Source organism: Carassius carassius, chromosome 17 (assembly GCF_963082965.1).
Source record: "Carassius carassius chromosome 17, fCarCar2.1, whole genome shotgun sequence".
NCBI lineage: Eukaryota > Metazoa > Chordata > Actinopteri > Cypriniformes > Cyprinidae > Carassius > Carassius carassius.
The window spans coordinates 2,051,839-2,112,860 of NC_081771.1; the positions used below are offsets into that span (position 1 = coordinate 2,051,839).

The 61,022-nt window shown below is 36.3% G+C and overlaps 3 protein-coding genes across 6 annotated transcripts; 1 reads left to right on the forward strand and 2 right to left on the reverse strand.

Moving 5' to 3' along the window:
* Nucleotides 1-11,618: 11,618 nt before the first annotated feature.
* On the reverse strand, nt 11,619-23,595 carry tfap2c (transcription factor AP-2 gamma (activating enhancer binding protein 2 gamma)). Of its 4 annotated transcripts, none has more exons than XM_059570377.1 (7): nt 23,458-23,595; nt 18,621-19,079; nt 18,486-18,537; nt 15,811-16,033; nt 14,373-14,491; nt 13,140-13,281; nt 11,619-12,939 (listed from the first exon to the last, which is right to left on the reverse strand). In XM_059570377.1, the coding sequence occupies exons 1-7, from the start codon at nt 23,485-23,487 to the stop codon at nt 12,645-12,647; spliced, it is 1,320 nt and encodes a 439-aa protein (XP_059426360.1). In that variant the 5' UTR covers nt 23,488-23,595; the 3' UTR covers nt 11,619-12,644. The 4 variants fall into 4 exon arrangements, with proteins under 4 accessions (XP_059426360.1, XP_059426361.1, XP_059426359.1 ...); XM_059570378.1 differs by having other exon boundaries at nt 18,621-19,076; nt 23,458-23,592; XM_059570376.1 differs by lacking the exon at nt 23,458-23,595 and adding an exon at nt 20,251-20,541 and having other exon boundaries at nt 18,621-19,076.
* A 291-nt stretch (nt 23,596-23,886) lies between these two features.
* LOC132160719 (replication termination factor 2-like) lies at nt 23,887-52,662 on the reverse strand. Its single transcript, XM_059570380.1, has 9 exons — nt 52,513-52,662; nt 51,650-51,744; nt 50,973-51,066; nt 50,039-50,178; nt 47,998-48,076; nt 30,549-30,662; nt 30,218-30,269; nt 26,855-26,929; nt 23,887-24,719 (listed from the first exon to the last, which is right to left on the reverse strand). Exons 1-9 carry the CDS (start codon nt 52,579-52,581, stop codon nt 24,520-24,522), a joined length of 918 nt encoding a protein of 305 aa, XP_059426363.1. The 5' UTR covers nt 52,582-52,662; the 3' UTR covers nt 23,887-24,519.
* Nucleotides 38,197-45,844, forward strand: LOC132160717 (beta-1,3-galactosyl-O-glycosyl-glycoprotein beta-1,6-N-acetylglucosaminyltransferase 7-like). The gene is made up of 4 exons (XM_059570379.1): nt 38,197-38,403; nt 43,182-44,168; nt 44,331-44,426; nt 45,245-45,844. The coding sequence occupies exons 2-4, from the start codon at nt 43,217-43,219 to the stop codon at nt 45,490-45,492; spliced, it is 1,296 nt and encodes a 431-aa protein (XP_059426362.1). The 5' UTR covers nt 38,197-38,403; nt 43,182-43,216; the 3' UTR covers nt 45,493-45,844.
* Nucleotides 52,663-61,022: the final 8,360 nt, after the last annotated feature.

Sequence of the window (61,022 nt, forward strand, 5' to 3'; positions counted from 1 at the left end):
GATATATAATTTCTGATGATTTCTAAAATGTGATAGAGAAAATGCAATGAAGATGTCTTTTTTTTAAACAAAGGTCAAAACTCTTGTTATAATGTATAACGTGCACTCTTTTCATACATTAATCTTTTACTTTTCCTACATAATTTTTAACAAATAAAATTGGTAAAATATATATTTGGGAGTCTTAGACCTTTCCAACGATGTATAGTTTGTCAAGATTAGATTAGATTTAATTGTAATATAGTGAAGTAAATGAAGGCGTCCCGTATACGGGAAGGGGGGACAGTTAAAGGGTTAACAGATTGTAAAACTTTTGTGGTGCAAATATGACTCAAATGTCACCACTGATTTATTAAATCACTTTTAATCAACTGTATTGAACAGTAATAATGTGGATCACAGCTCATACCATTTAATCTTGAGAGAATTTGATTTGAAATGTTTGAGTTTTGTATATTGTCTAATCTGAAACATTTGGAGACTTTCCAAGATAACAATTTTACTTGGTTTACAGTTTCTTTACAATCTGCTCATCTGTTTGTCACTTGTCTGTGGATCTGTTTTTTTCATGTGTTTGTTTTGTTCGTCAGATACAGCCGTATCTATCTGCAGAAGTGTTTGTGTCAGCAGACTGACTCTGTGTGCAACAGTCACGCTTGTTCAGCTGTGTGAATTGAGATCGGACAGGTGCATGCTGGTTGAAGCACAAATAAGTGAGAACAAACCTGCGTCCGGCGTGCCAGTTTACAATACTGTAACATTTACTGTACAGCTGCTCGATTTCGCTTTCTCTTCTTCCCATTACATTCCAGCATATTTTATAGGGAGTTGAATTTCAAAACACTGAAAATGTCAGTGAACCACAAATATTGGCTTCCCAGATGTTTAGTCTATTCACTCAAGTCTATTTTTTCTAAAGGACTAGTTCACCCAAGAAAGAAAATTCAGTCATTATATACTCACCCTCAAGTCATCGCTTTGTATTTTTCTTTCTAATGAGGAAAGAATAAAGGTGAAATATTATATGATGCTAATGATTTGAAATATAATGCACATACATATATATACAATTGATTTATTTTGCTGTATAGAAAATGGCTTTTAGAGATTCTTCGAAATATGTTACATTTTGTTTTTTTTACTAAAAACCATGCATTTTATTTATTCGTTCATTCTTTCTAGAAAACTTGAATTTAGAGAGTGTTTAAAATATCTTAATTTATGCTTCATGCCAGTCATGCAGGTTTGTAATGACGTGATGATGACAGATTTTTCATTCTGGGTGAAATATTCATGAAACCGCAGTCTCGCCCTCATCCACACACACACAGGACGGAGTATCATTCTGATAGATCTGATAAAGGATGTGCTCTTTCTCTTCATTCTCATTGTTATTTAAAGACGGGAGCTTTCTGACAAGGTGGCACAGACAGATTTCAACAGCATGGAGCACTTTCTGCCAGAAATCTTTACCCTGGAATGTGGCCTGATACAATGTCAAACAGCTCTTGAACAAAGACAAACAAAGCCAGAGTAAACACAGTACATCTATGGTATAGTTCCCCTCCAGCAAACACATTTCTTGTCATGCAGAATGTATTTATGGGTTATTTTCCACCTCCTATAAATATACTTTGCATTTACTTGTTTTACATTGTGGTTTGAAAAAGATGGGCTTGGTACTCCACAAGACTGGTGCTGTCTATCTTCACTACCATTGACCTGCGGGGACTGTTCATGTATGTAATCAAGTTCTGAATTAGACCGAAAATGTCAATTACATTTCTTAAAATCATTCTAGCATGGCGGTGGTTCACATTTTTATTACAGTTAGCTCTACAAATAAAACTGTCACTTTGTAATCAGATGAGATACTTTGGTGATACATTTGATGGTTTTTGGAACTTTACAGCCCATAAAACATTCCGCTAAACACTAAACACATGATGTAACTGATCACGGAATTTCCATTGTTGTGTTGGTTCCGATTTGAATTTTCAATATCGAACATTCTCTTTAAAACAAATAAATAAATACTGTGATACTGCAGCTATAGTCATCCTCCCTCTTTCTATCCAGTTTTGCGCTAAAAACAAGCCTGGACAGCTAACACACCCCCCACATAAACACATACAGGAAATGAGTGTGGTTTAGCCATGATTCACCCTAGACTGGAAACACTTAATGTCTGTGAGATTCATTCCAGGTTTTAGACAAAGTGTGGCATGTTTACTGCACCAGATGACATTTTGTAGTGGTTATTTGTTGTTTTTGTTTATTGTGAGAGCTTGAAGGAAAGAGAGCTACTTTTAAGTCGCTGCTAATTTTGGTATTCACATGAGTGCATTTAAAATGTGCGGTTATCGGAGGAAACGTCAGCGCTCCCCATTAGAAAGTGGAGAAATGAATGGATTTTACTTGATAGAAGTTCTGCTCTGAAGTCAGTGAATGAGAATTGAGGAAAAATTGGAGACACAACACAGAATGACAAAATAACAATCTTAGTTGCATCTAGATGTAACACGGTTAAAAAGAACATTTGCGTTACATACAGTAGACACTGACAATATTACATGAAAAACAAATTAAGACTTGATAATGCAGTTTCAGATAATATTGCAACTAAAATTTTAATTTATATATATATATATATATATATATATATATATATATATATATATATTGATTGATTGACCGATTTATATCTACACTGAAAAAAAATAATAAATAAATGAAAAAAATAAATAGAATATCTATCTTAGATTTTTTTTTTTTTTTCTTTTTAGTTTGAAAGAAAAATGGTGTAGACAATTTTTACAAATTCATTGCTAGTTAAAAAAGAATTAATAAAATAAAACAAAAATAAATAAATAAATTAACACATAGAATAAAATGTGAAATTTTGAAGTAGAAAAATGGACAGTATTTTCGTATTTTAAAAAATTACAGTGGAAAATATCTTGTTTATACAGAACAAAACCTAAGTTTAAAAGAACAGTGAGCTATGAAATAAAAACTAAATCTGGAAACTTTTATCAGTAAACCTGAATTTGTTCTTTGAATTTGTTTACATCTATCTGTACGCAATTCCTGGCATGCTAATTTAAGTCTATTCTGCTTTGTATCACTGTCTTTTTTCACCTAACTGGTTTTAAATTTGCATGTTATCAGTATGAAGGGGGAAGGCCTTGAGACCTTTTTTTAGCCAAGTTAGATGGTTGAAGATGGCAGAACGAGTAATGAGTTTTACCTTTCGCTGAACCATAAAGACTGGTCTACGCCTTTAGGCGCTGTGCCTCTCTCTCTTTGTCTTTCTTAAGCTCTCTCTTTCTCTCTCTCATAGTTTCCAATACAGCCTTCCACACGGTGCTTACCACAGGATCTCGTTCCTTGTACCTGGCTTTAGTGAGTTAGCTCAATAATCTCCAGGTCAGCTTGACATACAGCTGGATTTTTCTAATGTTTCATGAAAGCTGAATGTCTGGCTTATACATCTATAACTCACAACTCCAGACCTGCTCATCATCAGACATTTCAAAAGCTGCTTCTTAATGTTTAAACATAAATCTTAAAATTACAGATACAATCAGCTAAAGGAATAGTTCAGTCGAAAATGAAAATGTCCTTGCCCTCAGGCCATAAAAGATTTAGATGGGTTTGTTTCTTCATCAGATTTGGAGAAATGTAACATTCCTTCACTTGCTCAGAAATAACTCCTCTGCAGTGAATGGGTGCCGTCAGAATGAAAGTCCAAACAGCTGATAAAAACATCACAATAATCCACACCACTCCAGTCCATCAGTTAACATCTTATGTAACCAAAAGAAACACTGTAAGAAACAAATGCAACAAGAAACATGTTGCTTTCAGCTAAAATATGAGTCCATAACCCATAACACTTCCTCCAATGAAAAAGTCATCTGGTCTGAATCAGGAGAGAAATCTGTACAGATCAAGCATTGTTTACAAGCCAAATCAGTTCAAAACAATTCTAAACAAATATGTGGGTGGATTCTGATGTGAGAGGACAACAGGATATGGACTTTTTCACTGGAGGAAGCGTTATACGTTTTATAGACTCTTTAGCCAAAAGCAATGGTTTGACGTTAGAACATCTTGATGAATTAGTTTCTTACAAACTTGCAGCTTTTGTCTTCTCAAGACATTAATGGCTGGACTAGATTACTTGTGATGTTTTTAATCAGCTCTTATTCTGACGGCAGCCATTCACTGCAGAGCATCCATTGCTGAGCAAGTGATCTAATGCTAAATTTCTCCAAATCTATTTTTTAAAGAAACAAACTCATATTTGAATGGCCTGAGGGTGGGTTAACCATTCCTTTAATGGTTATAATCAATCTGAAGATCTGATGCATATTGCACACTGAAAATAATTTCCTCAAATTTAGAGTTTGTTCAGCATAAAAATGCATGGCACACAAAAATACTGAGCAAACTCAAAGCTTTTTTCTTTTTCTTTTTTTAATTTATGTCAATATTTCTTCACCATTTTGCACCATTTGGATTTTAGAAGACAGCAAGATGTTGCTGCCAACATTTTGAACTATCTTTCATCTTGGATACGTGCCAGTAAGTGTTATTGTGTTTTAGTTAATAATCTTCAAAGTATAAATAAAAGCCAAATACTGCAGATGTCACCGTTTTGCATGACAACAGAGCTTTGCCAGTTATAATCCAAGCCAAGTAACTCCCTTAAATATGGGAATTTCCACTTTAGGGCACATTTAGCCAGGATTATTCATTAGCGTTTCATTATTCATAACGATCAAAATGAAGACACCTTTAGCAGTTACTGTTATTGTAAATGAACCACAAAATGTTTTTCCAGCTTACACCTGTAACTCGACTGGGAGCTTTGCCATGTGTTTGCTCAAAAGACGGAGAGTTCTAGTGAAATACAAGAGCTAAATGTTCATGTATCTTATTAACAGTTTGACTTTGGTTTCTGCTTTTAGAAAGTGTGCGACTGAAATGACCCACAGAAAGGGTTTTCATTTCTCAATCAGTTGTAATATTGACTCTTTACAATCTCAATAACATCTAAACTGAGCCTTATAATGTTTTCTGAGCTTTAAAAAAGCAACCTGAGAAATCAATTCTGAATCTGAATCAGTCTACCATGAACACATGGCACAAAAATACTCATCTAACACCGCCAAAGTTTCCTAGCATGTGCAGCTCTGATTGATGATGCTGGAAAATAATGTTGATAGTGGTGTAATTACGGTCTTTAACAACCCGTTTGGTTTGGTTCCTCGAAGCTTCTTCAAACTCGTGTGGAAAACGAGATTGGTTTTAGAGATGGTGAGATAATGAGAGGTGTCATGTTATCCGAGTCACAGAGGGTCAAGTCAAGAAGGAGAAATACTGCGTCCCATGCTGGGATGAGCAGGGTGTGTTTGGGAGGGTTTGGGAGGCTCTGGACATCCTATTTAAAACCTGATTCCACCCACAGGAAGTCAAAACAAAAGCTTGGAGGGAGGGGCTTAAAACTCATATGTGACACTGGAGTTCAAAAGCAATCTTAAGTCGCTGGGGTATATTTGTAGCAATAGCCAAAAATACATTGTATGGGTCAAAATTATTGATTTTTCTTTTATACCAAAAATTATTAGAATATTAAGTAAAGATCGAGTTCCATGAAGATGCTTTGTAAATTTCATGCCATAAATGTATAATTACTAGTAATTAGTAATTAGTAATATGCATTGCTAAGAACTTAATTTGGACAAATTTAAAGGTGATTTTCTCAATATATATATATTTGCATCCTCAGATTCCAGATTTTCAAATAGTTGCATCTCAGCCAAATATTGTCCTATTATAACAGACCAAACATTAATTCAGCTTAAACTGACCCTAATGACTGGTTTTGTGCTCCAGGGTCACATATATAATGAACAGTTGTAATTGCAATGGAACTTTGTTATAGTAATTTCATACAACATTCCAGTAACCAAAGCAGTTGGAGAACAAATCAGAGAACTCTTTGTTACTTGTCACAACATAGACAATCCTGATGTGTTTGCTGGCAGAGGAAACCAAATTATCAGCTAGAGACACTTCCTTTTGGGTCACTTATGTAAAAAAAAAAAGTGTATGTGTGTTATTTTTTTCAGTATTTTTTAAAATAAATTTCAATGTAATATGGTTAAAAATATATATTTATATATATATATATTTATATATATATATATATATAATTAATTCAATTATGCAACATTCATTGATTTGCTGGAAGGCATATGCAAATAGGTGCTAACTATAGACTGGTTTTGCATAAAGCTTCAACCCAAAAAAAATAAAAAATAAAAATAATTTCACAACTTGGATTGCGAAGGACTCTCTAGACACACCTTAAACTTGAAAAGCTACTACTTAAATATGCACTACTGTTAATATAATATAATATATGATAAAACTTTGTGTAAACTACTGTAATATATGTTTGGGGTTAGCAGGAGTAGTATTCTCGTGCTCACAAAGGATACATTTACCTGACTGAAAAAAACAATAAAAACAGCATTATTGTGAAATATTTTTTCAATTTAAAATAACTGATTTCTATTTGAATATATGTTCAAATAAAATTTATTCCAGTGATGCAATGCTGAATTTTCAGCATCATTGCTGAAGTTATCAGTGTCACATGATCTTCAGAAATCAGTATAATATGCGGATTTGCTGCTCAAGAAATATTGCTGATTATTATCAATGTTGAAAACAGTTGTGCTGCTTCAGATTTTAGTGGAAACCGTGATACATTTTAATTTTGGGGATTATTTGATAAATAGAAAGTTCAAAATAACAGGTCTTATTTGAAACAGAAATAAATATCTTTACTGCCTTGGTAAAATAAATAAGTAAATAGAAAAATCTTTTGAACTGTAAAATAACTGAACACAGTGAATCATTATTCAAAAAGCACATGTACATTTTCCAAAAGGGAGTCAAAGTGATGATCAACATGCGTCATCAATGACAGGTGGTTTACTAACAGTCATTCACATCATCCTGTCCATCACATCATAAGCATCCCGGCTTAAATAAGCGTCCTGGGACCATGAGAATCAACCATATGGTGGATCTAACAATGCTGGATTAACATCAACCGTCCAATCAATACAATCTGACTGCTTTGCAACAAGTCTTGATGTCAATAGTTCAACTGATAAAACAGAGAAAATACATCCAAAATTTGGAGTGGACAAAACATAGCTGGTAAAAAGGAGACTGTGTAAACTTGAACAGGCTTAATGTGCATGCACCCTCATGGCCTTGTTTTTGTGCATCAAATTTAAGACAATTAGAGACAATTCCTTACAAAAAGAGAGGGTTTTTGTAGGAAAGAATGAACAAAGTACTCTTAGAAAACAGAAATCCCTTGCATCTGATAATGGCTTCAAGGCTGGCCAGGGAATTCAGACAGGTTGTTTTGATTAGTGCTGTTTAGTGCATTATAGGAGAATAAACAGGACTAGCTGAGTATTGTTAGGCAGGGCAGATGCTTTTAATTAAGCTGGATATGTCTTGTGAGCCGTGGAATAATTTCTTGCACAGGAAAGTAGGTAATGGCCGTTTCTGAGAAAGCAAGAGCCATCTTGTTGTCTCCGTTGGTGTGACGGAGCGGACGCTTCCCGCAGAAACACGGACATCTGCTGTCTGCCGTGGAGGGGTGAGGAGGCCGCGGCTTCGTTAGCGATAGTGCAGGCTAATTGGCGGTACGTGTTGTGATGGAGGAAGGGGGGGGGTGTTTGGGTGACGCAGACAGACCATTGCATTCCCACAGAACGGATGAAGAAAGAAGAAGAAGGAGGGTCAGTTCATGATAGCTTACACGATCCATAATTCCCCATAAAACCCAACATGGGTCATTGTGCAGTATTTTTTTTCACCTTTATTACTTACTACCAATATAATCAACATGAAAAAATTCATTTATGAGGGAAAAAGTAAAAAAAAAGATGTATGTGTCTATTAGATTAATAAAAATAAACTGAATTGAATTTATTAAATTTAAAATGCTTCATTTTCTATTTTTGTTCGGTCTTAGAATAAACGCACACTGCCAGAATTTACTCCATTACCAGGAAGCGGTAACAGAAACCATTGTGTGCTACAGTATTTTGGTCTCCAAAGTTTTATTACTAATAAAATTAATAACAAACAACAAAAAAATATTTGTACTCGCCCCTGGATTATATCTTTAAAACAATGAATGAATGAATAACCTTTTTTTATTTAAAAAATGTAAAATTAAATTATAAAAAGAAATATTAATATTTTCAAAATATATATATATATATATATATATATATATATATATATATATATATATATATTCAACGCTTCATGAATTTCCACACACATTAAAAGAATTGATAAATTTTTTTGAAAACAAGAAAACGTGTATACAGCTATGATTTATTACAAGTTTCAAATATTTTTTTTTTATTTATATAAAAAATAATAATTAAAAAATTAGCCAATTTGTATGTCCCCACTTGGTTATTTAAAAAATATATATACTTAAAAATGTTATTTTAAAAGTCATTATTTTAATGAACAACTCTAACTCATTTTCTGTTAAATCATTATGTTTGTTGTTTTTTTGTTATCTGTTCAAGTTTTGCTTTAGGGCTCGACCTAGGGTTAGTAATGATAAAGAGTTAATCGTAGTTCCTGTTAATCTTCCATTGGTCACCAAACTTTAAAGAAATCTGGAGCGACTGGGACTCTTCTTTGAGAGCGACAGCCATCAGTCTGTATTTCCTCCCTGAAAGCTCCTGATTCACCCAAACATGCAGAAGAATTCCTCCTCGTCTGTAATTTAAATTCACTCCTAGCATTTTCTGCAGGAATTCTTTGTTGTTCCTGCCCCCCATTAAACGCACACACATTCCTCCCTCCTACGACTTTTATGTTCCCATTATTTGGCTTCCTCATACCAGTAAGAAACCACTTGGCTTGACTCTCGCAAACCATCTGTACGACGACATCCAAGTCAAGCATGTGCTGCTAATGTTCTAAACACAAGGGCTTATTTGGAAACATATTTCTGAATGAGTGCGCGAAAAAATCCAGGCGCTGGAATTACAAACCCCATTTAAAGTGAGCATCTTAAAGAGCGGTTGCAACGGTTTGGCATTTCTTTTTCCATCAGTGTCACTGCTAATGACTGCTAACGCAAACCAGACTGAGACACGTCTTGAGATCCATGTCTTATTGCAGACATGCAAAAATGGAAACGTGTTACAAAACTAAGTAGGTTACTTTTAGAAGAGATTCTCCAAAATTATAAATAGCCTCAGGATTCAAGAAATAAAAGCATGACAGTAAACAGCAGTGCCAATTTAAACACAAAAATACAATACTATGAGTTTGTTCAAGCACAGACAACAAATGTAGCATCAGCAAGTCAACATTTATGTCTTTGAGCTTTAGTTTGAGAATAGATTTGTTTTCTTTATGTGCAAAAAAAAAAAAAAAAAAAAAAAAAAAGTCATCCGGAAGCGTATATTCCGCTATTGACTTTGACCTACGTTAGCATAGGTCATCTAATCAAGGGTTGCAAGAAACCTAGATTTGGCCTTAAACAAATATGCTTTGCACATCTTAATAAGGATATTTGCTTATATTAAGAGTAATTTATGCAAAACCAGAGCACAAGAGATGCTGCTAATGTTAGCTTAGCATAGCAACTTCTTAGAGAGTTCCAATGCCTTTGGCTATTTGGCTAATTAAATTCCATGCATATATACTTTGTTATCCAGGTATCGATTTGATAAACAATATGAAATATTAGGGTTAAGAGATTATTATTATTATTATCTAAATCCATTAAAGGAAATTCAGAAAATTGTCATCTTTTTCTCACCCTCATGTTGTTCCAAACATGAGTTTCTTTCTTCTGCTAAACACAAAAGAAGATATTCTGAAGAATGTTGGTAACCAAACATTTGACGGCAGAAACTGACTTCCATGGTATTTTTATTGTTTTATACTATGGAAGTCAGTGAACTGTTAGGTTCTCGACATTCTACAAAATATCTTCTTTTGAGATCAACAGCTGAAAGAAATCAATACAGGTTAGGAAAATCTTGAGGTGAACTAATCCTTTAAGAGTAAGGACTGGTTTAATTGTTTCTGTGTTTATGTACATTTAACATTAAGAACAAAACCCTGAAATTTTGAAGAATATTTAACTATTTAACTTTGTTCATGCACTGAAAGTCATTGAAACAAAACAACATTGGACCCCCATTGACGTTCTATGTAGTGGATGGGGGGGGGGGGGTACAAAAGGTAACAATCTGTTAAGGATTTAATATAAAGCCAAATAATGCAATTATTAAACAGAGCTTTATCAATCTGCCTCATGTTTGTCTCCGTATGTTTTTAATTAAATCAGTTGTCATTTTAAGAGTTGGCTTGCAGCCAGTGTAAACAAGCATGATCCATCCTCAGGACAAAGCGTCTTAAAGAGATGCAATATTTTTCCAGCACTTCCGTGTAGGCATTTCATCACAGGATTTTCAAAGTTTGTGTTGATGTGGGTGTGTGTCTTTCTGCGTCCGCATTTCACAACAATCAACACCTTTCAGGTACAAGAGGAAGTTCTGCCACCAACACCTACAGCCGATCATCAAAGCAGGTCCATCAAAGTTGCCGTGTCTCAACTTACAGCCTTGTGCAGGAAAAGAATCTTAGTAAATGGAGGCGGTTACAGCCAACTGTGGGTGCGTGGCAAAGCCACACATCTGGTCCAACGGGTTCTGAGGGAGAAGCTCACACTTGCTCTACTGTCAGTTCAGTTGCATGAGTCAGTCACTCAACGGAGGCAAACACGCACACTTGCTCACACACACCTGCGATTTCATTGCATATGAGAAATTGGGAGTGTTTGCTGTGAGAACGAGACAAGATAGGGGATAGTTTTGATAAGGAGAAGCGATAGTTGCATCAGTATAGTGGCGTATCAACCATTTGAGGTTTAAACAAAGTGAGATATACATGCTAACTTTACAAACAAAAGGCTATGAATAAACCGTTTCGCAACCGACCACATGGTGCATTAATAATAAAGCAGCACGGTAAATAAAACAGAGAAGCATCAAGTCAATATTCTCTCATGGCTTTGTTTATCTCTTCACAACAGTCCCATCACTTCATTTGAAACCGCACTGCGAGTTTCACAGTAGAAAATTTAAATATGAAAAGAGTGATGCGGAAACTTCACACACACATTACTGTTGTCCTGTCACGCCAATTTGTGAGATAAGCATTGTAATGAAAAGAGGGGAACTATCTGTTTCGAACAAAAGAGTTACACAAACATTCAAAGAGTAATCCAGGTATAAGACAGGTGTTCAGTAGGGTGAAAACCAGCTCTTCTTTTCTGAGGAAAGCCTTTGTTTGACCTGTTTTGTGCAATGATGACCACTACTCTTCTTTCTGTGAGCATTGCTGACATTTATTTTAAAAAGGAATCTTTATACACATGAATTGGCCATGTTCAACATGCCTCACTTGCAGGGCACGCGTGTAGTGAAGTGTACAACTCAATGTCATAAATGGGGAGTCTTGGCAGACGCAAATCAAGAGTGTTGAGTTTTTATTCCTACAGCTTTAAACCAATATAACACATTTCTATAAAGAATATCGATCCCGTAGCCTAACCACTATACGGTAAAATAACAAACCCCTTTATAAAAGCTTAACACGTCTTTTTTAAAAAGTGGAACCAAACACCATAATTGTACCAATATTTACAAATCCCATTAAATTACAACATAAATTAGAAAATATTTACACTTGGGGAAAGACAAATGGATCATTAACTTCTATTCTGACGTAAAGGCATCAAAAAAGATGATCAACAAGGTTGTACACTCATACGAAACCAAACATGCACACATACCCAACCTTATGATATTTGATTTGATCATGGTAACTTAATCAAAGATCTTTTTAATTGTTCTCAGTGAAAAAAATTAAGCCAAATACATCTTGAGCATTTCTCATATAGAAGAACCCACTGATCAGTGGATAAAGGGTTGTTTGGAAATCATGTACACCCATGCACACAAAACACACTCATGCCGACAACACTCCCAATAACAATAACACTGCGTCCAATGAAGTCAAGCATAGAACAAGTTATAATGTCTGAAACATAATCACATCCTTGGTCCATTGGGAGGTCAGCACCAAGGAGGAGGACACGGAGAAACTTCCTCCTCCCAGTTTGGTAGCGAAAGAAAACAGTTAAAATCCACGTCAACTCTTGAAATGGTATCTTTGGGAAACTCAACAACTTCCTCTTTGCAGTTCCCCTCTGAGAGACAACTTCCTGATGACCGTCTGAATCGTCGCTCGATAAAGAACTGTCTCGACTAAGGCTAAGCTTTGAAATGTGTTTGTGGAGGAGAAAGTGCTGGAAGACCAAGACATGAACCAAGAGGGCTTCGAGTCTAAGCTTACTCTTGATATGAGAAAACAAAGCAAAACGGAAACAGAATCGACAACTACGACGACGACGAAGAGTCAGGTCTGGAAAAACGTCATTCCGCTACAAAAATGGTTGTTGCGTTCAAATGATCCAAACGAGTTTGACCTCAGCCTCACTTTCTGTGTTTGTCCATCTTGTCTACTTTGTTGGAGCCGTCGGAAGAGGTCTGCGAGGAGTCTCCGGTCGAACTCACATACATTTTGTCCACCTGCTTGAGTGCCTCGTTGAGGTAGTTTTGCAGCGAGGTCATGGCCGCACAGATGGCCGGAGAGCCGAAGCCGTGGGTGATGAGGCTGAAGTGAGTCAGGCAGCTTTGAATCCCTGGCTCGAGAATGGGAGCTGGCCTAGAGTTTCCCAGAGGAGATCGGTCCTGAGTCAGCAAGTCGGTGAACTCCTTACAGATTTGCCTGAAAGATTAGATGACCAGTTAAAGTATTAAACCATAAAGCAGAGATTTCAGAAGCCTGTTCTGTTAAGGTGGAGACACCCTCAGAAGCAGGGGGACTCATTTCCAGCCTGATGATTGCTTAATGGCTCCATCAAAATGGGCTTGGCCTCCCTAACCTTAATGGGATTGGGATTTATGTGAAATGGGATGGTTACTCACTTGGCTGCCAAGAGCATGGTTTTGCGAGAGTTGATCTCATTGCGTTCCACGTGCGGTCGGCCAAGGTACTCCGCGATGGCCTTCGCGGGAAACTCTGTCTCACAGACATACCCAAAATCTCTGGCCAGGTGTACAGCCTCACCTGCAGACAGGATCAGGTGAGAATCAGGTGACTCACGCAGCATATGACAGCACTGCAAAGATGAGTCACCGTCGGATCCATCGGCTTGGAAATGACTCAAAATGGCATCACGAAAAGAATCATTTCCTCTCTAAGCTGAGATGATTTCAGATGAATAGACTCTTTCTTTTGCGGATGGCGGTGGTCACACTGCATGTCTTTAATGAGCCTTTGTAGCTGAAGGCATCTAATGGTCCCCTAGACCCAACAGGCTCTTATTGATAGACTAGCACATTATTCACAGTAGTCATCTTTAAGGTCAGTCTCTCCTCTTGGCTAGCGAACATGTGATAACAAGCCCTAATTCAGCTTTGAAGGTCTGTAAATAACTACGCCTTCTAGTCATGTTCCTGCTTCAGACCCATGTTCCCATTAGTGGAGAGAATGGTGACATTAAAAGAGAAAGCTAAAAGTATTCTGCATCGCTCCTGGTGCTAGTTAACTCGTGATCTTTGCGCTAATGTCTCTGTGACTCATTGGTTAGCTATACTCATGCAAAAAGGTGGACATGAAATGTCAAGAAATTACAGATTGCGAGTAGAGCTAACATAGATGACCTTTGCGTGTGATCACGCAAGTCTTTGCCTTTGTATTAAACTATCACTAGTTCTCTAGATGTTCCTTTGCAATTTAGACGCTAGACTTTGGAGTTGGCCTGAGTTCAAACCTCAAAAATAAAAGAATTAAATTAAGTAAATCAAGCCAAAACATTTGTTTTAGCATTTAGCACATTCAGTGTTGTTACGGTTCATTTAAACCAATTTAGACAGATTTAATGCAACAAGACTTTTATAATCAAAACAGATTTTGTCATACACTTAGTGATTTTCTGTCAATTCCGACTACTTTTCAGCATCTACCACTGACTTGTTCAGACTGTAAATCAGGGCAAAAGTTGTGTTTTTTATTCCAATCATCCACTCTAGAACTTCACGTCATCCTCCACAGATTTTGTTGTTGCAATGACTGAAATATACTAATGTCCTTAGCATTTATGATAAAACTACTTTTACAGTAACAACAGTGGAAACTGACTGACATAAGGTGCTTACCTTCTACCAGAGCGGTTAGTAAGGTGACGTTGGCAGCCTTTCTGCGACCCGCCGGCAAGTTCAGTCCAATTTTATCCAGTTTTTCCCTCAAGGATCGGCCGCCGTTCTTTGACTTTGCCCTTTATAATAAAATGACAGTGAGTGTCATTAGTGACCTTTTGCTAAACCTGCCAATGCTAGGTTAGTAACGGTTGTTATCATTCATATTATCAGACAAGTTTTTTTTTTTTTTTTTTCAATTCTTTAAACCTTTAGCATGAGCACATTTTCAGAAAATTGCGCTTTTTACTGAAATCTCCAGTTAATTCCAACAACATTATCTGATCAAGCAGCAGTAACCAGGAGAGCAGAGATTAGCGATGGCTTAACTATTGCAGGTGAAACACGTGGATTTTATTTGCTTTGTTTGCGTTATTTGACTTAGAGGCCAATATGGAAAGATGTTTTGGGCCCAGATTCACATGGATAAAAAGGCTCATGAAAAAAAAAAATGATGTCACAGCTTAAGTGTTTAAAATGCATTGCAACAAAAACGCATACAAGCGCAGACAAAATCCCCACTTGCTGTTTGGGCCTCTATGATATGCATGACTAGAGTTGTGGCCTGGCATCACCCTTCACATGTGGGGTAAGGGATTGTTAGGAGGAGGCATGAGTAAGTGCCCTCTTTTCCCGTCCGACACCTCCCCCTCCCCCTCCCAGCGCTTGTGCTATATGACCTACTTAACGAATATCAGTGTGTTTGCGTCAGACACATGAGAACAGAAAAATATTCCCAGTAATAAGGGGCAGTAAGATTAGACTGTGTGTTTGATGACATCACCCCCCCCCCCCCCCCAACACTGCACATCTTGGCCTATGGATCAAATTAATATCAGCATCATCTCATCAATATGCACACAAATGGAACTTTATGGAACCAAACGTGAAACTTAAACACACACATTTAACTATTTGTTTCCATTGATTGGTAATTGCATGAGGAGGAATCTCACAAAAACATTGAAGTTTCATTTCAAAATTCTAAATGACATTTTGCTGAGATAAAAATAAGCTTTTTTAAGATTTGTTTGAATATATATATATATATATATATATATATATATATATATATATATATATATAATGATTTTCATTATATATATACATTTTTGTCATTTTGTACATTATGTTAATGAAAATTTGTGGTGAAATGTGTGTAACTTCTGAAAATTATGCCACATTAGTATTTTTTCAATGATGCACTGATTAAATTTGGGGTGAAATATGACCTGGGCTTGTTGTTGAGTATCATGGGATTCATCGACCAACCTTTTTATTTGCTCAAGTCTTAAATATAAATATAGTATACTGTAAAAAAAAACAGTGCATTTTTTTCAGTGCATTTATATTGCCATTTTAACATATTTTCAAGTATGAATGTGCAATAGCTGCTCACCTGCGTAATACTCCTCCGAGCAGGGAAGCGTTTAGACACTCCGGTGGGGACAAGCGTCTCTGAACTTCTGCAACAGTTACTTTGTACTTGGAAGTGGAGCTGAGTAGAGAGAGTCGACCAGGTACTGAACAGAAGACCTCAGTGGGATTTGACACCATTCCCAGCAGAGACTCTTTCTGAAAGGGAATCCCAAATGGGCTTCCCTTCTGCAGGGACATCGGACCTGGAGATGAGATATATATCGGTCAATCTTTAGGATCTTTAGGATATATAAAAATAGAGACAAAATGATATTCATTACCACTACAGAGCTATAAAAATATAACAGCTCAGATCAATTGATCTTGGGAGAATTTGTTGAGAAATGTTTGAGCTAAGAAAGCTCCGATTTGATTGCACACTATTTTTTTTTTTTTTAACAAGGAAGTTGAACTGACTGTAATTAGAAATCATAAGGTTTACTTTCACCATTTTGTTTAGAAAAAGAGTGAATATTTTCAGATGCACTTGCAAAGTAGAAGCTGAAGCTGGAATAGATGAAGATGGAATAAATTCAAGCCAAACATGTGACATAAATTTTGATATGGGCCAGAACTGGACAGAGCAGTCATCCATGCTATAATCATGTCGACTAAAATATTGGCATAGACATTAATTCAACATGTCACTTTGGTGCCTCAAAAGAAAATCTAAATTACTGACTGGCTAAAATAAATGCCAGAATCTGTCAGTCAACTCCTGACCACAACTTAATACAGATGCTGCAGGATTATACAGGAAAATGGTAAAGACCACCAAACGATCTCAAAAATATGGACTCTGAAATTGATTTTTTTGCTTTGAAAACTTTAGTGATCTTTAACGCATCTTCAACTCTGTTTTTCAACTCTGTTTTTATTTGAAAGCTTTAAATCTCAAAAAAGAGCAAAACTACAGGTAATTGATAAGTCGTTCTCAATATGATATATGCTTATTATAAAATGCATCTAAATATGTGATCATGCATAGTTATCACAGCAAAAAAATAAAAATAAATAAAATAATAGGAATATCAACATTTAAAAGATTGGAGAAATACTTTTTTTTATGGAAAGGTCATGGGTCCAACTCAGTTAAACTCATGTATTTGTAACCTGTCAGCGGCTATCAAATTAAACAGATATCAAAATGCAAGCATTCAACCTCAAACCCATAAACAAAACTAAACAAAATATAAGATGGCTACTAAATTGATTTAAACAAACACTGTAATGCTTCTCCACTGCAAATGTAAAGACCTTCTTGTTTACTTTTGCATGCTACACAGTTTTAGTGTTGAACTGGGTTGATGTAACTAAAGTGTCCTAAAGCAAAACCTGTTGAGAACCACTGATACAAACCCCTCATTCAGCAGCTAGTGATCACACAAAACAAACAGATGTTCAAAACTGTCTTTCTGTTTTGCTTATTTAAGACGTTTTCGTGTCACAGCATAGGACTGAACAAAATACCCATGCATGTTTAAAAGCAGCCACACCCCAACTACAGTTGATTCTTGTCTCCTCGAGCGTGTTTGTGTGTGTAGCGGGGCAGAATTGCGTTCTGACAGTCCTGTTTCAAAAGACTAAAAAACAGGCCTAGGCCTCCACTCTCTGAGCAAACACACCATTTTAAGGATTGCCAAACATCTACAACTTTGGCTAGTCTGCCATTTTGAGAGGGATCCTTTCTTTGGCTTTCCATTCATGCTGAAAGAGTGGCAGAATGCTCCGCGGATCAATGCCAGATTAGTTAAATGGACCACATGACCAAAAGGATTAGCAATATATGCATGAACCAGCACCACCTCAACTCCACCCACCTAAACCGTTGACTTGGACAAGCCGAAATCTGGAGCCTGACTTTGTTTTTTCCACATAAACAGCAAAGGTGCAAGATTTTAGTCTTTAACATGGATTGAGCAGATCAGTTCCTTCTAAAGATCTGCGTATCAGTATAAAATTATTAACACGAGTTGCATACGTTCAATGCAAAATTATTCAGCTTGAAAGAATCATGATACATTACAATTCTAGAACACACTCTTATTCAAAACACGCTTCACAAAATTATTTAGAAGGTTAATTAAATTTGAAAAGTCCTGGAATGCTAAATTTCATATAAAATTGTTTTAAATAGGTCTAGTATTTTGTGATCCTTACACTTCATAATTATTATGCATAATGAACTCATATTATTTGAGGGAGTACATGGCATTTTTCTACCTTGTTTAGTCATGCCACAGGAATATTTTATGTAAAAGGTGATTAACAAAAAAGTATCTAAATAAGGCAGTTGAATATATTTATTTTTACAAAAAAACAGCTCAAATCGTAGATTGAACAGTTTTACCAAAAAAAAAAAATGCTCCTTCTTCTCAAGTTATTACAGTAAATGTTCCCAACTGTTTTTGACCAATTCAATATTACTAAAAATATTATTATGTTTTCATTGTGGTTATTATTAAATATATTACACAAAATAAATATATATTTAATAATGATGTTGTACTGTAAAATTAAAACAGCAATACAATATATATTTATTTTATTTTAATGCAAAATTACAAGACTCATATTCACATCTTTCCCATTCAAATTAGAACCTAAAGACTAACTGAAAGTAAATTTATCTTAGAAAATTGAAATACAACCAACCTTTTTTGATGACTGTGTGATCAGGAATTACAATACTGTGATCACCTTCTTGCTGCAAGAAAGAACCAGCAAATGCATCACTATCCACATAATCCCAAATAAATAATTATGAAATCATTAATCACATCAACTCACCTGAACATCATCCAATCCGTGGCCTATATCATGCAAACCCATGTTATCACCTATGGAATCGATTCCATGAATGTGTGGAGGCAGTAGCTCTGGTCTCCTAAAACCATCCCGCCGCATCCCGGACGAGCCCCCTTCCAGGCCCAGAAGGGGACTGCCGAGTCCACTGCGGCCGTGGGACCCTATGGCCTCTTGACCTTGCCGTCCGGGCCATGACTGTTGCTGATTAGATGCTGCAGACTGGTGTATTGAGTTGATACTAAACGGGTCACCCAGGTGAGAGTACGGGTCGTTAGGTTGGGTGTACGGCAGAGGCTGGTAAGGGGGAGGGAAGTATGGAGGCTGGAAGTCCGAGCTGGCGGTGTGCGAGAGGGACGGTGGTGGGCTGTAGAGGTGCTGGCTCACCGTGGGAATGTGAGGTAAACGGGGATTTCCATTGCTGCTAACATCATGTCTTTCCTGCTGAAACAGAAAGTGCATCACATTGAAACCATGCACACGAGTTCATTCTGATCACATGAATACCTCTGGCGAAAATACATCTGACAAATGCACAAGTATAATGCTTAAATTTGGAAAACAAGTTAAGTTAAATACAAATAAAAATAAAACATTTTTCAAATCTAAGTGGAAAAATCCAGCTTTTTGCACAATTCACACTTAGAATTAAATAAAAAAAATAAAGATACGTTTTAAGCCTACAAACGCACTTTTGTTTATTTAACTATTCAGTCACATCGAACGCATTCGGTCTGTTAATTTAGATTTGATCACATACAACGCATATGTAAGGTTACCAAACCAAACATTTTTACGCAAGTCACTTGTTCTCTTTCTAATTCAGCATCAGCTGCTCGTCTTTTGAGTCTGTGTTCAGCTCTTGAGTGGTTCTGTAGTGTGTGCATTCATGACTTCTATTGTCTGGCAAAGTTGCTTGGATAATTACTGTCACCAGAGACACATGAATGACAATGAGCGACGGGCCATTTCTAGACAGCTTAATTGAGACCACATGAGAGTTTGAGAGTTTTCTCTCAAATTCATAATGAAACCCGATATTTGAAACAATCGTGCTTGCGCTAGTGGAGAACACTGCGCCTAAAACAATTCACTTTTTTATTCCATCACATAGGCTAGTAAAGATTCAGTCTCCGTTCAAATGAAAACTATGCAATTATTGCGTCTCGAATTAGATTGCATTAGTACTTTATTATTATTTTATTATAGCTCTATAGCTACTTATTATACCGGCTGAACTAATTTGTAACTTATATGAAAACATTTTACAATATAAATATTCAATATACATTTTTTAAATGAAAATATATTATGCAGTTTAGTCGGCACGTAGGCTACAGTTCTGTTTATTTGCGCGAGATCAAATTTGAAATAATTCATTAAAAAAAATGGCTTAGGCTATAGGTAGGTTAGCCTATATTTTTTAGGCTACAATAAGAATGAAACATTCCAGTACCTAGTTAACTTCGCAGAACTCACTTTGCATATTATTCGGGAAAAGAACAATGCCGAATTTCCATATTTTAAATTATAAACAGACAATGCATGTTTTTAATTCTCCAATAAAATCTGCCCCTCAACCAGATGTCTCGGGTTCGCTTCTTCTTCGTCTTACCTCGCAGTCATCTTCATACTTCACGTTATCTGCTAATTTCCACAACATTTTGTCTTTGCCTCGCGTGATCTCAGACGTGTGTATCTGTGCTGATGTTTGTTTGCGGTCTCGAATATAATCCAGAGAGTCCGGCGCGCGCCGCGCAGAAGTGAAGCATCAACTCAGTGTTGAAGGAAGAAGATGAAGGAACATAAACTCGTGTAGTTCGCGACTCAAACTTCTCCAAACAGAAGCACTCGACTCCCTCTGATGGACAACGGAGCGGTTCAGGCTCGACTCAGTGACTCTCTTTGGACTCTCACTGCTATATTTGCAAGAGTCAGTGGTGGGCGGTGACCTACTGCGCTCTGGCTACGTCACAGCGGAGAACCTGCTGCTGATTGGCTACTGTCAGAACGACGGACCAATCGAGGAACTGTCCGTCTGTTCAGAGTGCAAACAGCGACGATCTGCCATTTACTGAAGCAAACTCTACAAATAAAGAATGGTAATATGTTTTAATTAAAATTAAATGTCTTTTACGCAATTATAAATGACCAGAATGTTGGCTAGATGGAACGTTAGAACGATTAATAGAACGATAGATAGATAGATAGAACGATTAATAGAACGATAGATAGATAGAACGATAGATAGATAGATAGATAGATAGATAGATAGATAGATAGATAGATAGATAGATAGATAGATAGATAGATAGATAGAACGATAGATAGATAGATAGATAGATAGATAGATAGATAGATAGATAGATAGATAGATAGATAGATAGATAGATAGATAGATAGATAGATAGATAGATAGATGTTAATTGGAGTGCAGAAATTGGACAAGCGAAAATATATTTGCATTTTTCCCCCTCAATTTTTATGCTTATTAGATACTTTGCAATGAAAACAAACGCAGTAGAGTAAAAAAAAAACAAAGTAATAATAATACTACTAATAATAAAAATAAATAAAAACGTTTTCACTAATGATTTTAGGCTTTACAGATCAACCGTTGTTTTATATAGCCTAATTATTTTTGCTTAAATACCTTAAAATTAAATTGATTAAAATTAAATATAGCCCATTAAAATACTACTACTACTAGGCTACTACTAATGCAAAGTATTTTAAAGTGGAAAATGTCTGCATTGGAAAAATCGTAAACAAAAAGATAGCAAAAGAGGGGAAAAAAGACGAAAGAAAGACTTAATCCGGTTTAGACTCGCCTCGCCTGTCTGCTAATGCAGGTGAATTAAATGTGTTTTTGGTCAAAACGCCTGCGGCTCGAGCTGGACTGAGATAAATGAAGCGCACGAGCGAGTTTGATTCCTTTGTAATCTGAATGAAGTTTCTGTCAGATGCTTTCACACACGCAGACTCTACTGTAACCCCGAGGGAGAAGCATCTGCTTATGTAACCTGCTGAAATCGCAAGAAAAAATTTCCACTCAGGCAATAATAAAATGCATGAATGCCAAATGTTGTAAGACATTAATTATTATTTACCTATAGGCCTAACCTGAAGACTCGGTATTCTCGTTCTGCTTCGTTTGTGCAAAACGGAATCAGAATGATTTAATAACTGACTGATGAATCATCAGTGTGAGATAGCTATTAATTGTAAGTCATTCACCGTAAGCGTTTTATTTCGGCTCAAAACACATCGTCTGAAAGTGAATGGAACCCGCAAATAAGCATGTAGACGGATTTAATCATTTAGGCCTATTGGATTTGTTTCAAAAATAATAAATGCATTTGTAAAAATCGTAATAATTAGACGGATCAGGCTATTTGATTTCGTTAAAAATAAATAAATTACTGAGGAGCAATTATGTTTAACAATCCATAATCACTCAGGCCCATGATGCGCTAACAACAAGGCCTACAAAGTTTTGAAAAATACCATTTAAAATATGATATGCATGCTGTTTTTTATTATTTATGTAATAACACGTAGGGCAACTGTGTGTGGGTTTTAATTAGTGTTACTGAAAACCGGAGATTGTTCTAACTCTCTCTGTAGCGCAGGTTTTTTTTCTTCCGTAATGCCTTTATATATTTTTCCCATTTATCTGATATAAATGCAAGTAATTTTGAAATATACAACTTATTCTAAAACTGTGTAAATGAAGGCGTGGTTGTTACAACCTTACAGTAACAGAATGCAGGTTGTAACATTAAAAGAAAAAAAAGAATCCAAATCAGTTTAAATTTTGTAGCATATATGAATTATTGTATTGAATTGATATCAGAATTTTTGTATGCCCACCTTAAACCCGACCGCATTTAATTTTAAGCATTGCAATTAATAAAAACGCACGGAAATATATCATTATAAAGGATCAAACAGTTGCATAATACAGTAATAGGCTAACAATTAAAAAAGTGTTTGCGTGTATGTATCTAAACTAATGTGTAGCCAGCAAGAAACACTGAAACCATCATCGTCAAACATGACATTTTTTTTTTGCATTTTTTCTTTTAGGTGGAAGTTGGACAAATCAAATTTAGGAAGATAATCTGCTGAATCGGATGCATTGATGCACAAATCAAATAACCAATTAGTTAAATGTTGTTGTAGCTTTTTAATAAACTGTTTATTTAGCCAGTAAATGATATGATTTTTACAGAGACGTGTGATCTCACTTGGTGCTCACGTATGATTTTAGTAGCTCTTTTTAATTGGTTAAACTGCTGGGTGTTAAAATGCTCCCAACAAACCTCTTCACGTGCTGAAAATTTGACAGTGATAAAGCGCATTTATTCCTTCAAAAAGGCGTCTGCTAAATTCATAAAATCGAATAAAACTGTTAAGTCCTGCTGTTAAATGTTCAGACAGGTGTTAAGTTTCACACCCGAAGAAATAAAGGCACTGCAATTTGGCAATTATTTGTTATTGTTTTATTATTACTATTATTGTAAATAGCCGTTGTTATTATTACCCTGCTTTCTTTAGGCTGTACATTCTGCAAGCTCAAGCATTGATGCATGCACCAGTTTACACGAATTTAAACCCTTTACTAGGCCTATACAGATTTAACAAAGTATTTCAAACACCATTAATTGACAATTTTTCCCCCCACTATCTATCTATCTATATATATATATATATATCTATATATCTATATATATACACATACATACATATGTGTGTGTGTGTATATACTATATAATTTCCTCCTAGCATTAATAGCAATAAGACTGTAATGAAACCGTACCCGCCAGTCCAGCCTCTCCAGCAGCGACATCTGCTTCAGCTGTTCGGTCCCGCTGTGAAGCAGCGAATGCTCTCATCAGCCGCGCTCGCGACGCTCATACACCTGGATGCGCAGGGCACGCAGCGCGCATGCGCAAACTCTCGGAACACCTGAAAGGGAGCCGCAGCATTCCTATCGGTGAGGATGATTAGTCATCGCTCCAGCTCTGTGGAGCAGCACACTATTGCACAACGGCGCTTTAATTTTAATTACGTTTTTTTAAGTAAATAATTACGATTAACAAGGAACAGCTTCCTTAGCTGGTATTCCATGTTCCACAGAACATCTTGCATAAAATTCTGCAACCTTGAGTAATACAATTCATTAAGTTTGAGCATGCTATTTTTTCAAGCTTTCTCACGCACCCAGGAATTAAGACACATACCTGAAAATGTTGAATCTGGATTTTATTTATGCACCTGTGGGGAACTGCAAAAAGCCAAGAAACAGACAACTACATCAGATCTCACGCTGTTTGACTGCGGCGGCGCTTATTCTTAGACATCTACTGCCACCCTGTGGTCAAAAACAGTATTGAGGGTCATCACTGACAAATTGACAGCAACAACGCACGATTTCTCCCAGATCTGACCTTTATTGTTCACAAAAAAAAGTTTAAAAGTACAATACATAACTACTGTAACTAGTAGGTTATTTGTGTTATACCGTAACAAGAAACACTCAACACGTGTTTATGCTATTGAGGAGGAAAACAAAGTTATCTGTCTTTAAGATTGTTTTTACTGCAATACATTTCATGTTTAATCCTGAATTAAAGTAGTTTAAAACAAGATGCTGCATCAAAGCACAATCCAGTCAAAAAATGTTAATAGAAAAGACATTTGACACTCAAGCCAACATGGGTTTACTGAAAATAAACACTTAAGCATGCAACTAAATTAAGATAATCTTATAAAGGTAAATAAAATGCAATGTGAAAAAAAGAAATCTGTTTAAAACGATGCATCAATCCATCAGTCAAAATGTTGCTCCTACAAAAACTGACCACTAAGAAGAGCACACTCAGAAATGGTAAGGCGTGTGTGTGACCCAGTTGGACGTCTGGTCTTTGGTACGTTTGGCTGAGCTGTGGGAGGTGAAGAGTGACTTGTAGGTCTCAGATTTGTCCTTCATTTCCTGGATGGATCTCTTACTGCCAGCGATGGGTCCCGCGGGGGCCTTTAACACCTTAGAGCACTCGCCGGATGTGGACGGTCCCGGAGCTGAGTGGGAAAAAGACAAGAATAGCTTGAGTTATTGAACTAACAAATGCATGACTTTTTCTGTGGCTTGGTGAACTTTAACATCCATTCTTAAAGGAAAAGTTCAACCAAAAATTTTAATTTACTGAAAATGGTTTGTTTCTAGATTGGAACAAATTTGGAGAAATGTAGCATTCCTTTACTTGCTCACCAATGGATGCTCTTCAGTGAATGGGTGCCGTCAGAATGGTAGTCCAAACTGGTGATAAAAACATCACAATAATCCACAAGTGATCCACAGCACTCCAGTCCAGCAATTAATGTCTTGAGAAGACAAAACTGCATGTTTAGAAGAAACAAATCCATCAAGACATTTTAAACTTGGTACCATTGCTTCCAGCCATAATACTCCATCCATAATGTTGCTTTTTATTCAAAAAATATTTTGCTGAAAAAGCTGTCTGGTCTAAATCAGGAGAGAAATCAGCACAGATCAAGCACCGTTTACAAGAGAAAACAGTCCGAAGTCAACATGTTGATGGATTTTGAATTGAAAGGATAACAGGAGATGGACTTTGTCAGCATCTTTATGGATTATGGACTCATATTTTCTCCAGAAGCAAACACAAACACACAGCTTTTGTCTTCTCCAGATGGACAACTAACTGATGGACTGGAGTGGTGTGGATTACTTGTGGATTATTGTGATGTTTTTATCAGCTGTTTGAACTCTCATTCTGACGGCACCCATTCACTGCAGAGGATCCATTGGTGAGCAAGTGATCTAATGCTACATTTCTCCAAATCTGTTCCCATGAACAAACAAACTTTTGGATGGCCTGAGATGAGCACATTTTCAGTAAACTTATGTACCGTGTGACCTTTATTCATAATTCTGATACACTGTCCTCAATGCACGATCATAATCTTATTCTAAAAGTCTTTCTAGATTATAATCTCTAAACCGTCTGTGCGCATACTGTCTGACAGATATAACAGCGGTCTCTTTTTGAGGACAAGACAACAGAGAAGCCTGACATACATGTCCCTAAATGACATGACCACTTCATTTGTATAGTAGGGATAATTCATTTGTTTGTTAATATCCCGTGAGGCTTGCACGGATTCAGTCAGGACACCACACTTTGAGAAAATGACGACTAGTAAGATTTTGTATTATAATTATATAGACTATTTTTTTAATGCTGATATTAGTATTGAAATCAATAGGGTCATTGAGGACTTATGCTTTCATATTTGTATGATGTGTACTTAAATGCCTATTATTAAATATAAATGTAGTACCAAAAGTTTAGGGTGATTTTTTTTCCAGCAAGAATGCATTCAATTGAACAAAAGAGACAGTAAAGACATTTAAAATACATTAAAATACATTTAAAACAAATTCTGTTCTTCAAAGAATCCTGGAAAAAAAATATCACAGTTTCCACAAAAACATGAAGCAGCACAAATGTTTTCAACACTGATAATAAGCAGAAATATTTCTTGAGCAGCAAATCAGCAAATTAGAAAGATTTCTGAAGATCATGTGACACTTTCAGTGTCAAATTCAGCTTTGATCACACCAATCAATATATATACCTAAATTGTAATGATGTTTCACAATATTTACTGTTTTACTGTGTTTCTGACCTTGGTAATCATTAGAGAAAACATGTTTAAAAAAGTCTTACTGAGCACAGTTTTTTGAACAATAGTATACATAATTATTTTAATATATCATATACTCCAACAAAATCCCTTCATTCACTGCTAACACTGAAGCCTGTGCCGGAGTTGCACAATATAACGAGTTCATTTATTCTGCTGCCATCTACTGTCAAGATAAATAAAATGAATGCATACTAACATAAACTGCTTTCAGCATACTGCATTGTATGTATACTGCCTACTGTGGTAACCAGTGATTACTGTTTCACATGACCTCACCATGTTGCATAATATCAGAAATTAATGGCAACATATTTATTTTGAAGTTGAAAATGCATCAGATTTCTAAGAGAAGGAGTGATGAAATACATCATATCTACAGACTCCACATTTGTGAAACCAACACTGATCTGCATGTGCTTTTTACACATATTTCCATTAAACATGTAAATCTAGCCCTTCTGTACTCTGGCATGCTGGGATACCTGAATCACCGCAGCTTCCACTGCTGCCTTCTCCATTCAGTGATGTAGATTGAGTCTCTGAGGTGTCACAGCTTCCTGTCATCACAAGAGAAAAGAAAAACAATATTTAGTATTTGTACTAGTTTAATAAATTTCTACAATTAGTTGTTCAACCGCTATTAGGAAGTTCAAACCAGTGCTTTTTTAATACAGTTTTTATTAATGTTAAATTACTTTTTATTTGTATTTTATTTTGTTTACAATATTTGTAATGTTTTAGTAGTTTGTATAAATAAATAAATAAATATAAACACATATAAAATTATGTTTTCTGAGAATATGTGGGATTAGAGGTTAAGCTGATGCTTTTGGATGACTGACATTAAATACACCAAAAATAATATTTTAATAAATAAATCAATATTTGTATAGTCCCACTATGACATGTTTAAAAAAAGTATTTGCCACAATGCATGAGCGAAAACAACATACAACACACATTTACATCCCTGAAACCACAGGACGATCTCATCTTAAATGAAATTACAAAAGCTTATAGACAATCCAGATCTTATCATGTGAAGTTTAACAGCTCATTAATGTACCGTATTTTCCGGACTATAAGTCGCACTTTTTTCATAGTTTGGCTGGTCCTGCGACTTATAGTCAGGTGCGACTTATTTATCAAAATTAATTTGACATGAACCGAGAGAAATGAACTAAGAGACATGAACCAAGAGAAAACATTACCGTCTTCAGCCGCGAGAGGGCGATCTATGCTGCTCAGTGCTCCTGTAGTCTACACTGAGCAGTGTAGAGCGCCCTCTCACGGCTGTAGACGGTAATGCTTTCTCTTGATTCTTGGATCTAAATGAATGCGACTTATAGTCCAGTGCAACGAAAAATACGGTACAATCAAATTGCATGAAACATGAAAGATGGCATGGCACATTTAAGAAGTGTAGTAAATGAAGCTGGTGTGGTTTCCCCATTTCAGTTGGGCAAACAAAAAGGTTTTGTTATCCGGCTCTATTTAGAGGAACATGTCTAAAGGTGGTGTGCCACTTCAAATACAGCAAAAATACAGAATATTTTTTATTTTTCTTTAAATGTTTTATAGCTGACAACTGAAAAATGAATAACTGCAGCATATACAAGAAATATTTAAAGATCAAATCTGTTTTAACATGACTCAAGGCAGGCAGTTTTCCCTTCTCTGAAAGCATCTAAGATTACGGATAATTAGTTTCATTCCAATTTTAATTGAATTTGTATCTGTGTCAGTGTGTTTTGTCATTGTTTTGATGACCTCAGATGATTTGTGGTCATCTCACGGATAATCATGTTAACGTTACTTTATCCTGATCCATACTGAAAGATAAAAAACATCACTGAATATTGACTTTTGTCCTACATTGATAACTCCTGTCCCAGTCATTTCTACACAAAGTTAAACCTTTATTCCAGTCATTTCTACACAAAGTTTAACCTTTATTCCTCACATACTCGGTAATAAAGATGAAAGGAATGTCATGGGTTCAATAAAAGTTCCTATCTGTCCACAGTACCTGTGATGTACTGTCAATTACCACAGACCTCATTTGATCCCTCTTTCGGTTTATTAAAAACTGCACTTGCAATGAAGGTCTATGGGCATATTTTCATTCTTTAAGATGCCCTGTTCTTGTAACTTACACAAAAGTAGACTTTTATCACAAGCATCATATTTGTCCTGCATGCATTTGCCATTATCTTGAGGTGTTTTTAAACTTTTTAGTTAATTATAATCTAACGCCGTTTGACATATAAATCAATGTCCTTGCAGTGAGAACACTGACAAAGGTCTACTGTGCCATTATAGGTGTTAACATGAGACTAGTGTGATTGAATTTCTTACTGAGCTCGTTTTTCGTTTTTGGGTTAAAAAGAAGTTTTGAAAAGGCTGAGCGATGGTTTACTGTTTGCGAACTTTCCAACACCTCCGCATTGCTGGAGGCTTTTGCTTTTAGGCTATTGTAAACCCTTTAAATTTGCTTATTGAAAGAACAACAGCAGCAGCATATATCTTTACTTGTTCTTTTCATGGATTTGGAAAACTTGTCTCGGATGTTTCTCTACGTTGCTTTTTGCATAACTCTGGGTCATCGAACACCAAGTTTCGTTGCAATTTCTTTCTGGGAATTAAATGCATTCTCTGAAGTCTCTCTGCGAGTGATCGAACAGGTGCGAATATATTCGTGCCAGCTCAGCTATTCGACACTCCAGTGTGTTCATGTTGCTAGTGACTAGGAGATGTTGTTTTATGCTCGGACCTCCGTTGAATGAGAAACAAACCGGAAAAGAAAAAGAAAAAAGAATTGCATGTCAAAGAAGGTGGAGTTTCAGAACAAACCCACCGATTGCGTAATCGTAACGGACCAATGGAAGCTCAAAGGTGTTTAGGAGCCAAAACAAACTCCTCAGAAAGTTTGCTTTGGCTAGCTGTTTCGAACTGAAGAACAACAAACTTTGTCTGGGCCTGATTTTGCTCGAAATTACGTCATATCAGTTCGTTTTCTGATTTAGTTTTAAGTGTATCGGGGCCTTGAATCTTTCAACAGAACTGACTTGATGATGCAATGCCGGTAAACCAGAAAACCACATACAACTTTCACAAAATATGTGCAAAAGAACAGGGGCTGATTACATACAAAAAAAATCCACCCATGGGAATTAAGACTGTGAGGCAAATCTAAACATTCTTCTAGTCTCCTAATAGCACTCCTTATCACTCAACTCAACATCTCAAAAAATGAACTTAGATTTAAAGCAGAACTGAAGTGGATGGCGAACTGCTGTTTAACAGCTTCAAAAAAAATTAAATAAGAAAAACTGCATCCCAAAAGTAGCTCATATGACTTGTGCACCTATTGTAAGTCATACAAAACCAAATAAATCATAAATATTTAGTTATTAAAAATCAAAAAGCTCAGAATTTTAAAATCTTGTAAAAAGAACAGACAGATTGTGATATGCTGCGAAAAAGGTTTGATAGCTCTGGTGAAGCGCTGATGGTTATCAGTGGACAATGAAAAGGTATTCATACTTTAACCACATCAACTCTGGGGACCCACCGATGGGTCCAATATTGCATATGCCTAATTCTCAAAAAATCAAAATAACAGCTGAAGTGGTTAACAGGAAACACGATCTCAAAATTGATCTAATTACATTTCACATGAAAAGAAGAAAGGAAATAGGGCTTGGAATCATAAGAGAGAGTAAATTATCCCTAATTTTAATTTCTGCGTCAACTACTCCTTTGCTGATTATTTGTACAAGATATTCTACACACTTATCAGAAACTTTAATGTGATTTATAATGCAAATGGCATGTTACAGTACCTGTTGATTCCAGCGACTTGGAGACTTTAGTATCTCTGCTCTTCTTAGATTTCTGCATAGAAAAAAAAAGCCTAACATGAAAAGTGTTTTTAAAAATGTCTAAAATCATATGGAAAAAAATAACACACAAAAAAAAAACATGGAAGTGTAAAAGAAAGTGAAAGCGGTTTTTCCTAATTCGGTTATATTCAGGGTGTATTTTCATTTCTTCATCTCTCACAAATTACATTAAGATAATGAATTTGCTTTTACTGGCAACTTTTCATTGTAGCTTCCACCAAGCACATCCCAAAAACCACTGCAATTCTATATCAGCAAGGCATTGATTTACTTTTGCAGTTTTAGCCTTTAATCGGTGCTCCTCCATGGCCTTCTGTAGCTTCTCCACCTCATCTTTAGACCCATTAAGCATCACAAGGTTGTCTTCTTGGAAAGGATCTCCACACTTAAAAAAAAGAAAAAAAAAAAAGAAAAAAGAACATGAATATTAATCAATAAAAAAATTAATAATCACAAGCTGGAGAACTGGTAATATGTCACTAAACAGTTCATAAAGCAGCTATGACATCTTTGCCTGGAAAGCAGAAAAATATTGCAATGATGACTAAGTTACCCGAAAGCCAAATGCAGACACAATGACACAGGCATTCAGCAGCTGCTATTGTCTTGCACACGAGCTGCACTGGCACACACAAGAGCGCTAATCTCTCTCACTCATCAGAAAACGCACAGGCCGCCAGCTCTCGGGCTCACTACAGGTCAGCTGCTTTCTGTCTCTGCACTCAGGTCAGGAAAAAACAAGGAGCTAACGCATCTGGAATTGTATTTATCTGCAAAGCATCTGAAGAAAAGAACAGGAGGTGGATAGAGCAATCAGAGATGAAGATTATGAAGGTAAAGCTGGAGAGTGAATCTACTAAACAAACAAAACTACATCTGGCTGATGCTTTAAAGTCAACATAAAAATAAAAACGGACAACCTTTACTTCCTTAACCCTTGTGCATTGTTCAAATTCACTACCCTTTCGTTATGTTCTGGATGAAAACATCCACTACATTAAACTGCTGTAAAAATGTATCAGATTCATATTTTTTTTTCACATTTTTTGCATAAATCTGTTAATCAACTTCAGCCCTGATCAAAACTACCAAATGTTTTTAAAAAATCCAAGATTTTAACTCTTTAATTGCCAAGTTTATAAATTATGTCACTGATTTGGGGGAAAAAAACACTCAAAATGACTTATTTTCAATATAAAAGTAATTGTGCTTGGATTTTTTTTTTTACCTTTTTGTCAAAGATTAGTAGCAACATTGGCTTTGATGCATTTTTAATTTTTGTGCAGCATTAGATTTACATTTTTTCTCCCTCATTTGTTGTTCGTGGCTGTTTTTTCCCAATTGACTTCCATTATAACGACATTTTTTGATTGCAAAGCCATGTCACCATGTAATCATGCATTCTTGATTGTTTGTGGTTTTCCCTTTTGGGAAGAGGTAAAATTTGTTATTTTTGCAGTTGATCACTAGGTGGGACCATTAACCCTTTAGATAGGCCTGTGCAAAAAAAGGCTTAGTTTCTGGTTTGTATAAGGAGTTATATGGAGTATAACAGCAAATTATAGTGTTTGTGTGTGTGTGAGATTCTTGATTGTTGGTGGTTTTCCCTGTTGGGAAGAGGTAAGATTTGTTATTTTTACAGTTGATCACTAGTGGCGCTTTTCCATTACCAGTACCAGCTCGACTCGACTCGGCTCGACTCGCCTCGGCTCAGCTCGCTTTTCGCTCCGTTTTCCATTGCAGATAGTACCTCCACAATAGTACCTGGTTGTCATAGCGAAGCTGCAGGAAACTGCCGTGACGTAATCTTCTAACCGCGACACACACCCGCTACCCACACACACAGGACAATGGAGGAAATCGAGTGCATGTTGTTTTTGATCCTCGGGATGTGGCTGTTTCTCACAGCAAGAAGACAAACGTTGTTTCAGGAGAGGCTGAGGGCAGCAAAACGAAACACTGCTGAAAAAAACAGGAGTGTAATGATGACGCAGTGAATAGTGACGATTCTCTCTGACCAATCAGCAGTCTGCTGTGTTTTCACGTCACATTATAGTATCGCCTCAGCTCGCTTGGAACCTCGCCGGAGGTGGTACGAAAAAAAGTACCTGGAAGCCGGTACAGGTACAACTTTTACACAGTGGAAAACCAAACAGAGCCGAGTCGAGGCGAGCCGAGGCGAGCTGGTACTGTGTAGTGGAAAAGCGCCATAGGTGGGACCATTAACCCTTTAGATAGGGCTGTGCAGTGTGTGTGTGTGTGAGAAAGAGAGCGAGAGAGTGTGTGAGAGAGACCTTTGTGCACTTACCTTGATGTATTTGAGAAAATCAAAATGTACACCTCAGCTCTCAGAACTACATGGAGTAAACAAAAGTGTATTCATGCACCTGCTGTCTTTTAATGGTGGTGAAATTATTCGGTAGTTAAATGATGACGTAAGAAGCGCTGTTTCCGGGTCCAGGCCCCAACTCGCTTCACTTGAGAATACGACCTCAGCAGCCGTTTATGAGCACTATTTATTCATATTAATAATTTAAGCTAAACGCTTTCAAACTTACGATATACACTACAGTCTTTGTGCTCACAGCGTCCCAAACACAAATAATTTTTATATTTTGTTTTTATATTTATATTTCATTGTCTGGCTATCTGGGACTTCGGTATGGAGTTAAAGGTTAAGATTATAACTTTTTCTCTAGTATTCAATCACATTGTGAGTTTATATTAGCACCTTTTGTTGTTTTCTCGTGGTAACTGATAGAGTGTTTGGACACGGAAGCGCTGCTACGTGACGTCAGACTTAACAAGCGAATAGACTAAACAAAAGCAAAGTACGTGGATTTAAACATTTGCATGCCATTGTGCTGGTCATTTAATGGTGAGAAGAGCAGCAAGCAACACGAGAAAGGGCTTGACTTGTATCAAAGTTTTAGAAATGATTATGTAGCGCTTATTTGAAGTTGGTATTGCATTTTGGTTCATAATACATTATGTTCATAAATTTGATGCAAAGTAGATTTTTTTAGGCAAGGCAAGGCAAGTTTATTTATATAGCACATTTCGTACACAATGGTAATTCAAAGTGCTTTACATACAAGAAAGTAAAATAATAATGAACAAGAATAAAACAAGCAATTTTAAAACTTTTAAAATTTTTAAAACTTTTAAAATTATTAAAACCGGTGTGTGTGTGTGCTGAATGGATTGACACACTCTGCTGAAGGATGACGGAGGGAAAGTAGATATTGTCCTTAAACACTCTAGCACCAAGTTTGTTTGGGTGGAGGCCATCCAGTTTAAACAATTGTCTATGGCCCCAGAAAAGATTGAAGTTGTCAATGAAATTCACTCCTTTCATATTACAAGATCTTTGTAGCCATGTGTTCAGCCCAAGCAACCGTGAAAACATATTTGTTCCCCTTGCTGGGAGTGGTCCACTGATGAACGACTGAACTTTGAGTCTTCGAAGTGTTTCAAAGAGTTCACTGAAGACTTTCTTAAGGAGTTCTGACTGCTCTTTCCGAATATCATTCTTCCCCACATGGATGATGATTCGATTTGCAGTCTTGTGCTTCATCAGAATGTTTTTGAAGTTCCTTATTCACATCAGAGACCGTTGCTTGAGGAAGGCAGCATGTTGTTGTAGTCCTGCTACGGATGTTTCTGAGAACAGAGTCACCCACTATCAGAGTCCTTGGCTCGGCTGCGCTCTGAGCTGAAAGCCGCTGTCTGCTCGTCCTTGAGCGCCTGTTAGTAGCGATGTTAGCTGCTGGCTGATCAGATCCATGTTTAAATACATTTGGGGATTCCTCACCCACATTCATTAATGGTTCAAATCTGTTCTCAAGATGTATAGGGGGTGGTTGAATGCCAGTATTCACAAGCCTTGTCATAGTCGAATCTGGGGTAGAGGAAGCTACGGCAGCAATACGAGAAACTTGTGACAATCTGATATTTCGTGTTCCTTTGGGTCTCGCTCCCTGTTTGTGCCATCGATTAGTGTGGCGATCAGTTTCGGCTTGTTCCTCTACACTTGGTATAAACGGTTGAGATTCTCAAGATTCATGGGACTCACCGGCTGTATGCTGAGAAGGTCCATGACGACGGTCTGCTATGTGTTCCGTCTGTTTTGGAAGTCCAGCAAGTAACTTTGTTTCAAGAATCACAATCCTTTGTAGAAGTTTGCAGCAGTTCATGCAACAAGTAGATCCAACAGGAGGCATTTTTTCTCTCTTCTGTTTTAATGTAGGCAGTTGTTTTCCCCTTTCTGGAATGTAAGCTGCTGGCAGTGGGAGGCAAAGTTTTCTTTTTGTAGTATTATTCCAGTCCCAAAGAGTTTTTAGTTTTAGCGTTTGTGCCAAAAATCTGTTTTTTGAGCACTGTGCTGATCTGCTGATGTAGAAGTCTTAGAAAAATCAGAGAAAAGTACAGAAATAAGAAGCAAAGCACAGAGCAGTAAGATAGAACGTCCGAACGGTAGCAAAGCCGGAAGCGAAAGCCAGTTTAAAAGTATTTTAAGGTTTTAAACTGGCTTTACCATCAAGACGAGCATTTCACACATAGGCCATCTTTACTTTTCACCATCAAAAGGCAGCAGGTGCATAAACACACTTCTTTTTTTATTGTTTACTCCATGTAGTTCTGAGAGCATGAGGTGCATATTTGAATTTTTTCAGATACATCAAGGTAAGTGCACAATGGTCTCTCTCACAGCCTCTCTGTCTCTCTCTCTCTTTCACACACACACACAGACACTATAATTTGCTGTTATACTCCATATAATTCCATATACAAGCCAGAAACTAAGCCTTTTTTTTTGCACAGGCCTATCTAAAGGGTTAATGGTCACACCTAGTGATCAACTGTAAAAATAACAAATTTTACCTCTTCCCAAAAGGGAAAACCACAAACACTCAAGAATGCATGATTATATGGTGTCATGGCTTTGCAATCAAAAAATGTTGTTATAATGGAAGTGAATGGGGCAAAAACAGCCACGAACAACAAATGAGGGAGAAAAAATTTAAATCTAATGCTGCACAAAAACTAACAATGCATCAAAGCCAATCTTGTTACTAATCTTTGACATGCCCAAGAGTGTGATAAAAGGTAAAAAAAAATCTCCAGTCCACAATCACTTTTTAAATTGAAAATATGTAATTTTGTGTGTGTTTTTTTTTTTTTTTCCAAATCAGTGACATCATTCATGAACTTGGTAATTAAAGAGTTTTAATTAAATCTTTTAACATTTGGTAGTTTTGATCAGGACTGAGGTTGATTAATAGATTTTTGCAAAAAAAATGATACATTTTTACAGCAGTATAAAAATTTGATACACCTGATACATTTTTACAGCAGTTTAATTTAGTTGATGTTTTCATCCACGAACATAAGGAAAGGGTAGTGAATTTGCCCACAGTTTTTGAAAAATTTCAAAGCATTTTCCCAAAATATAGGTCAAAATAAGATTTGTCACCAAAAATCATTCCATTAGCTCAAACACAGAGAAAGTTGTGGCCAAAATAAGACTCAACTTAACCCCCTAGTGGACGAAAACGTCCCCAACAACGCATAAGGGTAAATTAATACACATTCCTGCTCCAACTGTGCACAATTTCCTCAATGCACGTTTTTGCAGAGTAAACCAAAACAATAATTTTGCAATACAAATGTAACATTTCGGTCTTGTTTCTAAACAGCTACTTTAGCGATTTTTAAAGCTTGACACTCTTTGTTTACATTCAAAATGCAAATGGCTAAACAACTAAATAATTACAGAATCTAAATTTTAAGAATTAATTTAAGAATTAAATCAACAAACTAACTCTCCACTGTGCTTTATGTGTATGAAAGCCATTAATTAAAGGGGTCATATGATGCGATTTCAAGTTTTCCTTTCTCTTTGGAGTGTTATAAGCTCTTGGTGCATGGAGAAGATCTGTAGAGTTGCAAAGACTAAAGTCTCAAATCCAAACAGATATTCTTTATATCTATATCTCAATAGTTAAGACTCGCCCACGACTCCTAAAACGACTCGTTCTAACACGCCCCCACATGTCTATGTCACGATCTGGGAAGATTTGCATTACACCGGCCACATGTTCATGCAAAGAAAGACGGCATAACGCAATGCAACATGTAATAAGACATTGTAAGTCATTATAATCAGAATTTATGTCCCCACTGGATGCAACAAATGCCTCGTTTGTAATTGGTTTTATTGGTTTTGTCTTGTCGTGCCGGGACAAACGTCCTCACAGTTTGGTGAGGGGCGTAACACTTCTGTGATATGCTTGAGGCATTCGTCCAATCACAACACACTGGATAGCTGAGCACACCTCAATTTTCAGACCGATGAGCTTTGTAAAGAAAATCACGTGTTTCAGAAGGCGGGCCATAAAGGAGAAAAACAATAATGTACAATATGTGGAAAATTGTGTTTTTTTAACACATTTCATTACACCAAATACACAAAATAATGTTCTTTTTTAGTAACATCATATGACCCCTTTAAGACCATTATAATTGCTTTAGTCAACTGTAAACCTGAAACCATATTAAATCATTAACCATAACCATTAACTCTCTTAAAACACATTCTAGATCTTATTGTGCACAATTCCCTTTTAATATTTTTGATATAAAATTAAGTATAAGCCTTTTTTTTATTACTGAGCTTTGATATTTTTTAAGCTTGACAGTTCTTGCTAATTTAAAATACAAATGATAAAAATACATTTTATGCATGAGAGTAATCATAATAGACTCAAAATTAAATAAAAAAAATTTCAATTTACTTTAATGCACATTCGTGATCCTATTGTGCACGATTTCCCCAATGCTAATTATTCCAGTTTTTACTAAATGGAAATAATAAAAATTAAATGACTAAATTACAAAAATTTTATTTTTTTGAAAGATGATAACTATTTGTGTTCAAGTAATTATGAAAATCAAAATGGAATTTAATTTTACTTCCTGATTTGATTGCGGACAACTTCTTTGATGCATATTATTGCAAATTAAAAAAGCACTTTTGCTATAAAAATTTACATCATGGGTAGCTATTTACACAGATAAATATAAGGACTGTTAAAATAGCAATGTTTTTGTTATATTTGAAGCTTGCCTATCCTTGTTCACATTCAAAATGCTAACTAATTTCCACAAGCATTTTTTTTCAACAAAAATTGACAATTTTGGCCAGTTATTAAGGCTACTATATATGGACTGTAAAAGTAGCTATTTAAGCTTTATTGTTATTTTTGAAGCTTGACAGTCCTCATTAAAATCCAAAATGCAATTGAAAGTGAACAAATGATGACAGAATATTCAATTTTATGCATGACAACTTCTACTTGTTTAAAACTGAACCAATTAATAACTAATTCCCACATTCCTGATCTCATTGTGCACAATTTCTTCAATGCATATTATTCCAAATTTAAAAAGCATTTCTGCAAACAAATGTAAAATTATAACCTGTTATTTACACAAAGCTACTATATATGGACTGTAAAGTACTTTTCATTTTGTTGATGTTGTTATTTTTGAAGCTTGACCTTATTCGAAATCAAAATGCAAGTAAAAGAACTAACCTAATTATAACAGAATTAGCAAGTATACATTTATAAATTCAAGCAACTAACTCCCCACTGCCTGTATGAAAGGCATTCAGGACCAATAAAACCGCTTTAGTCGACAGTAAACCTGAAACCATATAAAATATTAAACCAGTTCTGCTGAATACAACAGGTTACAGAACTGGTTAGACGTACTAAAAATGAAATGCCATGCTTGATGACAATACGATTAGGAAAAGGGCTGGGTCGATCGTTTTTCACCTCTCCACGCTCCTTCTCATGTCCTCTCATGGGGAGAGTTACTGAGCAGCCAAACCCACATTCGCGGGAGGACCGTTCTCACAGCGTCATCATAACAACAACAGGCTGACACCCAGAGCACTTTCACTCTCTCACAGAGACAGATGCACTGATAGCAAGCGCTCAGCAGCGATTTCTGCTCACAGAGGAACATTTTAGAAAGAGGTCATGTGGATGTTAGCACGTTTGTGAATGTTTAATCCCATTTTCTATTTAAGGAGTGGAAACGGCTTGAGCTGAAAGGTAAGCACACTTTGACTCATGGATTATTGGCCTGTGTCTAATGCAATTGATGTTTATGCTTCAGAAAACCAAAACATGTGTAGGAGAGAGCTTGTAAAGAGGTTTTATTTTGACTGTTAACTACAAAAAAATCTAATGCATAATGTATAAAGGCTGGTTATACTCTCAAAGTAAAAAAAAATCTCTATTAGCACATTTTTTGTGATACCAATTTGTTACTCTTGAAGCATGAGGTTTGATTGTTCACTCGTTATCTTAGCAGGTGTTTTAGTTCATTTGCTATCTTACAACTACTGAGACATTAAGAAAACTAATCACCTTTCGATACAAAACCATGTAATGGCACAGAGATTGTCTGAAAGCATATGTACTGAAGTTCAGGATGTGATTAATATATAGTTTTGTGTTTGATAACTAACACAACTGTAGATCTGAAATGAGTTTAAAGTTCATGTGCTTTTTAAACACTTTCAAAAATCAATCAACAGTCAAGACCTTCTAGACTTCAAAACTCTATACATGTGCGTTACACTTGATTTCATTTTACTGTTCAATTTACGCTTGATGTAAAAGTTTCCACTTAAGTAGCTGCGCAAGTTTTCTTTAGTAAATGGTTTGTTTGCCCGAGCAAAGGCCAGACTACTGTTCTCACAATTCTCCCATAACCATTCATGATGATGCAAGTCCTAATTAAGTTATCAGCTAAATGGCAAGTACACAATGTGTCAGGTTGGATTCTTTCTTTTTTCACTATAATCAGTATAATACAGCCATCAGTTACAATATCCGGTTACCTTTAATTATGTTACTCAAAATCTTGAATTTGGTCAAGAAGTGAACTTTAGATGACTTTAATAATTCAAAATGTTATTAATCATTTCAAAACTCAAGGTGTTCTCATTTTAACAATTCGATTTCTTAAATATGATGTTGATGAGGCATTTCAACAGAAATGCATTTGCTTTCTATCTAAAAGCATTAAGCAAAACCACAGCATCCTGTCATATTGATCCATCTACTTGCACCGCTCGCATCGCATGTAACCAAAGAACTGATGAAGAAAACAAAACTCAAATGCCAAAAACACACAAAATAAATAATATTAAGAAATAATAATAGTCTTCCAACAATAGTAACATAATATTGTGGAGATGCAGTAAAATGCTTTAAAAGCATAAACATACTAAGAAAAATCTAATCTTTTTAAACTGTTTTATTTTATAAGTATACTCAAAATCATACTCAAAATCATTTCATACCCCATTTTTGATTCTTTTTTTTCTGTTGCAAAACAGAGTACTTTAAACCAATCACATTAAATCACACTTAATGGCATGATACATCTTTAGCTAAACTCAGTCACACCTTCTAAGGAACCATTATGTCAAACAGTGCTGTCATCCATTAAGTAGTTCTTAAAATTTCATCACACCATTTTTAACAATCTTCTGGATGTCTTTAAACTAGAATTGATTTGATAGCGGTATCTTAAACTCGAGATAAAGTGTAATCGGTCACATACTGTACACACTACATGATGCTGATAGAACGGTATGTGCTTTTCATTCTTTAAGGTGACAATGGACAATGTCAGCGTGTTTTATAAAACCCTGAGGGTTAATTAAACGACTTGTTAAACTGATATCTAAAACTCATTTGTGTCCAACAACCGGGACCTCCAGCAGTGAACGCAGCTCTCTGGGGTGCTATTAAAAGGAAACCCAAGGGATGCTGTGCTTAAAAAAGAGTGACACAACAGAGTTACATCCAGGTGGGAAAAGACTTTTGTCCCCTCATAGAGATGTGAAGGCAATTGGCGTTACTGTCAAAGGGTATGACAGGGGACCGCACAATTATGCGTCATTATGAGAGTGAGCAAATGCTCTTGAGTAATGGAGACGCCCGTTGACAAATAAGTTTGTCCATGGAAGTAATAATATGATCAATTCTGTCCATGACTTCACAACACAGCTGAGACGGAGTCACCCAAAACATATGGTCTAAAACTCCTCTTGAGTTTGAGTTGAGTGACATGATTCATCTTAATGTTATTGATCAAAAAATAAATAACAAATCAATTATTTTGAACTATTTTAAACATCTAGACATGTAAATGGGTTTAGCTAAAATAAAATAATAAACAATACTTTTATGACACTCACTAGTAGTTAATGTTAATTTCTTGTGTGACCCTGGTCCACAAAACCAGTAGGAAATTTACAAAATATCTTGGTGGAACACGATCTTTACTTAATGTCCTTATGATTTTTGGCATAAAAGAAAAATCTTTAATTTTGACCCATACAATGTATTTTGACTATTGCTACAAATATACCCCAGAGACTTTTGTGCTCCAGGGTCATTATAATAGTAACTTGTCAAGCTGTAAATAAACATAATACAATGTTTTTTAAATGAACATGATGCAATAATGGATTAACATTAAGAAATGCTGTAGAAAAAAAATCATAATAATGTTGTATGTTACTAGTCAATATGTGATGCATTAACTAATGTTAACTGTTATTGTGAAGTGTTACACTTAACGTCTAACTAATGATTATGAGATGCTGATTACCACAAAACTAATTTTGACTTGGGTAAAAGTGGTAAAGTCAAGCACATATTTGTTCAAAGTACCACAATTCTTTAGTAAAATGTGTATAATTTAAGATAAAAACTCAAACATTTTCTTTTCTTTTTGAAAGAAAGAAATACTTTCATTAGCCAATAAAGACATTTATAAATGTAACTAAAGATTTCCATCTAAAATAAATGCTGAAAAATAAAATGCATCACTGTTTCCTCATAACTACGAAGCCACAAAACGGTTTTCATCATTGATAATAATCAGAAAAGTTTCTCAAGCAGCAAATCAGCATATTAGAGTGATTTCTGAAGATCATGTTACACTAACACACATACAAAACAGTTCTTTCAAATTATACAACCCGAATTCCGGAAAAGTTGGGACGTTTTTAAAATTTTAATAAAATGAAAACTAAAGGAATTTCAAATCACATGAGCCAATATTTTATTCACAATAGAACATAGATAACGTAGCAAATGTTTAAACTGAGAAATTTTACACTTTTATCCACTTAATTAGCTCATTTAAAATTTAATGCCTGCTACAGGTCTCAAAAAAGTTGGCACGGGGGCAACAAATGGATAAAAAAGCAAGCAGTTTTGAAAAGATTCAGCTGGGAGAACATCTAGTGATTAATTAAGTTAATTGATATCAGGTCTGTAACATGATTAGCTATAAAAGCTTTGTCTTAGAGAAGCAGAGTCTCTCAGAAGTAAAGATGGGCAGAGGCTCTCCAATCTGTGAAAGACTGCGTAAAAAAATTGTGGAAAACTTTAAAAACAATGTTCCTCAACGTCAAATTGCAAAGGCTTTGCAAATCTCATCATCTACAGTGCATAACATCATCAAAAGATTCAGAGAAACTGGAGAAATCTCTGTGCGTAAGGGACAAGGCCGGAGACCTTTATTGGATGCCCGTGGTCTTCGGGCTCTCAGACAACACTGCATCACTCATCGGCATGATTGTGTCAATGACATTACTAAATGGGCCCAGTAATACTTTCAGAAACCACTGTCGGTAAACACAATCCGCCGTGCCATCAGCAGATGCCAACTAAAGCTCTTTCATGCAAAAAGGAAGCCATATGTGAACATGGTCCAGAAGCGCCGTCGTGTCCTGTGGGCCAAGGCTCATTTAAAATAGACTATTTCAAAGTGGAATAGTGTTTTATGGTCAGACGAGTCCAAATTTGACATTCTTGTTGGAAATCACGGATGCCGTGTCCTCCGGGCTAAAGAGGAGGGAGACCTTCCAGCATGTTATCAGCGTTCAGTTCAAAAGCCAGCATCTCTGATGGTATGGGGGTGCATAAGTGCATACGGTATGGGCAGCTTGCATGTTTTGGAAGGCTCTGTGAATGCTGAAAGGTATATAAAGGTTTTAGAGCAACATATGCTTCCCTCCAAACAACGTCTATTTCAGGGAAGGCCTTGTTTATTTCAGCAGGACAATGCAAAACCACATACTGCAGCTATAACAACAGCAAGCCTCCATCGTAGAAGAGTCCGGGTGCTAACCTGGCCTGCCTGCAGTCCAGATCTTTCACCTATAGAGAACATTTGGCGCATCATTAAACGAAAAATACGTCAAAGACGACCACGAACTCTTCAGCAGCTGGAAATCTATATAAGGAAAGAATGGGACCAAATTCCAACAGCAAAACTCCAGCAACTCATAGCCTCAATGCCCAGACGTCTTCAAACTGTTTTGAAAAGAAAAGGAGATGCTACACCATGGTAAACATGCCCCGTCCCAACTATTTTGAGACCTGTAGCAGAAATCAAAGTTGAAATGAGCTCATTTTGTGCATAAAATTGTAAACTTTCTCAGTTTAAACATTTGCTATGTTATCTATGTTCTATTGTGAATAAAATATTGGCTCATGTGATTTGAAAGTCTTTTAGTTTTCATTTTATTAAAATTTAAAAAAACGTCCCAACTTTTCCGGAATTCGGGTTGTAATATTTCATAATATTACTGTCATTGTCACTGTATTTGTAATCAAATAAATGCAGACTTGATGAACAGAAGATACTTCTCTTTTATTAACAGGATTAACGAACTGTTATGCCAGAAGTTTATTGTTTGTGTGCTTATTTAATGATTAACAGAAAGGGGAATGTTATATCTGAGCACTTCCCTTTGTATTGACAATTTCCTCTTTTATTATTTTCTGCTCCATTTCAGGAGGTCTGTAGCTGCTTTTCAGATGCTGGACTATTATGGTCCAGCTTGAGAACACCAAGTGCAGTTTTCTCTTCTGCCTTGGAGTCTGCATCTTAATATGTTCTGCCATCTACCTGAAAGCCAAGATACCAAACACCCCACTTCCTTCAACTGAATTGAGCAGACAAACCACGCCAGCTCCCAAAAGCTGTGACATTCTTCCACCTGCAACTCCCGGGTTTACATGGCTGCGAAAAGACTGTAAAAAAATCAGCTATGAGACCAAACAGGAAGCAAACTGCACTCTTTTGCAGTCAGATCTGCACTTTATTATGGCGCCGCTTAGCAAAGAAGAAGAAGACTTGCCTTTGGCTTTCATAATCACCATCCACAAAGAGCTGGAAACATTTGTGCGGCTACTGAGAGCCATTTATGCGCCACAGAATGTGTACTGCATTCACACAGACGCTAAAGCACCGGGAGAATACAAGACGAGCGTCCGAAACCTAGCTGGGTGCTTCCCAAATGTCTTTGTGGCATCCGTTAACGAAAAAGTGACTTACGCTGGCTTCTCCCGTCTGCAGGCTGATATCAACTGCATGAATGACCTGGTGAAGTCTCCAACAAAATGGAAAAGAGTTATAAATCTGTGCGGCCAGGACTTTCCAATCCAGACCAACCTGGAACTGGTCCGGTACATGCAAGGACCCGAATGGAAAAACAGGAACATGACGCCGGGAATCAAACAGCCACCTACTATGAAGCACAGGACTGAGTTTCAGTACGAGGAGGTAAAAGGCACCCATGTGGCACCAAAAGGCAAGGGTCAAAAGAAGGGACCACCTCCTCACAACCTGACGATGTACTTCGGGACTGCCTATTACTCCTTGACAAGACCGTTTGTGGAGTTTGTCCTCAACGACAAGGTGGCTAAAGACTTGCTGGAGTGGTCTAGAGACACCTTCAGCCCTGATGAGCATTACTGGGTGACGCTGAACCACATGAAAGGTAAGTCAGACGGCAATAATCATGAGTGTGTTTGCTTTAAAATGCAATGTTGACTCAGTTCCAGTCAGTGATTAAGCAAGATAACCGAAATATTGATAACAGAAAACTGCTAAGAAGCATGTGGTCTTCCAATCATGAAATTGGTCTTGCATGTTTACTCAGAAGCACCTGGCAGTTACGTAGAAGGCGAATGGGAAGGTAACGTCCGTGCAATCAAATGGAGGGACCAAGAAGGAACAGCACATCAAGGCTGTAAAGGTACGAGAATGTCAAGCGTACACCTTTTACTCGGACATAGGATACGGTTTTATCCAAAGCAATCGGTCAGAGAATTAACAATATTTCTAGTATACAAGTCCATGTTTATCCATGGTTTCTGCAGGGTTTTATGAAGGCAAATGTATTTTATTTTTTTCTTTACCTTTTTAAGACAAAGTACAGAAAATGTAATCGAATAGAACACAATACATCGATATGGTCTGCAAAGGTGAATGTCTTGAATAAGCAACACATATTTTATATTGTGTTATTTCACAAGTGACATCAAATAATCATCTTGATTTATAAGAGATGTATCAAAATAAACATAAACAAGAATAAATATCTGCTAAAGGGCTGAGAAAAATAAACTTTCCATGAGAAAAAGTTTTCATACCCCACTGACAGGGCTGTGTGTGGGCGTTTTCAAGTCTAAACTCAGAATTGAATATGTTCAGTTTGCATCTCAAGTAAATATCTTGATTTAAGGCTTGATTTAAGTATTTGTGTTGGAAAACAAAACAAAAATGCAGTGCATGCAACATTTTATGGAATGACTTTACAAATTTACGTTTTATTTTCTGCACTGATTATTTTTCTTTTTAGGCCTTAATTAGGAATTAAGACTTTTTAAAGTCCCAAAGAAACCCTGTTATAAGAAAGCTTGATATTGCATTTATTTAAGACCAAGCCAACTGAGGCTTTTGCACAGTCATTATAACATTAGATCTCCCAAACAACAGGCTGTATTTTCATGTAAACATAGGACAGCAATCTTGTGTCTATGGATACCAAAACCATTGTGTTTGTTTCTACAGGACAATATATCAGGGATATCTGCGTTTACGGGATTGGTGACTTACCGTGGCTTATTGAAAAAGAGAGCATGTTTGCGAATAAATTTGAGACAGCAAACTTCCCAGATGCCCTGGATTGTCTAGAACTGTGGCACCGACATAAAGTTCTCCAGCAGGCTACGGTTCCCATTCAACCATCATGGCGTCTCACCACAGAGGTTGAAGTCATCAACAGCACACTCATTTTAAAACCAGGGGACTGTTTCTGAGCAAAGGCCAACAAAAACCTAACTGGAACATTTTCTGCTTTCCGGTGCAAATGCGTTCACTGTGGTCAATGTGCGTCAATATTCACGCCCCATGACAATGCAGCTCATGATGTATACATGTTGAAAACGTGAACACTGATTGTTATGTGAGTGATGAGTAATAAAACTGTTGTACTGTTAATAGTAATAGTCACTTATATTTATTTTTATTTATTAGCTGTTGCATATTGCACTGTTTAAAGTGGATAAATAATAAAGAATAAAGGCATAAAAATCCGAGGCGAAATCCAAGCAACAACAAACACTTATTACAATCAAAGGACATTATACTGTGATAAACACGGTAATAGACCAAAAATGTTTATATCTGTAATCTGTAATCTGTATGCAAATTATGTACACATGAACATCTGCTCAAGTCAATTTTGTTTTCAACATGGATTTCAGCGTTTATATTGTTCAATTTTTGTGCTTCATTTTTTGTGCGTTGAATTGATTAAAAACCCAGCCCAACACATCAAGCACTTTTATTTCCACTGTGGTTTTAATAAATGTGACTCTTTAGCAACTTGGGATAGAAAAAAATATATATATCTGTTAACAACAATATCATTTTTTGGGGGGACGCTGACAAAATAACTTAATATAGACATTAAAACTTAAATCATGACCACTAACAGACATTTTGTCAAACATATCACCACAAAGTGGTACTACAGCTGATGATATATACTGCCATGTGTCATTCATTTGCAATACAGACAATAAATTATTTCTCAATTCATGTTTTTTGAGGAGAGATGTGCTGATACTTTATTAAACATTCTGACTTTATGATCATTTTCACCTGGTGGACAGAAAGCAGGTGGGCAAGTATGACTCACAAGTCTCCTAAGATATCTGTATTTGCATAAATGCTTTTACATAAATTAAAAAGTTTAGTGTATGAAATCAGAAATGAAATAAAATGAAAATTTGGGTGAGAAGAAAAACATGCCACCGAAGCATAACTTTATGTCTAAAGTAATTCATATTTTCACGTTTTTATTGTTACAAATTGAATAAACATTTTAATATTTATTTCAGCCCATGGTCCTCAACTGGGTTCTGCTCTAAGTGATACTACAACAACAACAAAAAAGGTTTAAGCCATTCAATCTGGTCAGCTTTCCCTGGAGACAGAATGAAAAATGCCTATTCAAAACCTAGACACATGTAACGCAATACATAACCACAGGTTATGATTAACAGCACCAAGAATAGTTAAAAATTTGCTTGGAAATAAAAAACCCTCAGAGATTTATATTCTATATTCAAATACAGCTGAATGTTTGTTGAGGCACAGCATGCACCGATCTGACATGTTTATGCCAGTTTGGAGAAGAGATGGACAGCAGGATGCAGTTTCCCTATTTCCGCCATAATGCTTGGATTAATTGAGACATATGGCACAGAGAAACGGCAGCTAGCTGAGCCTGAAACCAATTAGACCGAGGCAAGGGACTGGGAGGATAATGATTCACTACTGAGAGGGAAAGACAAGACGCACTCGTTAGCCACGGTCCAACTCCATCCAATCACAAGCGTAAACACAGCAGAAAGAGCACACATTACGAGAAAGGTGACAAATCACCTGGACAAAGAAAAACCCAAGCAGAACTGCTGACTGCTGAACTCAGAGCTTATCTTCATCTGTGATAACTCATAATCCACATCCGCAGTTGAAACTGTCAAACTAGATATATGTGAGAGACTAGAGGGTGAAATCATGGTTCAGTTAGAAAACCAACATTTCTGCAATAAAAACCTAAAAGTGTGCTACAGTATATTGTCAATACTGTCAAAGTGGCCATCTTGGTAACACTCCTAAACAGAAAGTACAGCTTTAATAGAGAAATCAGATTTTTTTTTTGTTAAACTTTAATTCCATTAATATATTAACATATGCCACTCAAACGCTTGGAATATCTTTTTATTTTTTTCTATGTTTTTGATTGTTATTTAATCATAAATACAGTTAAAAAAAATTATATATATATATATATATATATATATATATATATATATATATATATATATATATATAAAAAAAATAGTAATTTGTTTTATTATAAACATAGCTGTTTTCTATTGTAAATTATAAAAAAATATATAATATATTTTTGTGGTGCAAATTAGGCAATTTCTTTTAGGCTTGTTCAGGCTGTGCATGTGCATTAGCGTAAACAAATTATAAACAAAACAGCCTTTATGAAAAACTGCACGTTAAATGAAAACACATTAAGATCTATTGAAAACCATTATCTTTGACCTTTGATCAACATTTTACTAAGATAATGTATGTGGACAATTTCCATAAAGTAAACAATGAATTACATAATGCCTCTGGTCATTTATGGTCTAAGGTTTCAGGAACATTATAAACATACAGCTGCTATAATAATAAAGCGCCTATGCAAAGGCAAAAGGAAGAGATCGATAACAGGTCAAAGATTCAAAACCTACCTTGTGGCAGATTTCAGTCTTCACCTCTCTGAGCGCTCGTTCGGAGAAAACACACCCACAGGTCTGCAGGTATAAAAACCTCAAGACAGACAGAACAACACTGTGATTACAACCACAAAAAGCATCTCGTGGAAACAGGAAAATATCAAGAGGGGTTTAACAATATGATAAACCAACACATATTTTCCACCTGGCAGCTTTAAGGGAGTATCTATAGGGTTTTTCTGTATTTATCACATTGACATTTTTACTGTGTTGGACTATATATGAATAGAAAATCCAGTTACATCAATACACAGCAGCCACTTTTTTCACATTTTATAATGTTATTAGATCAAATATTGAACAATGTGACATCAATATAAAAATTATAATAAATATATATATCGCACAATATCGGATTTGGATCGGTCTCGTTTCACCGATACTCGATCCGGAGAAAATCCAAGTATCGGAGCCGATACCGATCCCGAGTATCGGATCGATGCATCTTTCAAAAGTGCATTATGTGCAGACAGAGAAATGCAAAGTTTTTGACTGCCTAACACAACACAAAGTAACACAACACAAAGTACCGATAAGAATACCGTTAAAGTACCGGACCGTTAATCTGCATCGGTAAGAGTAGTAATACCGTTAAAACCTTAACGATACCCATCCCTAGCGAAGAGCTTTCTTAACCTCCTGAGACCCGAGAGTTTGCCTGGTGTGCATTTTATAATTGTTCTTGCTATTTGGGATATGTAGGACCTAATAAGTATAATACCTTAAATTTGTTTTTGTACAGGAAGTAGTTTTTGCAGAAAAATATGTCCTCATACGAGTACAGTGGGTCTATCTTACTGTATGACACACATAGACTCAATTGGTACAAAAAGTTAATTTGACACTTTTTCACAGTTTATTTGAAAATGTAAACATCCTTTGAACTGCTTTAGAAGCTTTTTTTCTAACTAGCTGCCTCTATCTTTCCAGCCTGTCTGGAATAGCTCCTATTGGCTGGTGTGAAATGCTGCGAAGCAGTTTCGTTCACTTTGCAAGCACAGATGCACATTGCATGTCATGCATTGCACACGGGATTTCCCAGTGCAGCCTTGTGCTCTGCATTCATGCATTTCATTCATAAGTTATGCTATGACTCAATGTCTTAAAAAATGCATATGCATATGCAAAATCAACTGATTTTTTTAAATCACCGATACATTTTTAGTTTTCAAGATTTTTTTTTTTTTTTTTTTTACCAAACTTTGTATAAAGATGATTCTCAACTATGTTATAACAGAATGATTCAATATACCATTTTTCTTTCTGCAAAATGTGTGTAAAATTACCATTAATGGGTTTTCTCATTATATACAATGTATCAATAAACTAAATCTAATTTGCATATTAATGTGTTTTTGGGGCAACATGTAATAAAAAAAGAAGTGTAATAATGGGAGTAATAATTGACAAGATTTTCATAATAATATATATTTCATAGAATATTGAAATATAATTTCTTTCTCTATTCATTTGTTATGTCTCCAAAAATGCGTAATAAACATGCTTTTAGTCCCGGTGTCCTCATGTGAGGACATTTATGAAATCAATGTTCTGTTTAGTAACAGAAAGTCATATTTTGATTTGAAACCCCATAACATTTTCCTGAGATGATGATTTATGACACATAATTTAAAAATTAGACAGATTTAAATGATAACTACAAAATATTATTATATTTCCATAAGAGTGTCACTAAATTAATTTCAGACTTGGTTTTGATGACCAAGGAGAGGGAGTGGTCTCTGAAAAGCCCTGAATGTGCTCTGTACAAGACATCCAGACTTAAAACTGTGGCGTGAACAGTCTCAGAGAAATTCACAAAAATATAATGTCCTAATATGAGGCCGCAGGGTCTCAAGAGGTTAAAGTTGATTCTTTACATTACACCGAGATAGAAGGAAGTATATCAACACCACACGCTTCTTTCTTAAAGTACGATTCAGTGTTGTGGTTGAAGTAAAAAGTGGTGCATGAGCTGAAAAGGCTGTGGTCTTACTGGTGTTTTCCGTTCATCTCCAGACCAACCACAGGGCAGATGAACATGGCGCAGTGCATGTCTTCATAACGGTCCCCTTTAATGTTGTGTCTCTCACCCTCCCACGCTGGGTTATCTGTCAGATTCAGCTCCTTCACATCCTGTCGAACACACCAGGCTTATTAGAATTAACTAAAAACATTTTAAAAATTGTTATATAAATGTTAACTAAGCCTTTTTTCATCTTGCTGTAAAGACAACATTTAAGGTGTACTAAAAAAAAGCTAAAACTGAAAGTGAAAGACAGTTGGTGTTAAATTCACAAAAGTGATTTTATACGCATCGAAACCTTATTAAATGCAAGTAAATTTTATACTTTAATGATTCAAATAACCTTCAAATATCAAAATATGGGTAAAATAATGTTCCATCCTATAAGTGATCATACTATATTTTATTATATTTTACATGACTTGTAGCTGACAAATGGGATCTGAATGATGCTGGCAAAGATCTGTGATGATTTAACATTACAATTGATTAGGGTTTAGGGCTGCAGTGTGATCCTTAATAAAATATATTAAATATAAAATACTGTTACAATGAAGGACATTTATTTTAGTGGGTACCTTCTGTATATCACTGTAAATATATAAAATAAAAAATTTAATTAAACAGTGCATAAAAAAAAATCTAATCTAATAGACATTTAAAAAACAAAGGAAAAAATAATTTAAAGCATTAATAAAAATTATGAAAGTATCTCAGTGACTACATTTAAATGTGCACCGATAATGTGATTATTTCCAATAATCAGAAGACTTAAATGCAGTTAGATATTTACATGACATAAGAAAACATTTTCACTCACGTTTACATGCAGTTTTTTTTTTTCTCACTCAACATACGCCATATATTTTAATATGATTGTGATCATTTGTCTGTGTTTACTGACCTTGAGGCTACGGATGTGTGCAACAACCTCGGTGTTCGGCCTCTCCGCTGATTTATCCAACAAGTACTCAATGATCGCATCTTTATTAAACAGTCTGGTGGAAGAAAAATCATTTTTAAGGAGATACTGCAAAATTTGCCCTTGGCTTCACTATATATTGACACTATAGCAACACTATTTTGGCAGAAATATTGTAGAGGCATGATAAATAATACAGGGACTATGGGAATAATAATTTTTCTTTCTTCTTCGTCTTATTCTTCACAATGCATCACTAGTAAGTATCAGCAGAATGGATTTTATTATTTAAAAATATGCTAACCAGAGCTGCGATTTCAATACACTCGTCGGTCGCTAAAAGACGCTTATTCAAAAAAAATTCAAATTCTATTGAAAACTGTGGAGCGTTTTCGTGAGGATCCATGCATGGCGGTTAGTCTGATCTTATTTCAGATACCACAGTTAAACACTGGTCGGCTGTTATGCAATAATAATGGTGAATCTTTAGAAAAGGGCTTATGTAAAGCAGAAAGTCATTATCGGTCAAAACAAATGTCCATCTGACTATAATTATGCTGCACTAATCCTTCTTATCATATGTTCACTTACTAAATAAATAAATAACAGCTGCTTTAGCTAGCTGAAAGCAAAAACATGAATATAATTGAATCACGTACCTGCCCAGCTCACAGGCGACTATGGGCCGCTTCAGCTTCTCTTGACTCAATGCACAATATCTCCATTTGGCAGCAAGTTCTGCGTTTTTATCAACCTGTAAAACAAAAACGTTCAGATTTATGAACCACAGCAATAAATGTCTGGATTATGAGGGTCCTACAAAAAAAAAAAAATAGTTCGCGCATTCAGTAACTGCTGTAAATACAAATATGAAATGCATTCACAAAAAGCCTTAATACAGTTTTAATAAATGGCTGTTATGAAGCTAAAAAAGCTACACCGGTTCCAAATATTATAAATATGATACTTTATTAATATTATATTTAACATGAAATATATTTGAGTTGTGTGCATTTTTGTATGTGTGTGTGCGTAACATTTATTTGCATATTCATAAACCCTCACAAAGGGTTTTCAAGGGTTTATGAATATGCAAATTAATCAAATCATAATATAGTTCAATATTAAGGTGATAACGCTCACACAACGTGACAATGTAATACAGTATTAAAAATGGTGATACTTTAAAAATATGGCATGGTACTGAAATTCATGAACTATGATATAAACACCATTTACATTATCATGGTACATTACACATAGTATAGTGTAAGTTACGTTACTATGTAAACACTATGGTTTACGAATTTCAGTAGCGTTACAAAGGGTGTTTTTCCAAGTTCTACAGTGTGTTTATGTCCAGACAATAAAGGTTTATTTAAAACACATTGAACCATTCTTAGTTCATTGAAATTCTACAGAGGTTGAAAAAAAACTCACGAGCTAATGACATGCTAAGACGCTACACGCTAATTTCATAAGGTTTATGACAATAATCTAGAGTTTAGCGCGACGTCTTTACCTTTTCAACCTTTTTCGGTCCTTTAACCAGTTCGTGTCTTTTAGGAATGGTTCCACCGTCGCATCCCATGGTGGAAATAAGAGAACTTGAGAGAACCTGAGCTGAAGCTAAACGGCAGAACTGTACACAGCAAAGAACGTCACTGAAGAACGTCAGCTGTGAGTTCCAAGTATGCAGTTGTTTTTTAGATGCCGCCGCCTAGAGGCCGGCTTAAACATTACACCTCAGTTAGATGCTGTTCTAACACGAGCCACTAGATGGCGATCGATACATAAAAACGGCTTTAAAATGCGCTGGATGCGCTGGATGGTTGAATTCACAAAAATTAAAATGACCAAATTTATGAGCCAAAATAAAATGATACCAACAATATGTTCTTAAGTTATTCATCTTGACACAAAACAGTACGAAAAACAAAAAAAAAACATGGTACCAAGGTCATTTGAAATTAATAGCATGGTACTACCAGTCCAACTGACAGGAAACATTTTCGGAACGCCAGTAACGTGAAGTGAAGTGAAGTGAAGTGACATTCAGCCAAGTATGGTGACCCATACTCAGAATTCGTGCTCTGCATTTAACCCATCCAAAGTGCACACACACACAGAGCAGTGAACACACACACACACACACACACACACACACTTCCCCCAAACAGAACGTAAACAGAACGTGCATCTACTTTATAATAACCTCAAAACGTCAGCACAAAAACTATATATTGTTTATGCAACGTTTTTCTGAGACATTTTAGTAAGACATTCCTCAAAGATGATTTAGAGAACATTCAAAAGCAATTCCCATAATGTTTGAAAAATAATGAAATGTCCCCCTTAATGTTGTTTTCAAGCATTATTTGAACATTTATAAATGTTCAAAGAATATTCAGAAATCACTTTAGCAGAACATTCTTAGAACATAAAAAAAAGAACAAAAAGTAGCATGGTTTTACTTTTTTATGTATTTTGTATCTGTGTAGCATGGTAATACCACATTTACATGAGCATGTACTCTGATAAAATTAGTATGGTATTCATTCAATAGCAGGCTTTTTTCCATCTAATATCACTGTATCACTACAGTACATTTTGCAAGAGAAATTTGTGCAACAACAAGCTTGAAAAATGCTATTATTAATGCACGGTAAAGGGGTCATCGGATGCTAAATTCACTTTACATGTTTTTGGCAGTGTGTGTGTACCATAGACTGTGTAAAAAAGGTGTGTACACAACCACTAAAGGTTCGTCACGCCCCTTTATACAGTCTATGGCAGGGATCAGCAACCTTTTCGGCATGACGTGCCATTTTTTATTTTTATGGTTAACCACTGTGCCAACACAGCCACCCCCCCCCCCCCCCCCAGACACACACACACACACCCCGATATAATTCTGTATTTAAACGGTACATACACAATTTTTTATTATACGATAAAAAAAAAACGCTTTTTTAACGTTTTATCAACGTTAATGCACTGCTTTAATTGATGAACGTGCACACACAGACACACACACACACACACACACAACACACACCACTCGCACACAGAGATCTGAGATCGTGCTGTGCAAAAAGTAGCATTCAGAGTGTTGTCACGCTACTTTTATTAATCGATACTGAATCGCTACATTATATTTCTCAACAACAAAGGGGCAAAATCGCTTCATTGTCTGCAGAGAGAGACAATTGCCCCCCCCCCCCCCCACTTTCTTTCTCTCAAAATGGCCATATTTCAGAAAAATTTTCATCACTGGATATAGCTTTAGGTCATTTAACATTTCTATGGTAAAACGTATTATTAAAAGTTGACTAATGTTAATTGATTTGCAGCTTCATCTTACCTCACTCTCTTTAACGTTAAACTGACGCTTCGCGCTCTGCTTCTGTGAACAGTAAACCCCGCCTACTTTGATCTGATTGGCCATCTCAGTCATTTTGACATTGACGAGTGCTGTTAGACCGAGGCTTTGATCTGAAGCACCTAGTATGTGCAGTGTTTGCACGTGCATCCATGCAAGTTAATTCTCACACTTTAATAGTATTTGTAGCTCCTAACAGGCTGTGTGACTATGAGAAGTTATTACATCAAACTGTACGTCATTATACAGTTTTCCTTATTGCTTGCGTGCCAGCGATTATCCCTCTGCGTGCCACTGTTGGCACGCGTGCCGTAGGTTGCCAACCCCTGGTCTATGGTCATGGAGAGGGGCGGGGTGAACAGAGCTCATTAGCATTTAAAGGAACATGCAACAGAACAGCTTGCTGTGAACACAGCTGATTTTGACAAGATTAAAAAAAATTACACCACCATGAAGAAATTTTAACCAAAGCATGGTACATTAACCCTAAAGAATCACATAAACTTGCTGAGATTTGGCATCCGATGACCCCTTTAAGTTGCCTATTTCATCCAGTTTAACTAACTGATGTTTTTTAGGAATGGCTTGACCGACTCTTATATGACTGTACGGCCAGATGCAGTTGGACATCCAGCATTTTCATGGCAATTCTGATACTGTGGACAATGAATATGAATTGAAATGGTCAGTGACAGGCCACTTAGTCTAATTGTGTGGATGAGAGCTAAAAGTTGTCTTAGGAGAGGAGGTGAGTGCTAATAAAGTCTATTTCCTTTGCCTTCAGGAACGACTGATTGGTTTAACATTGATGTGCACATAAGAGTGACCATTAGTTTGTGCAGCGGTATGTAAAGTACGACTGTGGCTGTATAATTTATTACAGTGCATGGTGTAAAACAATGGATATGGTTAAGTCGGTGATAATGTGTCTATATTTCTAATATGAGGTGTTATAATAATGAATATTAGAATATGCATGCGCAAATTTTTCATTATATTTGACATTATCAAGTAGGGCCCATATAGTTCATCTCCATAATCTATTTGCTCTACCAGTAGGCCTAATTCAGAAATTGTGTTATGTGTCTTATTAGATTACGGATGCCTCTCTCATGGCTAAATGTTTTGCAATATGGATTTTCATTAGATCAAGGAGTGCTCTAATCTGTTAGTACACTCTTTCAAATACTTTAAAGTGTCTTTCAACACAGTGGTGCAGATCCATATGCGTTTTCTTGCACTCTCAAGCTGTAATAAACAATTTCACTCTCTTAGACTCACGTCTGAGCACGCTCAGAAAAGTATAGCCATTTATCTCAATTTAATTGCCACTACATTTACCTTTCAAATTGAGTTTAGCTTGAAGTCAACATGAAATCAAAACTGACCTCATGTGCTTTCTTAGGCATGTTCCTGTTTTGGCTGTGTATGTTATTCCAAAGATGAAAAAATATATAAATCAAAGCATAATAATTTCACTTTTCAGATGATGCTTTAGATCCAAGGAATTCTGGAACCTGGAAATAACTTCCCAATGAATCTCAATGGCAGATTTTTTTTTTGAGCCAATCGCCTGAACTGTAATGCATCATGTGATTGATCACTCTATATCAGACCTTTTTGCAGTCTATTTCAAGCAACTGGTCAGTAGTGAAACATCTATAATATAAAATGTTTATGTCAAATAGGCCTATACACTAAAAACTTTGGGTTTAGTAAGGGTTTTTTTTTTTTTTTTTTGAAGTCTAGAGTGTGTCCACGTTTGTGTGTGGGTCTATGCACATGCTGAATCAGGTCAAAAGTATTTTGTAGTGGTATTTTTTTTAACAGTTTTGATTTCTGAATTATCTATGTGAATATTAAAATCCAATAGAAAAAGTGTCAAACTCTGAAGAAATCATTGATATATGTTCTGTGAACTCTTCAACAAAGGCTGGAGAGTATTTTGGAGGCCTGTAAATAATGATAAACAGAATGCGTGGAGCACCTTTCAGCACAATACCTAGATATTCAAAAGACATGTACTGACCAAATGCTTGCATTGATAGACATCTTTTAATAGAGCAGCTCCACCTCTACCTCTCCTAACAGCTCTGCGGACACTTATAAGAGTAAAGTTAGGAGGGGCTGTTTCACTGAGGACCGGTGCACTACAGCTGTCTTCATGTTTCATTTAGAAACATAAAATCTAGATTGTTTGTGGTTATCAAGTCATTGATCAGAAACTATTTATTTTTTAGTGCGCGAATGTTTAAAAATGCGAACTAATTTGATGCATAATTGGCCGCAGATTAGAACAGGCTTCAGTAAACGGAGCATGGGTGAACATAAACAACAACCAACAATCAACCCTAGACTATTTTTTCTATTGCTATTATTGTGCAAAAATGGTCAGTGGTGAAACATCTTCTGTAAGATAATGACAATGTGAATTACATGTGGCATGCAAAACCAAAAATATGTTATTTCATCAAAATACAGGGCTACGTGTCAATGGCTGTCAACAGAGAAAATATTTTTAGTGCAAAATAGCTTAATTTATCAGCAGTGGCTAAAAAAGCTCAAAGTTAACCAGATAAAATTGAGTTCAGGCTACTTTTTGTCTCAACGAATATCCTGTTTAACTCTGAGATATGTCGAATTATGCAAATCAAAATCTGAACTCTTTTATATTACAAGAAAACCTCATTGAGTGAGCCTAAAACTCCATATTATAAAGCAAAATGACTTTCAAGAGAATCGAGAAACTCCATTCGTGCCATTGAAGCGTTCAGCTTAATCAGGTTGAACGGGTGCATTGAGATGAGGCGTGTTTAATTGAACACATCAGGGTTCACAGGGCACTGAATCAAATGCATTTAGCATGTCTAATTGGCCAGGCATTGCTGTGTTTGTACTGGCTGCATCCCATCCTGACTCCACGAGTCTTCTGCTGTTTCGAGCAGCCCAAAATCGGGAACCCAGAGGAATGTTGATTTTTTATTTTTTTTTACGCTTAAGCAGGAAGCTAAGAAATCTTGGCCAGCAGATATGGTATAGACATCATACAGCGCATTCGGGGTTAAAATAATAAGTCTCATAATGCGCTCAGGGAGGGGAAAGCATACCTTGATTAGGTTTCAAGAAGTAGTCCTTCAAAATATGGAGGGCCATGTGCATTTCACAGCAGACGCTTTGAAAACGAGAGGTTTTCTGCATCTTGTTTCCTCTGTATGCACCTGGATAACTGAAGTACAGAGCCAATTTGTCAGTTATTATGGCCAATTTTAACATATTTGTGGACTTTTGAGGAGGTCATTAAACTGCAGTCATTGTAATTTGCTCCAAAATGTGCGACTCAATTTCATATGAATCATTTACAATGAATATTAGTGATGCTTACTAATGTTTACGACATAAAACTCCCACAGACTTAATTTACATTAAAAAGCCATATGTAGAGCCATATCATACCTGAGCCATATCTAGAGACCAGAATATTACTGGTATATATTAACAATCAGTATATTACATTATTTAATGTATTTTGATATATACAAAATAATATATTGTTTTAATATATTACAATATATTGAATTATACTGTACATAAGGAGTTGCCCCTTTTTATATATTGAAAAATATGTGACTATATATTTACTTTTATATCACAATGCCTTTTATGTTATATCCACTTCACAGAACACATGTGATAATATATGGTACTCTGTGTGTATAAAAGTATTTAAAATATATAAGCTCTAGTTTCCCATATATGGAAATGTATTGTTTAATTTACTGCATTGTATTTTCCTGTATATCCCTTCTTATGTTTGTTTAAAAAAGTATGCAAATGAGCCATTACATAATTCAATATGTATAAATTTGCATACATTTCCAGAACAGACATCTGTACATTTAATAATTTCTTGTTTCATTTTGTTTATATATATATATATATATATATATATATATATATATATATATATTTCACTCTAAATTGAACTTGATAACTTGCAATTGCACTTCCTTTGTCGGAACTTATATAAACAAGCGATACGAAAAAATTTCAGGATTGCAAGATATAAACATGCAATTTCAAACAAACTGCCATAATAGTGAAATGCAAACTTACAAATGTGAGAAAATAAGTCAGAATCATGAGATAAAAAGTTGCAATTATCTGTTCTAAATTTTTTATTCAGTGGCAGAAATGGGCATCCATAGCATGCAATGTCTTGCCTTAAGAAATCAGTAAGAACAATAAACAGACATTGTCACACGTTTCTCCAAGTTTCCAGTGTTTGGGGGACAAAGGTGACGTTGAATATCATTCCACCCTCAAAGCTCACTTTTGCAAAGATCTTATTTTCTCTAAAACCTCAAAATGTGCAATTAGTGTGCAAATATAAATGCATGTTTGCAAAGCATCCCCATCTTGGTGCATTGTGGGTAACGTAGTCCAGTAGTTTTCCAGATCATTTTGTATCACCAAAATGGGAACACCAACAACAGACATTTCCAACAAATATGATACCCCTACGGATGATGCATGCCCGCACCAATTTTCCCTCATCAAGACAAAATGTAATTCATCTGTCTTTGCATACGCACTCTTTCCATTGCAGTGGCATATCTGTAATTGGCTAATAAAGGATGCCTGAAGCCTGAAATACAGAGGGAAATCCATTCAAGCCCCCACTCCTCATCCGCCGCTCAGGCCTTTTCCACTCTAGTTAGGCTGACGGGAGAGTGGAGGGCTTCTGACAGCTCTTTGGCCAGGCAGGGTTACCCACCGGGACGGGGACATACCTGTGGCTGGGGTGGGTGAGCGTGTGTTTGTGAGCGTGGTGGACATGCGCAGAGCCTCTGGCGTGTGTAAGCCTGTGCCAGACCTCCTCTTTATGCACCCCAATAATAACAGCACTCCCTGTCTGAGCCGCATGCTTCTGCATATCAATGAGCTTTTCCACATTCAGCTCTCAGACTGAGAGAGAAATTCGCCATACTGGGAATCTGCGGGTGTGCATTTGCCAGATGGTTGAAAATGGACAGCATTTTATGCTAAGTGTCGGAAAAGATACTTGTTTGAGACGTCCATGTGGTTTAGATGTTGTGTATCAAACTCACACTATTCTGTGTTCACTGTGGTGTCTTCAATATGAAACCATCGTTTTGTTCCATAACCTAGTAAGCTGCCTTGCTGCCTTCAGAGGGAGCTTGCATAAATGTTCATGTGTTTCATCTGAGCACAAGTTTTTAATTGTTGGTTGGTATGCACATCCATCAAAATCTAATTTTTGGTTAGTGTGTTACATCTTGTGCTATGGGCTCTGCATTTTCACTGAAATAATAATAATAATAATAATAATAATAATAATAATAATAATAATACATTTGTTAATTAGTGTTAATCACAAATTAAAATAAGAGTACAATAGTTTAATTATTCTGACATTTATTTTAACTCTTTAAAAATGCAAAATGAAAATGCAAAAGCAAAATATTCAGATAAATTTAACAGATTTAACAAATTTATATGCTCATAAAAATGCTGATTTATAATTTTAAAATATATATTTATTTGTTTGTTTTACAGTGTTTAAGCAAGATGTCACAAAAGACCTAATTATTCTTGTCTTATTTTTGACCAAAACTTTTTTTTTCTTATAAGGCAACATCTGTGTAGCTGCCTAGTTAGGCAGATCGCTATAGGTTTTGAAGCACAGCTTCAAGTCTTTCTTTATTTCCACGCGTTTCTCATAACGTTGAGCAGCTAGTCTTGCAGAAACGTTTTGGTGTGCTCCTCTCAGGACCAGCTCTGTTTTTACGGCACACACTTATTTACATTTACATTTATTCATTTAGCTGACGCTTTTATCCAAAGCGACTTACAATTGCTATATATGTCAGAGGTTGCATGGCTCTGGAGCAACTAGATGTTAAGTGTCTTGCTCAGGGACACATTGGCGTCTCACAGTGGATTCGAACCCGGTTCTCTCAAACCAAAGGCATGTGTCTTATCCACTGCGCCAACCCCCCCCCCACTTATCAGCTGTAAATGCTGAGTTAGCAGAGGAGAGGAGAGAACAGGAGAGGAGAGAAGAGGACAGGACAGGACGGGAGGGGAGAGGAGAGGAGAGGAGAGGAGAGGACAGGACAGGACAGGACAGGACAGGACAGGACAGGAGAGGAGAGGAGAGGAGAGGAGAGGACAGGACAGGGGAGGAGAGGAGAGGAGAGGAGAGGAGAGGAGAGGAGGGGAGGGGAGGGGAGGGGACGGGACGGGACGGGACGGGACGGGAGGGGAGGAGAGGAGAGGAGAGGAGAGGAGAGGACAGGAGAGGACAGGAGAGGAGAAGACAGGACAGGACAGGACAGGACAGGATAGGACAGGAGAGGAGAGGAGAGGAGAGGAGAGGAGAGGAGGGGAGGGGAGGGGAGGGGACGGGACGGGACGGGACGGGACGGGAGGGGAGGGGAGGGGAGGGGAGGAGAGGAGAGGAGAGGAGAGGAGAGGAGGAGAGGACAGCACAGGACAGGACAGGAGAGGAGAGGAGAGGAGAGGAAGAGGAGAGGAGGAGGACAGGACAGGACAGGAGGAGGACAGGACAGGACAGGACAGGGACAGGACAGGACAGGACAGGACAGGGACAGGACAGGAGAGGAGAG

What these genes read in the sequence shown, in the direction of transcription:
- tfap2c (XM_059570375.1), bottom strand. Translation starts at nt 20,298, where the DNA reads ATGTTGTGGAAATTAGCAGATAACGTGAAGTATGAAGATGACTGCGAG. An exon ending in ACTAACCGCTCTGGTAGAAG is followed by an intron (nt 13,282 to 14,372) that starts GTAAGCACCTTA and finishes TCCTGTCTGCAG; the next exon opens with GTGAGGCTGTACACCTGGCC. An exon ending in ACCATGCTCTTGGCAGCCAA is followed by an intron (nt 12,940 to 13,139) that starts GTGAGTAACCAT and finishes CTAATCTTTCAG; the next exon opens with GCAAATCTGTAAGGAGTTCA.
- LOC132160717 (XM_059570379.1), top strand. Translation starts at nt 43,217, where the DNA reads ATGGTCCAGCTTGAGAACACCAAGTGCAGTTTTCTCTTCTGCCTTGGA. An exon ending in GACGCTGAACCACATGAAAG is followed by an intron (nt 44,169 to 44,330) that starts GTAAGTCAGACG and finishes ATGTTTACTCAG; the next exon opens with AAGCACCTGGCAGTTACGTA. An exon ending in AGCACATCAAGGCTGTAAAG is followed by an intron (nt 44,427 to 45,244) that starts GTACGAGAATGT and finishes TTGTTTCTACAG; the next exon opens with GACAATATATCAGGGATATC.
- LOC132160719 (XM_059570380.1), bottom strand. Translation starts at nt 52,581, where the DNA reads ATGGGATGCGACGGTGGAACCATTCCTAAAAGACACGAACTGGTTAAA. An exon ending in GAGATGAACGGAAAACACCA is followed by an intron (nt 48,077 to 50,038) that starts GTAAGACCACAG and finishes GTCTGTCTTGAG; the next exon opens with GTTTTTATACCTGCAGACCT. An exon ending in CAAGTCGCTGGAATCAACAG is followed by an intron (nt 26,930 to 30,217) that starts GTACTGTAACAT and finishes TTGTGATGACAG; the next exon opens with GAAGCTGTGACACCTCAGAG.